This window comes from Vipera berus (genome assembly GCF_964194415.1).
Source record: "Vipera berus genome assembly, chromosome: 1".
Taxonomy (NCBI): Eukaryota; Metazoa; Chordata; class Lepidosauria; order Squamata; family Viperidae; genus Vipera; species Vipera berus.
In genome coordinates this window covers 216,749,238-216,821,326 of record NC_138202.1, presented here as the reverse complement: position 1 = coordinate 216,821,326, position 72,089 = coordinate 216,749,238, and the positions used below count along the sequence as shown (strand labels likewise).

General features: G+C 42.5%; 1 protein-coding gene across 1 annotated transcript; it reads left to right on the top strand.

Annotated features, from left to right (window-relative positions):
• Positions 1–14,411: 14,411 nt before the first annotated feature.
• TRIB2 (tribbles pseudokinase 2) lies at positions 14,412–48,894 on the top strand. The gene is made up of 3 exons (XM_081324337.1): positions 14,412–16,284; positions 20,992–21,284; positions 46,166–48,894. The coding sequence occupies exons 1-3, from the start codon at positions 16,015–16,017 to the stop codon at positions 46,632–46,634; spliced, it is 1,032 nt and encodes a 343-aa protein (XP_081180463.1). The 5' UTR covers positions 14,412–16,014; the 3' UTR covers positions 46,635–48,894.
• The last annotated feature ends 23,195 nt before the right edge of the window (positions 48,895–72,089 follow it).

The following is a 72,089-nucleotide window of genomic DNA, read 5'->3' as shown; positions in this document are numbered from 1 at the left end:
TCCGACAACCAGCCGGTCGGTGCTGTACAAAACAGGGCTCTGCCGAGTTCTTCCGAGTTCTTCCAGAGCCTCCGGAGGACTCCATTAGGCTTCGCTGAGCTCCCGCGGCCTGACAATCAGCTGAGCTCCCGCGGCCCGACAATCAGCTGGTTGGTGCCGCAGAGCACAGCACGGGGCTCAGCTAGTTCTTCCGGGCCTGCACAGCTCTCCCGAACTCCTCCGAAACTCCGGACTTAGAGAGCCGACAACAAACAGCACAGCCGCTCCCTCTGGCTTCGTTGAGCTCCCGCGGCCCCGACAATCAGCTGGTCGGCGCCGCAGAGCACAGTCAGCTGGTCGGCGCCGCAGAGCACAGCACGGGCTCAGCCAATTCTTCCGGGCCTGCACGGCTCTCCCAAACTCCTCCAAACAGCCAGGGCCCTCCGAAGATCCGGGCTTACAGAGCCAGACAAGCAGCACAGCAGCTCCAGAAGTGACTACCAGAAGCTTTCCTCGACCCTAATCCAGACCCCCGACACAGAGAGAATGACATTCCTGTGGGGCTCCCAGGGTCGCTAAAATTGCCAGAGCTCCTCGCGGAGCTCAGCCAAGCACGTCCGCCATCTTGGGCATGCGCAAATGAAAAACATTTCATGTTCCAATGAGTCTGAATTGGATTAAATCCATTTGGAAGATTTGGTCTGATTGGTTGTCTCAAACCAATGCAGTTGTTTTCCAAATCAATTTCATTGTTTCAATGAAATGAGATCTGTTTTCTTTATTCCTATGGCCCCACCTGTACTGGAGAAATAATATAACAGAGAAGCAATATCTAGCTCTACGTGTAGGTTATTGCAGCTTCCTTGGGTGTAAGAATCTCCACACAGGGCAAACTCCCTTCTCCAGTGCTATCAATTCTCATCTCATAATTGATACAGCTCTGGTAAAACTACCGTTGACTCAGCAAACATTCCTGATCTTCTAATGAGGTGACTATTTCTGGTGTCTTTAAAGGTCATATCATCATGAGCATAGGAGACAGGATAGCACATTGATTTTTCTTCAGCCATTACAATTTGGCTGTGTGTGTCAGATACAGTAGAGAATATGCAGGAAGTATATTGAGAAATCCCTTTGCATATCAAAGAATGACAACGCAACTTGGGAGCAGAATTTCTCATGGGAAACAGTATGAGAATGTTTCCTGTTTCATAGTTATCATGTTTGTTACTTTCTGAATGTCCTTTTTATTTTTTTCTCTCATGGATAATGGAATGATGAGCAATGAACTGATGGTCATTCTTTTATCACAGGATGCAGCTACCGCCTAAAGGCATCTGGATTTCCTTTTGTAAACAAAAGATGAAGATGAAAGTCAAAACAATAATTATTTTGTTTCTCCATATGCTCTCATCCTTAGAAATTCCAGAAGATGCCATAATCTTAGCAGATGTCTTCTGTGCGATGGGTTTGCCGGGAGTTGTATCAAATTATGTCAGCTTCTCGTTCTAGCACGCAGAGTTTCTGGGAGCTAATCCTTTGCCTCTAGTAGAACACAAATAGGCTTATTTTATATTTAGCGGCCCTCTTTTGTGTTTAGGAAATAAAAGAGTTTGATCTTCACTAAGCAGAATGTACATGGTTGGATTTAAGGGTTTTTAAAAATTAATTATTATGGCTGTCAACTTATATGTAATTCCATTTATGACAGGCTGAACTTTCTGAAGGGATTTTGAAGGCACGAATAAACAGCATTTTGAATTTCAAAGGCATGTTATGATCACTTTGATAAATGGCTGCTGCATGGAACTGATCGTGTCTTTTATGGGAGACAAACTGATAAAGAAAGTGGCAAAGTTGCTACGATCTCCCTTTTTTTAGTTCTCCAGATGTTCTTTTCCATCTTAGCTTAAATTGGTCTTTTTTTTCTTAGCTGGTGGGGACAGATCCAAAGCAAAGTAAGCACCAGGCTGTCGCTGCCCATTATTTTTATTTTCCTAGAATAAAAATAAAGACTTCTATGGATCCCAGAGGACTAATAAAGTTGATGTTGGAAGCTGGCAGAGGGCTCTGCAGTGCGTCACTCTCACTTTTAAAAAGGTTGTATATTACGCATATTGTATCTATAATACACACAAACAATTGGGAGGGGTAAGAGTTCAATGAGCCTTGTGGGCATCAAGAGAAGTGTTCACAGTTGCCACGTTGACTAGCAGTAACTTAGTATATGTGGAATGACTTGTGAGTCATTCATTTGTAGCTTATCTATACAGTAGTTCATTTTGATCTTCCCATTTTCTTTTGCCCTTTGAGTCAGGCCTGGTTAAACAACGCATGCAACCTAACATGAGACATAGGCCACAAATGTGGATGAGAGCCATCAGGGCTTTTTTTCTCATAGAACGCTGAGAATGGAGTTCCGGCACCTTTTTTGGATGGAACCTTGTAGGGTAGGCAAGGCGGGTTGTATGACATGTGCGGTTCCAGCACCTTTTTCTTTTACAAAAAAAGCACTGAGAGCCATACTTATTTTTTATTATTATTATTATTATTATTATTATTATTATTATTTAATCCCATTTATATCCCACCCTTCTCCGAAGACTCAGGGCGGCTTACAAATCTAAAGCACAAATCAAATGTGCTTAGCAATAGCCTTCATTCTATGTATATGCCTGCTTATTAGGGCTTTTGCCCCCCCCCAAGCGGCATTATTACAAAGTCAGCTTAATTGCCCCCAACAATCTGGGTCCTCATTTTACCTACCTCAGAAGGATGGAAGGCTGAGTCAACCTTGAGCCTGGTGGGACTCGAACCTGCACTAATTGCAGGCAGCTGGTGTTACTTAAGGAGGCATTAGCCCACTGCTCCACCAAGGCTCCTTTTACAGTAGACTTGATTTCTTTCGACAAGTGAGGAGTCTCACGTTCAGTCCAGGCACAAAAATACCAAAATGGAAGGAAGTTCTCTGTTTTTGAAGACCTGGTAGAATGGGGAATTTTAAAACTCTAGATGACAATGCCTTGTAGAAACTTAGGAAAAACTAACCAGCCTGCTCTTTCTTACATATGGTCAGTCTACATATCCTCTGTTATTTCTTGGAAATACCCCTGTTAGAAACATTGGCAGCTTCTTACAGGTCTCTCAATGAACATCCTTTATAGTAAAAAAGGATGAAATCTCTTTCTTTCTTTCTTTCTTTCTTTCTTTCTTTCTTTCTTTCTTTCTTTCTTTCTTTCTTTCTTTCTCTTTCTTTCTATGGTTTGCATTGGAAACCCTTTCATTACATAAAATAGCAGCTGGGAAGTAGGTGGTGGCAAAACTTCAAGCAAAATAGCCTCTTTCCACTAGCGTTGTTTCTTTATATTTATATCTAATTGATTGCATAAAAGCTATTATTAATGACGTCCATGGTTGATTTCTAAAATGTCAATTTTTAAACATTCTGTCACACACACAAATACATACCCAGTTCCTGATTTTTTTGCTTCCTTTTCAGCAATCCATCAGCTGTGGAAGCTATAAGGTAATACCAGAAAGAAAAAATGAGAGATTAGGATCCATGTTGTCTTCCAGCAAATCTCTGCAATGACATCACCATTCAGTTGGACTATTGTAGCATGCTCTGCATGGGACTGCTTTTGGAGTGGCCCAGAAACTGCAGCTAGTGTAAAATAAGCCAACTGTTGGAGCAGTCCCACCTACAGTAGACTAATACCAATTTTCAAATTGCTACACTCATTACTAGAAAGCTTCCCGGCTGAATTCAAAGTGATGGTCATTATCTTTAAAACTCTTCACCGAGCTGCAATGGGATGCATCAAGCAACATTGTACCAGAATGAAGTCCACTAACATACCTTTATTGTAAATATACAGTAACTTGCAACTCTGAAAGCACATCTCCCCTCCATTGTCTTCACTTTCTGAGACATTTTCTCCACTCTCATTCCTTCTGCAGGAGGAGATGTCTTTTCTCTGACCATTGTTTAGCCTGTGGCTTTCCCTTAGATTATTCTCACAGCCCATTAAATCAGGGACCATATGAATCTCAGGGGGAACCTCATTCCATAGAAGTTATATTGAGTAAGTTGGGGCCATTATGTTTTTTCTTTTCCCAGTGCTGAACAGTAAGTCTTTAGCTCTCGGTAGGCAATGAAGGATCTTCCATCTTTGTCCAGATGTCAATTGCTATGAAATAGGAAAGTAGTTCAAAGTGTATAAGCATCTAGCATCTAAGAATATTAAATCTTGTCTCAAAGTTGTGTTAATACATGTAATAACTTCCTCCCAACAAGAAATAATTATAGGACACTTTACAAATGTATGTTTTAATTAATTCAATCAATCTCATAGCAACCGCATGATGATTTAGCTAAACCTTTTCTATCTAAGCACAATGCAGTTCAGTGAATCTAAAATATTATTTTTGTTGAATAAATGCAATCTAAGATTCATTGATGCCTTTGGTGTCTTAAAAATGCTTCCCTTTTTCTAAGCAAAACAGGAATCTCTAATTCTGCCCTCTAGAGATGTGTTAGAGATTATGAAGATATCTAGAGGGCTCCAGATTGGCAAGGTTTGGCTAAAACATGGCAATCTACAATATAGCTATTGGACATCTCTAATTCTATTATTGAAACACTCTATTCATGCACTATGCTAAACTATATCACAGTATGGCTTTAGCATATGGTGTGATACAAGGTTTTTCTATGGATATATCACAAAGATTTATTTATTTATTTATTTATTTATTTATTTATTTATTTATTTATTTATTTATTTATTTATTTATGGGACTTATATGCCGCCCTATCTCCCCAAGGACTCAGGGCGGCTAACAACAATAAAAACAACAATACAAAAGTTAAGAGAAATTAAATAAACAGCCCCAAAATAAATTAACTAAACAATTAAAAATGAAAACATTTTTAAAACCCGTCGTCAGTCCAGGTCAGCCTGATGAAAAAGGAAAGTTTTGAGTCCACGGCGAAAGGACCGGAGATCCGGGGCCATCCGGAGCTCAAGGGGGAGTTGGTTCCACAGGGCTGGCGCTCCCACAGAGAAGGCCCTCCCCCTGGGGGTCGCCAGCCGACATTGTCTAGCCGACGGCACCCTGAGGAGGCCCTCTCTGTGTGAGCGCACTGGGCGATGGGAAGTCGTCCCCGGCAGCAGACGGTCCTGCAAATATCCCGGGCCTAGGCCGTGTAGGACTTTAAAGGTAAGTACCAGCACCTTAAATCTCACCCGGAAGACAACCGGTAACCAATAACAGTGAAATCTATAAGAATTCACATTCTTATTTTGCACCAGAAAAAAATGTGGTAAATAAAGCCATAAGTATGTACATATAATTCCAACTTTGTAGAGGTAGAATCCTGTAAATAATATTGCGAGGGACATATCATTCATCATTAAGTGATATTAAGAACCAAGCCTCCCAAATTACCAAAGTCTTCTGCAAAATCTTAAAAAGAAACAAATGTATTATGCTGTCAATTTTAGTGGACTAGTCATCAGTGCAGCTGATGTAATGGCTACACTCCACCAAAAATATGCATAATCAATACATTGGCCTTTAAGATGTCGTAATTCTCACTAATGCTTCAGCTGTAGTAGACTATCTTTCTGCTAGTTGAAGACCCTAAGACAAGCTGCAATCATACTTTACTGTTGTTGGCAAAGGAGGTTTTCTGGCAAAGGCAATTTTATAGAGATGTATCTAGATTCTAACCTATCACCACATTGTTACACTGCTGCAGTAGAGGAAGTGTCATTGGTCCTTTATGATTATTTTACATACAAGACTGGATTCCCTGAGCATATATTTTTTCACCCTTGGTAGATATGTAAGAAAGCTAGAAAATATTGGGATCAAATTTGTATCTTGATTCAGAAGATTTTGAAGGTAAAAATACAATTGAAACCAGAGGTTTTTCTTCTGGGGTTAATAGATAACCAAACAGAAAGATCCTATGGAATTTTGTTTTTATATATAGAAGCAGTGAGACTTTATATGTATAAAAAGAAGCAGTGAGACTTCTATGTGCACAAAGTGAAAGGTCTTACAAATCCCTACACTGGAAGAATTGATGGTTAGGTTGATGGAGTTGGCGAAGAGAGCTTTGATTAAAGAAAAGATTTTGACTATTTATTTTATCTCTACTTGGAAGCCAATTTTGAACTTTTAGTGACAAACTGAAATGAAATTTTGATATTGGGAATTGATGATTAGAAACATATGGGATTATGGAAATAATAAGGAGTATTTTAATTTCAGAGGAAGACTTTAATGTGTTTTTTTACCATCCATATATATAAGAAATTTGGAAGTCATTCTTTTTCTTCCTTTACTTTTTCTTTTCTTTTTCTTTTTGCACGTTTATCTTGTTTTTTAATCTAACATTTTCAATTCTTTTTCTTCTTGCCTGTTTTTTTTAACCTATGGTGGGGGGTTTCTTTTTTGAAATAAAATAAACTTTAAAAAAAAAACTGAATTTCTACATCCCACTAAGCAATTGTTCATTGAATTATGGATTACTTGCTCAGCTGCCAGATTCCAAGAAAACAAGACAGACATGCTGAGCTTCTTCTAAGCAGTTTCCTTTATTGTTCCTTACCTGTAGACAGAAATCTTGCCAAACTAAAGCTAACTACTTGCGTCATTAAGCACATACTCTTAAGAACTCCTGGGGGTGTGTGTCACTTTTTCTCTCACACAAACTTCACTGTCATTTGCACCTCTGGAAGGCCCTCCCTCCCTCTTGTAAACCTGGACTACATTTCACAGCCAAACCTAAGCCACCACACTATGACTTAGTACTAAGTCTAGGTGCTTCTGCTTATTTAATCTAATGAGAATAAGCAAATCATATCTTGCCATGATGCATGAAGCCAGTCAAGTCAAGTACTAAGGCTTGAGATAATTTTGTGGCATAACCTAGGAACCAAGGTGCTTTTCTATGATGGGGCAGTGAGTCCTCAAAGAAACTTCCTTCCCCGCGTGTTACATCATAGCAAACCTGGAATTTGAGCCTAGGGTGTGGTGGTGGTAACACGGATAGTCAAAGCTGGAAAGACAGATTGTGCGATGCCAGTCTGTGCCAGTCTGTGACAATTTCACTTCTATTTTCCTTCGAGACACTGCGTTTAAAACTCCAGCTCTATACTGTTTAAGACATTTTAGAAAACACTTCATCCTAAGAACTCGGCTTTGTCAGTGAAGTGCTTCAGACAGACTGGCAGAAATTTGATATTATTTGATGGGAACAAATAAGCTTTTTAATTACGGTGATTATAATGATGGAATGCCCTCTTCAGAACACTTGATTTGGTTTTCTTTTTGCTTTCCCTCTAACAGATCTTTCAAATGGTTCTTTCAGTGGGCATCTTTGAAAGCCACTTAGGCTCTCTTGTTTTGTGGATTCTGCTGCTCTTTATTTTTTATTTCCTCTTCCATGGTGGTTACTGTATGCCCTTCTACGCCAACAAATTCTGTCTCCCATTGCACTTCTCAGAGAGTTTTCAGTGCCCAGGATTCTCAAAGTTTGGGGTCCCATTATATCTTGTCTTTTTGCACCTTCCTTGAAAACAGGCTAGACTTCCTCCTTTTTCCCCTTGCCTGTCAGGGGCTGGTCAGTGACAATTGTGATACTGTAATGAAGACGCGGTGGCTCAGTGGGTTAGGATGCTGAGCTTGTCAATCAGAAGGTCGGCAGTTTGGCGGGTTGAATCCCGAGTGCCGTGTAACAGAGTGAACACCTGTTACTTGTCCCAGCTTCTGCCAACCTAGCAGTTCGAAAGCACGTAAAAATGCAAGTAGAAAAATAGGGACCACTACGGTGGGAAGGTAACAGTGTTCCGTGTGCCTTTGGCATCTAGTCATGCTGGCCACATGACCATGGAGACGTCCTCGGACAAGCGCTGGCTCTTCGGCTTTGAAACAGAGATGAGCACCAGCCCCTAGAGTCGGAAACGACTAGCACGCATGTGCGGGGGAACCTTTACCTTTTACCTTTAATGAAGTCCTATTGGTCTATTGTCAGATATTAAACAACTTTGCTTCATAGCAAATTAATCTGAAAGCTCAAGAATCTCAGGGCTAGAAGGCATCCTAATGGGTCAGCAGGAACCTCTATAAGCTGCAGTCAGCATGATTAATTGTCAGGGATTCAGGGAGTAATACAGTAATTGAAAAGAACTGTGGGAAAACACCCCACCCCCTCAATCATATCACCATTCAAACTTTTTTTTTAAAAAAAATGTAGTTTTGATGATGGGCTTGTAAATTGCACTAGAATTTATTTATGATAGTGTTTCATAATCTAGGCAACTTCAAGAAGTGTGAACTTTATTTCCAGAATTCCCCAGCCAGGTGTAGCCATTGTTAAGAATTTTAGGAATCAAAGTCTGCAGTTCTCAAAGCTGCTCAGGTTGAGAAATGCTGGTTTAGGACTTTCCTCCAATTCAAGGATCCTTGGAATGTATTAGAGTTGCAGGTTCCAGAATTCCTAAATAGCACCATCAAACATTTATGCTGGCCTGGATACTCTAGGAATTTTCAGACCCAGCGCAACCCCAGCTCAAGTTAGGCACAGTTGATTTACACTGTTCTGGAGACCCATTAACTGAATTAATTAATTAATTAATTAATTAATTAATTAATTAATTAATTCTTCAGAACAGATGAATCATTTGAATTGTATGGAGCCATACTAAACAGATGTCACTTCTCCAATGCAGTTCATTTACATTGTTGCACAGCTTGCATCCATTTCATTTCTGCTGTTCCATTAGCGCACCCCGTAGTCCTGTGGCTATTTTAATCCACATAATATTTTGCTGGGTCACTGTTGCTCTCAGCTCCTAAAGTTAAAATCTTTGGGCTGGCAGCAAATCATACTTGGAGCCTTTACAGTTCTGAAGCATTTGGACATCAGCCAGTGTCATAGTTTGGCAAACTGTAGAGTGCGGAGTTTGCTATTCATACTGGGTGTTGCTCGGTTTTTTTTGTTTTTGTTTTTGTTTTAAATAGCAGATGCATCATTCTGGCAGCAGCACCTTAATTACAAAACCACTTTCTCTCTTCTGAAAACAGAATTAAAAACTTTGCACTTATGAAAGATATTCCGATGCTTTAATGTGCATCTCCCTCCATGATGTATCTATCATCACAGAAGGTATGTAAGCAATCATAATGACAAATTATGACTAGGCAACTCTTGATGAACTTGAAAGAGCATAGTCACTCGCCATACTCCTAGCCCACATGCTATGTCTGGTGATAATAATTTAAAGTTCTCAGCCAGGGTAGGATTGTATCCAAAACTGTCCATCTTCTGAGCCACAAAGGACTCCTGAGGTCAGTTTTTTGCTCTGGTAAGAAAACAACCTGGACATATCTGTGAACTCTCCAAGAATCAAACTCAACTAAAGGGAATCTGTGTGCCCAACTATTTTATTGAAATGTAAATATTTTTCCAAGTTCACACTGAATAGTTAATGTACATTGTTTGATATGTGGAACAATATCTAATATCTAAATGCAAATTGCTAACATTATTATGAATAGCAAGAGCTTCATGGGACAAGCTGTATTCATGGCTTAGTCTTATTTTAGTCAAGATAGAAGAGGTGGATATTTTAGTCACCAGTAGCAGCTGGTCACAGGTAACATCAGCCCAAACCCAATAAGTCTATTCCCTAAGGGATGGTGTCTAAAGGTTGCCGCACACATGCATCATGGGCAAAAAACATGAATCTCCCCAGGCCTACTAGTCCTGTACTCCAGCTACTGTGTCACATGTTAGACATTATGGCCTCACTACAACTTAGATGGAAATCTTTAATTTTGTTTAAAAACATTTCACTTCTCACCCATGAAACTTCTTTACTTCTTCAGGAACTGAAGAAGCTTCTTGGATGAGAAGCATAAAGTTTTCAAAGAAAAAGAAAAGAAAGTAAGTCTAGTTGCCTTTTGGAAAAACATCTTAGGGACAACTGTGACCCGGATGATTGAGAATCTCCACAGACAAAGCCCAAGGTCCAACTCTTCTTGGGAAAGATTCCCTGTAGAAAAAAGGGACACCCAATACTGTATCACAGGGGTGTCAAACTCAATTTCATTAAGGGCCACATCAGCATTGCGGTTGCCCTCAGGGGGCCGGGTGGGTATGGCCAGGGTGGGCGTGGCCTACTGGGTGGGCGTGGCTAGAGTGCGTATGGCCTACTGGGTGAGCATGGCCAGCTCTACATCGTTTGCATCAAGGGTGCCTATGGGGGCCTGGGCAGGAGTGGGACAGATCTGGGGGTCTCTGGCAGAAGGAGGGTCTCTGGGCCAAGGCAGTGGGGGCCGTTCCCTCACTGTTTCCAGGATGGCTTTGTGGGCCACATGAAACCACTTTGCGGGCCGGATCCGGCCCCCGGGCCTTGTGTTTGACATGTCTGACATATGGTGCTACAGGAGTAGATTTAACTTGATAGTAAGAAATTAACCATTCCAAGTTAAACCAAGTTTGCCAGAGATAGTTTCATTGATCACTGATAGAACAATGCCTTTCTTTTCCTAACTGATTCCTGTGATATACCTGAAAGGTGCCAGTTTCCAAAATGCTGGCTGGTAAGTAACTCTGCTGCTGCTTTGCATTTTTATGGAAATAGCAATGTTGTTTTTCTTCTTAGAAATATGATGCTAGAAATGTTTGTCTTGGGGAAGAGTCTGTGGCTTTTCCCTGATTTGCTTCCCACAAACTAAGCAGGAAAGCAAGCAAGTTTTGCTTTTGCTTTAAATATAAAAGAGATCCTGTTGCTTCTGTGCTCTCTTTCCACCTCTCATTTGGTACCAATCTTATCTTTCCTTCCCTTTCCATGTGTACAAAAATCAAACAATGAGCAAGCTCATTGCACTGAGTGATTATGTACTGGCTTGGTTCTGGCTTAGCAAGTTAGGTAAACCCAAGAATTGTGGTTTGTAAGCCATGATGTATGGCTAAGATCGGGTTTATGGCACAACTCCCAAGCTGAAACATCCAGAAGCAAATAACATTTTAGCTTTTTTTTTTTGCAAGATGTAAAATTTGAAATGGGAACAAAAAGCTTTTACTGGATACCTTTTTTATTTAAAAGTTACCCTCGACACCCCTTCCAACCAACAAGAAGTGGGAAAGTTTGACTACAGCTTCTCATTGGTATCAGCAGTCACCAAGGTAGCAGTCAAAGTCAACAATTCTTAACTCAGACTCTGAAAAAAAGCAACTTCCTTCTGGCTTAGTACCTCACATTAACAGAGCTAATAATAATAATAATAAAAAATCCCTGGAGGTACAAATGGGTATTCTCTGAATGCTTTCAGGCCTTTGGAATGCACTATAGAGTTCTTTTATCCTACTTGCCCTATCTTGTTTGTATCTTGATTAGCTCACATTTATATTGATTTTTTTTCTTCTTTTAAGGAAACCAGTCTTCCTGCACATTTCTTCTCTTGTCACTTTTCCTGGTGTAGGAAGCACATCAATGGAAACAAAGGAGAAAGGTAAGCCTTTCCCCATTTGTAAAACAACCAACCATGCAGAGCGGCTGGGTGAATTTCTTTTCCCCAAGTCTTGTCCCTAAATCACAGACGCTGATGACTACCTAAAACCGCTACTGCATGTGCAACCTTAGTTCTCTGGCAGATGGCCAGACACATGTCAGAAGGAGGCGAGGCTTTGGTCAGGAGGCTGCAGCTCCTATCTTGACTTTTTTGAATCTCCTGTGGATTCGCTTTTCCATTCTTCCCCCTCCCTCCCTCCCCCCTCCCTCCCTCCACAAGTTACCTAGCTCAGTGAGGCTCTAACTTTGCAGTGGTTGGGCTTTTTAGATGATTTGCTCCTCCTCTCCTCTTTCACAATATTTGAAGCTAGTGTTCATGTCTTTAGTGTGTCTCTTGCCTGCTGATGAATTTTTAAAAGGCACAAAATAAATTTTTTTTGCATGAACATCTGTTTTCCGAGAACCTAGATGAGGATTGCTGAAGTTACACACTCTTCAGCATTTGTTAAAAGCTCTTTGAACCTTACCACCATGAAACCGTCTCAATCTACTGTGTAGCTTTTCCAAGTTTTCAAAGGGATTCCAAGCTATGCTTTCTACTTGAAGAAAATTGCTTTCACACTTTGCTAAAGCTAATCAAAAATTCATTTTGCCACCCATCTAGTTTTGATTTATATTGGTATCCTGGGTACATTTTCTCATCAGCAGATAATAGATTTTTTTTTCTTCGAATGATACATTCTTTTATGAAGTTTTTTTTTCTTTTTCTTCGATATTCATTATTTTCCCTTTAGAATACTCTTGGGCTCACCACTGCTTACGTGCCTTGCTAGCCTGATACAAAAGAAAGAAATAGCAGGATAAAAAGAGCAGGAAAATAATGATCACCACATTCATTTTCCATCAGTCACATTATTAAAATAAAGCGCTATCAAAATTAAGGGACCTGCGTAGAGAAGTGACTCCGTTAGAATGTGTCAGATAAAAATGCTTTTTTCTGCAGTACCACTGTGTGTCAAATTCTTTAACCGACAAGCCGAGAAAACAACCACGATACAAATCAAGTAAAGAATCCTTGAGCTTCCAGCATAACTGCTGTAGCCCCCTCCGAGGCCACCCCTGCTCTTGATTTTCTATTGTCTTCTTCCAGGATACTTTTTTCCCCAAAATTCCCAGGATTTTCTAGTGATCTCCCAGCCAAGTACTAAAAGATTCAGCCCTACTAAGCTTCTTGAAATCAACCATGGTTGGCTAAGTGGCAACAAAAATGTATTTATGCATTATTAAATCAAGAACACCTTGGGGTTTTTTTTGTTTTGATGAGGGTCAAAATCAACTGACAATCCAAATTCACAGAAGAAGGCCAGTTTTTCAACTTGGTTCAGGTTCAAGGGCCACATTTGATTTTAGAGGGTTGTGTCCGCTGGTACAGTAATTAAGTACTGTAGGTAATAGATGAGGTTAGAAAAGACTCTAAAACTAAAGACTCTAAAACCGCCCTGAGTCCTACGGGAGAAGGGCGGTATATAAGTCTAATGAAATAAAATAAATAAATAAAACTAATTTCATTTCCTTTTTATTTAATTACAATGAAATGTAATTTACTTTACAAAAAATATTAAATGTTTTCCATCTTCTGAAATACAGCCCCTAGCCTCTCTTATTCTGCAAAAAAATAATATTGGCTGGATTCTCATGTGTTCACCATAGTTTGTTGATTAAGCCATATATGATATGTGGATTCACATGTCTAACTCAAAGATCTATTATAGTGCAGTGTGGGAATTTAGCTTTTCGGATTCCTCCAGAATAATGTGATGACGTAATATTTCTTATCTTGACCTTATTCCTCACATTTTTTACCAGCAAAATGTGGCTACGCTAAAGACTGTCAAATGCAAATGGGACCAAAAGAGGAAATGAAATCGTCTGGCAGGTGGACTAATTTTACAGAGGTGGGGGGCAATCAGGTCAAAGAAAGATCGGATAAGTGGGGCGTATCTCATTTGAGCAAACAGAAAGGGGCTGCTCCATCAGATAAGTATCATCAGCTACCCCAGACTAAGCCAAAAGATGAGTTTACCCCTTTACAACCATTAATCTAAGTTTGCTTGGGGTTTCTAAACCATGGCTGACTTAGTGCAGTATGTTCTTAAACCACCTGTGGTTTAAGTCCAACTATGCTTAATCAAATTGTGACCATTAACAGAATGTACCATCCAAATATAAGCTATCTGGGAAAATGCAGCCTCTTCTTGCCACCACGGTATTTATTTTAAGATATTAGCCATTTGAGTGGGAGTAGGCTGGGCTCCTGGGTTTCCATTTGCTAACCAGAGTGGTAAAACATGACCTAACTGCACTTTCTCCCATCAGTCAACAAAACATAGGAAGCCTCTGTGTTGTTTTTAAAGCTTTATTTTAGCCTTATACAATATATCTAAACATTGTGCCTTGATGTTTTTTTTTTTAAAAAAAAGATGATCTTTTTATATTCCGGATGAGCGAATGATCCATTTGTACAAAAGGTAAATATAAGGAAAATGCTTTTCGTTGCCAGGCTGTTGTGTTTACACGATCAGTTAAAGCGAGTCATTTAATTCATAAAATGGCCCAAATGCACTTGGATATAAATGGACAGAAAACTCCTCCCATCTCTCCGGAGAAAGCACAAGCACACACACAGACACAGACACACAAACACGAGAGAACTCGACCCAAACGGAAACGCGCAGAGGTCAATGAAACGCCGTAGTTGTAGCAGTAGTAGCAACAGTAGCCGCTAGAAACTGCTCACAAAGCTCGTATTTCACAGCCTGCTCAGCGGAAGGATATTTCACCTTGTTTACCCTGAAACCGGCTCATTGAATGAGTGGAAAGGAGAAAGGCGGCGAGGAGGAGGAGGAGACGTCGAGGAGGGTTGGCAGGCAGATCGCGTGATTGATGCTTCCTTGGCTCAATGGGAAGGCCGCTCGGGTCGGGGCGGGCGTTTCTGCTGGCAGGCAGAGCGCTGCGCCGCGGCCAGGAGCGGGCAGTCAGCTTCTGCGCGGTGTTAATGTAGCGTCGGTATCGCTGCTGCTCTTGCAGCCGCCGCCGCCGCCGCCGCTTCTGACCCTGAGTAGGAAGGCACGGCTAGGAGAAGAAAGACTGTTAGCCGCGTAAGTAGCTATTAATACATGGTGAAGAGACGATGGCTTGCTGAAAGGGATTGGCTCGGCCATCCCTTTCCTCCCCACTCCTTCTACCTCTAGGAATAAAGAACGGCGCCTGCAATATACATTTATTCCTATTGAAGTGGCTGCATCGCCTCCCTCCCTTTCTGCATCTCAGGACTCTGGGGAGGGGGCTAAGAAGATCGTCGGGAGGGTGATTTATTTTTTTTTCCTGCAGCGCTTTCTCTCTCTTCTCTTTTTTTTTTCACCTCGTCCTTTGTGGTCTTTTTCTTTTTTTTTTTTTTTTTTTTTTGCTTGAATGTGCACTGCACTCAAACCATCCGAGGAACAACGGAAGAAAGACCGGACGTCTCCCAGGCCGGTGGAAAGCTAAAGAGCATCGATTCATTCTCGTCCTTGATTGCACTTTGCCGTCTGATCAAAGGAAGCCTAACGCACGCAAACCCCAATTCAGCGCTGCAGCTCCTGGAGCTTTGCGCACTTCGTAATCCTGGTAGGAGCGGCGCTTTTAGTTTTTCTTGCCCCGCAAAGGAGGTTCAATTAAAAGAAATCCGGATCTGATCAAATAGCCTACTCCCGCGCCGTTAGCGGAGCTCCTCGGCAATCCGCTGAAGTTAAAAATACTCCGCTGCTTTTTTTATTATTATTATTGTTATTATTATTAATTTGTCTTTGGTTGCTTCTTCTGAATATAGTCCTTTCCACGAGGGGAAAAAAGCATCAGACGCCCTCTAGAGTTTAAAGTAGGTTATTAAAAACCGTCCTGAAAAAGCAAGAAAGAAGGGGGAAAAAAGCCCGTCGTCTGCTGGTGTAGCACGTTCAAATAAATCCCGGGTGAAGATTTCCAAGCGAGCCATTGGGAATCGGGGACTGATAACGACCCTGCCCCTCGAAACGCGTTTCCAGATGTTTTGATTTTTGAAACCCCGCGGCGTTTCCTGGGGAGGCTCCGCTTGGCTCAAGTTTGTCCTACTTTTGCGGGACTTCGCCGCTTTTGAGTACAGAGGTTCGAGGGGGGGGGAGAATCGTCCGATTGATCGCCCACCCCCAACGCCCCCTGCCCAGCCACGATCGATCGATCGATCTCCTGCTTCTTGGCGCTGGAAAGCGGACTCTAGATCCTACAGAAACCTGCCACCCGAGCACACTTTTTTTTCTCTCTACGACAGCACAAAGGCATTCTTGCGGCCGGCCTGAAGCGAGCGGCTGAAAACGCCAAAGGAATTGTGCGCGTGTTGAGTGGGTTGCGAGTGTGAGGGGGAGAGAGAGAGAGAGAGAAAGAAATTGGGGTGGGGGGAGGGGATTTCTTGGAGGGTTTCTTCTCCATCCCCATGAACATACAAAGGTCAACCCCAATCACGATAGCGCGCTATGGAAGACCTCGGAATAAAACCCAAGATTTAGAGGAACTCTCGTCTATAAGACAAACTGAATCCAGCCAGAGTTTTAGCCCCAACCTTGGCTCGCCGAGCCCGCCAGAGACTCCCAACTTGTCGCATTGCGTTTCTTGCATTGGGAAATACTTATTGCTGGAGCCTCTGGAAGGAGACCACATTTTCCGGGCCGTGCATCTGCACAGCGAGGAGGAGCTGGTTTGCAAGGTAACTTTCCTTCCTCCTCTCGCCTCCCTCGCACACGCAGCGTGGCCTTTCCTTGTCTAGCAAGTTTATTTTTAGAGGGTCCTCAAAAAAGGGAGTGTGTGCTTGCCGGGGAGGGAACCTCCGAATTAGGCGCTGGGTGAAATTTAATGAAACATACAAAGCCTTGCATAATTAAACGGCTCTCAAGCAACTTTGCAGACAATGGCCACGTTATAACGGTGGCCTAGAGCCAAAGCCGCGGGGGAGGAAGGACTGAAAAGAGGGGGAGTTGGGTTTAAAATCGGAATCCCTGGATATAGCGCTTTCCTTTTACGATTTATTTTTTGGCTTGCACGATGCCAATTCTTCCTAGTCTCAAGATACTACTCCGGGGGAGTGGAAGGGGATATATATAGAGAGGGGGGGGGAGAATAAACTATTATCTTTAGCCAACTTAACAATTGCATGCTGGTAGCCTAAGGCGGCAAGCCTCAGGATTGTACGTACTTATTTGGGAAAAAGCTTGGAAGAGCAGCGGATTCCTTTCCCCCCAAAAAATAATAATAATCAGAAGGTTTGAGCTGCAGAGCTGATTTTTAATTTGTTGGCCTCTTTTTTTCCCCTTTACGCTGATGGGTTGTTTGCAAACACCATCCCCCACCTTGGAGCAACCGTTCAAAAAGCCTTGCAGAATTGCATTTTTTAGAGAAACGTTGCTTACCCTTGCAGGGTTACTGGCTCCCCATCCACTGGCCTCTTTAATTTCATTATGAACTGGGGTGGGGGGGAGAGAGGAAACCCCCTCATGCTTGTCTGTGGGGAAACTAGCACCCATTCACCGAGGCCATTCCGTTTCCTTTGTTCCTAAAGTGCTGCCTACAGTATACTCTAAGTGGCTGCTTACAGTTTTCTGTGGCATTCGTCAGTTTTAACAGATGGCAACGTAGAGAAAAGGGTCATTTTTGTACCTTTTTCAATTTTAGATTTTCTTTTTCAAAATGGCACAGTGAAGGTCTTTGGAAATAATAAGTAAAAAGGGTCTTGTAATCCTGGATTTCATCGAATGGCTGGAAGCAAACAAGAAGCCTATTAACATCCTAAAATAATTAAAAGTAGCTTTGCACAGTCCTGCTGACTGGTGGATGATTTTTATTTAGATTGGTATGTGGTGGGAAAATTAAATTGCACTCTCTGGTTGCTTGTAAAGATTTGCTTTGCAGGGCAGTATAAATATATTGGTCGCTTGTGAATCATGGCTCCTTGACGTTAATGAAAAATTAGTTTTCAGTATTTTATACTGTTTATATCACACTGAGGATTTGATCTTGCATGTTGTCTGTTGCAAGGTGCTGGAAAATGGGCTAATTGTACCTATTATTTAAAATGTATTCATTGGCTTATTAAGAAAAAATGGGAGATTAAAACATTAGCATCCTTCAGAGAGAGCAACTGATATCCCCAAATGAAATGTTTACATGTGACCATGCAAAGCCCTTACATACCTCCACTTGGAATGTTTAAGAAATGATTTTTGGGGGGGAAAAACCTCTTCCTTTGATGCCTTTTGCAACCAGGAGGAAATCTGCCTTGTAAGAAACATGTAGATTCCCACAAGAATGACTACTTTCAACCATGGTCATGATAAATATCTTAAGTTGCTTGGTCATAGTAAGTAACCTTGGAGGATCCATTAAACATGCTTCATAATTAAAAGCTAAATGCCAATGTAGGAGATAGTTGAACTGCAGCACTTGTAAATTTCCAGTAATAACTGGATTCAAGTAGTTAGCCCATCCTTGAACCTTCTAAATACCCTTCCTATGGCATATGTGGCTCCTTAATTTCATTGGGCACCTACTTCTTTGTGACTGTTACACTCCTCCTGTAATCCAGATGAACTCTGCTTTCCTTCTCAGAACTCAAGGTAGTTAAGAATCAGGCATTCTGATATAAATGAACACAATTCAACTAAGAAAAAAGCCTTTGAAAAGTTAGTCTGAAGAGACAGTTTTGCATGGCTGTTAAAGGAAAATGCTGTTTAAAACCTGCACCTTTCCCTGTACTTGAAAATTGATCTGATTTTTCTTGGACACACACTTGTGAATGTAGTCATTCAGCCTTCCCCTCACTGGAGGCTGAGGAAGCCTGTCTGAATAAGGGTGGTTGAAGTCTACTGCCCCAACCTCACACTGTAAATAGTTGATATTTCATTCTGAGTAGACTTCATACAGTATTATCAAAATCGACTCACGCTTCACTTCCTCTTTCTCAGATAGCGCACTAGGACAGGGATTAATCTGTCCAAGTAAAAGATTTTCATTTTGTCATCCACTTTTCAGAGATTTAGAGGGTCAGTGCAGATGTGGTGAAACAGTTCACAGCATGCCAAACTTTGCATTCAGTTCTCAGGAAACATTTTTTTTGCTAGCGTGTGATCAAGCTGGTAAGGATAGAGAGGCTTTAATCGCATGCATGCTAACCTCGGAGCACGACCCTCTGAATTAGGTAGAGTCTTATTTCTACATACATGCAGCAAGTGTTGTACCATGTCAGAAGATGACAAAAATAGGTTTTGACATATGATAAAAACAAGCTCACCTCCTTAGTCCTTAACTTATAACAGAAGCCTACATTTTTATTGTAACTTCTGCAATAACAAAGCAAATTCTGTTTAACCTTATTATATTGGTGTCTGGTGGTGTTCTTAGTAATAATATTAACCTGGCTTTGTGACCTTTATTCCGAAGGGAAACAAGTGCAGGGAATTTACCCGTAATACCTACTTGCAATACTTCATTATTGTCAATGAAATGATTGCACTCCTTTTCTGAATCTTATACATGTCTCAAGCACTGATTCATTCATGATTGGTGGATTTATGTAACTTTTTAGTATTGGGAGACTTGGAACACTTTCATTCATAAGCTCATAAGGGATATGTTTGCTCTTAAAGAGACACTTGCCTAGAAGTGTCAGAAGTCTGAACTCTCCATTCTAAATGCAGTGGAGCCCAGTCCAACTTAAACGTAGTCTATGTATCCCCAACATTTTCTCAAGAAGACTTTCTAGGCACTTCTATTTGTTTTCTTTTAATTGAAGTGCTCTGAAAGCTGAATAAATACTTGTATCTCCCATTCAAGCCATCATAAGCAAAGAGATTTTGAAACTTACTGCAACCTTTCCTATTCTTTTGTTTTTCAAATACATACCTTGAGACCTGAGCAACTCCATATCTCCTTCCATCTCTTAAAAGCAAAGGAAACACTATTAGAAAGTTCCTCTCCCATCATCCTTTTGAACCCAGTGAGTCAGTACATATAAAACTTTTGCCCATAGTTAATGCAACCACGTTTTACTGAATTAACCCACTTGTTAAAAGTTCACACACAAAATAGTGAACCAGAAACTGGGCCCTTACACCTTGGGGTTTACATAAGGTGCTAGATTAAAATGTGCTTGTCATGAGTTTCTCACATGATTTCAGCCAAGGAACATGTATGGTTAAGTGCTGAGGTGTATGTAGAGAGTATAATCTTGATTAAATCATAGTTATAAATCAGTTTGAGTTCACAAATATACTAACCCCAAATCATCCAAATTACAGCTTACTTTGGGCATTTGTATAGAACACCATAAAACTCAAGGAAATTGTGGATCAACCTTGATGTCAGTATGACTGAAGACCATCTGCTGGGAGACTAATGGGCTTCCTTTTACAGTTGGTTGGCCACTGTGAGAACAGACTGCTGGTGAGATGGGCCAGGAGTCCAAATCAGGAAGGCACTGCTTATGTCCCTATTACCACATTGGGAAAGGGAAGAGAAATATCTTTTCCCCCTGTATCTTGGAAAGCACAGCTCATTGGGACAATATGGATGCAGAAATCCTTTAGCCTTGTGTATCTGTCAGTAAGTGGAGCCAATGTACTTATTACCTATCGGTAGCTCTGAATGGTTTTGCCCACAGTCTGAAAGGAAAAATTATCCCCCCCCCCCGGTGTTTCTTTCCACCATCAGGGAAGAAAAATGGACTCTTTCATGCAGGAGTCCACTGAGTATTGGCAGAGCGGTGCTGGCAGGCCTTGTGTAGCTGGTGACACAGGTCTTTCCAGTAAAAATAGGATGCATGGCTTAGTTTGCAAAAGTTGTTCTAGAATTCCATTCAAATTATGGGAGCAAAGCATAAGACCTAAAGCCTAGTAAACTTCCTTTCAATGTAGGGCACCAGCCATTGTATTTCAAAAAGAAAATTAAATCAGATGCTGGGCCACCAGGGATTTTTAATTCTCCTGTTCCCTCACCTAGAGAGCTTTTTAAAAAAAAAAACTGCCCCCTTTTTGTTTTCATCGGGAGAAAATACATCTTTCCCTCCCCCAGCTGATACCTTTTATATTTTAGCCAGCTAGCTTTGGGAGCTGGAGGGGGAGGAGAAGACCAGAGTTTCATTACTGAAAATGCTTGCCTAGGGCATTAAGGATTTAAGAAAAAAAATGTCTCATACAGTTAACTCCTTCTTTGTCAGCCTTGTCACCCTGCAGATGTATCGGGATTACCGCTTCCAGAATCCCCCAAATCTCTGCTGTCTGGGATATTTCAGGATTTATTGTCTCAAACCCACTGGGCAATGGCTTTCTTAGTCTTGGGTTGACCAGTGCTAATGTTGAGTGGGCGGAGCAGTTGGTCTTCCTTTTGGGTAACCCTTTCTTTTACTGCAAACTCACAATTTTAGGTGTTCGACGTCGGCTGCTACCAAGAACTGCTGGCGCCATGTTTTTGCATGCCTCCTCACGACAACATCAACCAAATTACCGAAGTCATTCTCGGAGAGACGAAAGCGTACGTGTTCTTTGAGCGGAGCTATGGGGACATGCATTCCTTTGTTCGTACCTGCAAGAAGCTGAAGGAGGAAGAGGCAGCCAAGCTATTCTATCAGATAGCCTCCGCCGTAGCGCACTGTCACGATGGTGGGCTGGTCCTGAGGGATCTCAAGCTGCGGAAATTCATTTTCAAGGATGAAGAAAGGTGAGGAAATGCATCTCTCTTCCCCGTGCTGCTTCCTCTCCCCTCAGAGAAGGCACTGCTGTGGTCTGTCGTTTCAAGTGGCTTCTTCTCTGGCTACTGTTCCTGATAACAGCCTCAGTTAAACTTGGACTTTGGTAGAAAAAGAAGATTTTAGTGCAGGTTGAGAGAAGCCGGTGGCTCATCTTCTGCTTTCTAAAGAAGTACCGGTTGAGGAGAAGTCACCGCTTAGCTTGTGGCCTCCCAGGAGTTTATTTAGCTATAAGATTGATGCCCTTCCAGTTGCTAAAGACAGCTTACATGGGCTGAGAGGAAATGATTATCCCAAGGTCACTCCATGAGTTTCCATGGCTGGGGTGGGGTGATGTTCAACTTAGGTCTCTCCACTATCAGACCCGTACCTGAACTACAACTCCCAACAGGATGATTAGGGTTGTTGGGTTATGTAGTTCAGGAATCTTTGGAGAACCATAGGTGCCCCATCCATATATAACCTATCCATATCCCACGTGGACTCTTCTACAAAAAATACATATGAAATTTTCCCATGAGATGAACTTTTGGATAGTAGTTTCATAACAAATTGTTTTTTTACATAGAACTATTAATACTACTGTTACGCAATGAGTTGTTTTAGCTGCGTTCTTGACCTTTCCTCTTTCAGTGGTTCACTGGGAAGAGCATTTCATGCAAGTTGTATTTTTGAGCCCATCCTCTTGTGACAGCCAAATTCTAGAAGCACAAATTTCTTTTATTTCCACCCTGAAAAACTATTTTATGCGCCTAGTCCTAAACTCTAGAGTTATAGCTACAATTTTTAGCTCTTATCTGTAAATTTTCATCATTTCCAAAGTGGTGGCAATGTCTCTTGCACTGAAAACAGAGTGTGGGTTATTTTAAAAGACTTAACAGTTGAATCATGTCCAAACTTTTCAGAGGCTACAGTTTGATTCATTAGAATAGATTCACAAAATACCAATTGGGAAAATTGTGAAAGTGCCAAACCACTGTTATTGTTTCTCAAGGTTTTTTTTTTAAATGTTGCCTAATCAGAATGCCAGCATGTTGCTTTAAGTGCTTTTCTAAAAGAAATAAAAAATAATAAAATAGATGAGATATTTTTACAACAATATTTGACTTGTATTTCAGTTTTGGTGTGGTTTCTTGCCTCATGATCCTCAAAGATCCATATCTAGGAAGTTCATCTCCTGTTCCACTCTGCATTGGTTGCAAGAGCCCTGGCATTGGTTGGTCACCAGCAGGGATATGTAGAGCTTGCCAGATTGGAAGCAGCACATTCCAGTCTCCCTCTGGACCGTGCTTTAATTTCAGTTGACTTTTTGGCCCATGCTATTCTGGAGGAATTTGGGGCTTCCAGAAGTAAATTCTCTGTTCTGCCCTCCATTTTAGAGGATTTGCTTCCAGTTCCTTCAGAACTACTCTCAGAATGGCACGACTGTGAGGGCAGGAGGTTTAGCATGGTCTGGAGAGGGAGTGGAATGTCCTAAGGTTCTCTGCGATTGGTGGGTTTTGCACATCCCTAAGCATTAGGCTGCCCTTCATTGTTTATTGGAGGCGATGCTTTTTGAAAAAGAGCATCTGTCATAGTTTAAAACTCTCACTTAAGTGGGATCACAGATGACACATGATGCTACAAAATGGCTTGTTTATTTTCAGCTTAGGATGTTATAGTGAATATTTTGTAGCTGGTGGTTTATAACTCATGAATCAGGCTGTTTAGGTCTTATTAATCAAACTTTGGTTACATAGTATAGGATTTGGATTCTCACCCTGGAGAAACAGACTTCAAGTCTAGTGAAAATGCTAGCAAATGCCAATGTTCTCGTGATTCTACTCCCCAGTGGTCAATGACCAGCATTGTCACTTAAAGACTAAAATTGGGAAAGTTAGAATTGCAAACCTTCAGCAAAGCAGTCATGTGGTATCTCACTTAATGACCGCTTTGCTCAACGACTCAAATTCTGGGTCCAATTGTTGATCATAGACGGAGGACTATCTGTGTGAGTCTGGTGTATGGGGAGGACAGAAATGTATGTGATTTTGCTTGGCTTGACTCTGCTCCCATCTCCTGTGAGAATATGTCTTTTATTTTGTACACACAATCCTTCAACATGATTTAGATGGATTTAGAACTAGTAGGGAAGGAAGTTGAACTTTGCAAGGTTCCAACTCTGATTCAGAAGATACATTTTACAATGCACAGGAATATGAACGCAGTACCTGGTGCTGACTCACCAAAGAAGCTTCATCTATTCTTAGGATTGGGTTACCGTAGCACAATCCTACAGAGCGGCATGATCTTGAAACGACACTGTTGCTTTAATGAGCCTAATGTGAGTGATGGCCTTTGTAGTTCCACACATTTCAAAACATTTCTTCAGAACCAAATTTGAAGCATTGTACAGAATTAGAATATAGGAGGAGAAATGGTCAAATGTTTTTTTGTTGTTGTTGTGAAACAAAGCCAAGTTGTATAGGTAAAGCAAAAATGTATTTATTTGGTGCAGAAATCTGTTAGGGTTGACCCATTTACATGGCACTTATATCAATTCATTTCGATCACAGTACTTCTTTAAAAATCTGGTAATGTTTCATAAGCCTATAGAAATTATCTGGGCAGGGCTGATTTGTGCAAGCCTAAATACCCTGTTAGTATTAGCTATTCAGCAATACTGTAGTGGCAATAGTTCTCCCTTTCAGCTTCATGTAGAATGTACGTTCTTAGTAATTACTAAAAGTTGTGGGCGAATGGTTGCTTTTAAGAGTTCCAGACTTCAGCGTTGCATTCATTCATTCATTCATTCTGGAAAGTCATACATGTTTAAAATCAGTATACAATGGTTGTTTGATTAAAATGTATAGAATATGGAATGCATTTTTTTGCCTGCTGAGAAAGAACTTCTAATTCATACTGAGGTCTCCTTCTATGATGTATTGTGAATGCAGAGGGTAAATAATAAACACACCAGTTCAATCTCTCCTCTTTTCTATTGTGCTCCATGTGTTCTCTCCATGAGGAACATAAACTTACAATCAGGGACCTTTTGCATCCAGGAGGTTTCTGTGCTCTTTGAAACCCGAACTTTCAGATTTCTTTATTTTGTATGTTTGTATAAAATAAGGTGGTAATTGCTTGCATGAAACCCCATTCTTGTTCCATAAATTGCACTTCCATTTCCTAGCATTCTTGTATGTTCCTTTCTTCTTCCTGATGATGGTGCCTTGTCCACATGAGTCCTGCTTATTTCCTTTTTAGGAGTAAAGTACTATATATTTTGAGATGTAGTCTTTGTTCAGAAGTTCCATGTAGCTATGTATTCCTAAGTATATACTTTGTTTTGAACTGGCATCTTGCTTTAATGTATTTTTGGTTGTGATATAATGTTCTGGTGCTCAACCTCATCTTGCAGGAGATTAATAGGCAGTGGTTACTACATGAATTATGTTGCTCTATGCTTGGTATTTTACGACCTTGACATATGTGCATAAGAGGGGAGTAAGGCCTTGGATCCTGATGAACAAGATCAACTATTATATCTGAATTAGTGTTTAAAAGATGCTGACTTGAACTATTACTTTTTATGTGGCACAATGTGATCTACCCATATTTTTATATGTATATTTTATATTCTTTCCATTAATGGATTTAGGAGATTTGCTGGCAGTTGATATCTTTTTTTTTACTGAATTGTTGAGTGTGTTACCATTTATGCTAGTGCCCAAATACAAAAGATTGATCCCTTCTCACTTTCATTTAATTGATTGATTATTTTGATCAATGTTACATAGTCAAGCTAGCATTGCCTGAATTAACTAAGATGATGTTTTGAATTTAAAATAATATGTTCAGCTTTTGTGTTATCACTTTTTTCCTGTTGCAATCATTTTGTCCTGCCAGTAAATTATATTCAGAGAATACTTTTAAGTCTTCAATTAAATTCAAATGTTGGCTGTCATAATATTTAATGCTTAGAGTTCATACTTGTTAATCAGTTTTGCTAGTAACTTTTTTAAAAAGATTCTATTGTTACTTTAGAAGCTTTTTGCATTCTAGTGACCATTTTTTAACAGTGAGAAAAATATCTGGATTGGGAAGACAGTAATATTTTCTCATTATGTTAAGTGTTAGGAACAATACAAGAATTTTAATGCATATATATATAATAAATAAAAAATACAATAAATAAATATACACACACACACACACACATACATACACACACACACATACATACATACAGTTTATCAAGATGGATGCATGATAGATAGATAGATAGATAGATAGATAGATAGATAGATAGATAGATAGATAGATAGATAGATAGATAATATTCCATATGCAGATAGAATAGATCCCCAGATCAGATGGATTTCTCATGACTGTCTGGTTAAGACACCAGGGTAAAACTGGGATACCGTAAGTTCTAGTGCCACCTTAGGCAATGAAAGCCAGCTAGATGACTCTCTCAGCCCAACTTAGCCGATCTCATAGGATTGTTATTGTGGGGAAAATAGGAGGAGGAAGGAGGACTACCGGTATATAAGTTTGACACCTTGAGTTATGTATAAAGTAATAAAGGTGGGATAAAAATCTAATTAAATAAACGTAAGAAAGTCACTTCAATGAACTGGATTCAAGATTTCAATGGAGGGGCTGAAATAAAGCATAACCTTACCTCTTCTGAAGATAGCATTAGTTCATTCTAGGCTTTGGTTTTACAAGTTCAGGGAAAGGCAATTATCTCCAAAATATGATCAGTGATGCAAGCCCTAGCATTCCCTACTTTTTGCCAAGTAATAGATTTGTCTTAAGCATTGGATCTTTGTTCTTCATCTGTAATATATGCAATATATGCTGTGACAGTCCGCTGATCAACAGTGCTTTCAGGAAGAACAAATCCATATGCTATCTTCCTCGAAAACAAACCAAAGGAGCCCAGTTTTCTAGGAAGTATGAGTGATACAATAAGGCTATTTTAAGATAGATCTTAACACTGAGTTTCTCAGCTGACTTGCGTGAAAAAAGTCAGTAGAACAAAGAATTAATCTTTGCAATAATCTTCAATCATGGAACACGGTGTGGTCTTATATTAATCATTCTCTGTGCAACCTGATGAACAATACTGGTTTTATTTTCCATTTTTGCAACTGAGGAACTGAATCTGACAGTTCTTTGCTGAAGGCCACACAGGAAATTGGCGAAGCAGCCTCTGAGAGCAAATATCCCAGATGTTTCTACTACAAGCAGAAGTAATCCTAGGTACCCTCATCTGGCAATAGCATTTAGACTTATATGTTACTTCACAGTGCTTTACAGCCCTCTCTAAGCAGCTTACAAAGTCAGCCTACTGCCCCCAACAATCTGGGTCTTCATTTTACTGACCTCAGAAGGATGGAAGGCTGAGTTGACCTTGAGCCGGTCAGAATCGAACTGTAGGCAGTCAGCAGAATTAGCCTGCAATACTGCTTTCTAACCACAGTGCCACCACAGCTCATTGATAGGGCTCACCATTTACTGAAGATAACCTTCCCAATTATTAGATGGCGATTCAGATTTTCAGATGCTCAGCCCACCAGCGATTGCTTTAAAAATATGTTCAATGAAGAGAGGAGGCTGGGCTGGAGCCATTCCCACCCGACAGACTGATTTTTTTTTAAAAAAAATATTTATATTTTATTTCTTTATATATTTTGATATTTTAAAATATTAAATATTTTTCTTTTTGCTATTCCCACCACCAAACCCAGCAGGGCCTGCTTTATGCACCTCTCATTGTACGTCTTGTCTCTTAATGGCACTAAACGTCTAAGTCAACTAGTTTAATGTTGTGGTTTGCATCATTCTTCTGGCAGCAATTGCCTGTGGCTAGCTAAACTGGAATTGTGGATGAAGAGGAAAAAAAGAGAGCCAGCAAGTGGTGTGCTTGGTGCAGCAGTTGCCCCATAAGCTCTTCTATTTGCTTCTCTCAGATCTTCTGTTTAGCCTAGCAGGGATCAACAGAGTCCTCATGTGGTTTGTGGGTTTGGCTGACTCACTAAAACAGACACCAGGGAAGCCCTTGTTGTGAATTGCACTCTCAGGCATGGGTAGGATGGTAACTTTACGCTGGCAGCACACTTGGAATGTGAACAGGTATGCTCCCGGTATGACTGCTGTGATGGGGCTTGCTTGTTCATTAAAGGCTGGGCTGGCCAACTGTGGTGGGTGTGGCCATGCCAAGGAACATATAATTGACTCTAGAAGCCAAACAGGTGAAATGAACCTCCTTTCTCCCAACTCCACAGGTTTACCTTTGACTTTTTCCCGTAGGCAAGTTGGCACTTCCACAAACAAAACAGCCGCTCAACGTTTTTGTCATCCCAAAGGGGCTTTTTCAAAAGGCAGCTGGACTTCGTTTTTTCCTTGAAGACGTTTCCAAGATGCTTCTTCAGTTCTGTATCATTATATCATAATACTTCAGAGCTGAAGAAGCTTCTTGGAAATGTCCAATTGCCTTTTGAAAAAGCACATTTGGGACAACCGTGACCTTGCTGACTGAGAATCTCCGTAGACAATCAACGTTTTTGTCATTTTCCAAGGATGCTTCCGTGAAGCAAACGGAATCCACACTTGCATGCAGTTGTTTAGTGCAGTGTTTTTCAACCACTGTTCCGCGGCACACTAGTGTGCCGCGAGATGTTGCCTGGTGTGCCGTGGGAAAAATTGAAAAAACACTGACCTAGGAGACAGCGGTGAGAGGAGGAGGAGGAGGAACAGCCGCGGGCGGAGCGGCGCTGCAAGACTCTCTGGCGGGGAGCGCTGGGCACCGGAGCCTTGGCTAAGCTGACGGCCCTACTTCGCTGGAAGCAAAAGCCCGGGAAAAGAAGTGGGCTCGACCTCTCTAGGCACCAGGGCTCCACGGCGGCGTAGCTCCGCCCCCTTCTCTGGCTTCGGAGGGTCTCTTGCTGAAGAGAGAGAAGCTGGGGAGAGGCGACCGGCTCACTTATCGGAAGAGGACGGACGGGCGGCCAGCCCGGCTCGCCTGAGCTGTCGTGTGGTTGGTTGCCTGCAACGTTCGAAAAAGCTCTTCTTCCCCAGCACGCGCCGCTTACTCCTTACTCCCCATGCGGCTGAGGATGCGAGACTCCCGCCTGGTCGGCTGCCTGGCTCCGCTTTCTTTGCTCGCCGCGACCCCTCGCCCCAGCCCGAAATAGAGGGATCTGACCGCTTCGCTCTTGTTGGCTTCGCTTGCGTCTGAAAAATTACATGTCCTTTTGATACGTTGCATAATAAAATGTCCTTTGGACCAAAGCAATTAAAAACCTTTGGGGTTCCCCCCCCCCTGGAGTGAAGTGCTTTTGATGGTAAAGGTGAGAAAGAAAGAAAAAAGGAAGGGAAAAAGGAGAAATGGGGAAGGGGAAAAGGGAGGGAGAAAGAAAAGGAGAATAGAAAAGAAAGAGAGAGAGAGAGTAAGGGAGGAAGGAAGGAAGGAAAAAAAGCAGGAAGAAAAATTAAAAAGAAATGCAAGTAGCTTCCAGTTTCCACAACAAGTAGAAAGCAAGAAATTGAGAGAGGGAGGGAAAGAAAGTGGGAGAGAGAAAGGCAGGAAAGAAAGGAAGGAAGATAGAAAAAAAGAAAGAGAAAGAAAGAAAGAAAAAGAGAAAAGAAAGAAGGAAAGAAAGAAAGAGAAAGAAAGAAAGAAAGAAAGAAAGAGAAAGAAGAAAGAAAAATAAATGAAGGAGAAAAATGCAGAAAGAAAAATTAAAAAGAAATGCAAGTAGCTTCCAATTTCCACAACAAGTAGAAAGCAAGAAATTGAGAGAGGGAGGGAAAGAAAGTGGGAGAGAGAAAGGAAGGAAGGAAGATAAAGAAAGAAAAGAGAGGGAGGGAAGAGAGGGAAGGAAGGAAGGAAGAAAGAAAAGAAGAGAAAAAAGAAAATACAGAAAGATAAATTAAAAAGAAATGCAAGCTTTCCTTTTCCTTCACAGCAAAAACAAACAAAAGCCCCAAAATAAAATAAAATAAAATAAAGAGGCTAATAATAATAATAATAATAATAATAATAATAATAATAATAATAATAATAATAATAATAATAATAAGTTGGAAGGGACCTTGGAGGTCATCTAGTCCAACCCCTTGAGAACACAGGCCATCCTCGACTTACAACCGTTCGTGTAGCGACCGTGGGGAGGTCCAACGGTGCGGAAAACGGTGGAGTGCCTCGTGATTTTTTTCATGAAACAAGTGTGCCTTTGCCCAAAAAAGGTTGAAAAACACTGGTTTAGTGTAAATGGCATAAGAATGATTTGCAGCTTTGTAGCGGGCCACTTTCCTATTTATTTATTTTTGTTAAGAAAAACTACTGTAATCAACAGGAAGAAACTTTCTAAAAAATCAATTAGTTGGGGCACAGAGCCCAAGCAGTGTAACTGTAACGTCTTGGTTCATTTTGAACATTAATAACATTTAAGAAGGTAGTGGAATGCATTTGAAACTCATATTAATCAATGTGCATCGTTTTAGGACATGAGATTGGTTTTATAATGAGGCAGATCAGCAATAATTGTGCAGTATTCCTAATTTCAGTTCTCATCATCCTTTTTTTCTGGAACGTTTCTGTTTTGTCCCTTTGTTTCTCCACCAGTAGATGTTTGTTTTTTCTCTTTTGCTTGATCTAATATACATGCTGGGTCCATACACCAGCCTTCCTTGAACCTTTTTGCCTTCCCCCTCCTCCCCACCCCACACAAAGACATAGTTATGGATATGAAGATGAATCGACTTTATTAACTCCGAACAGAATGAAAAGCTGCAAGGTCAAATGGAATAGCTCCTTAGCCGTGGAAGGTGAAAGCAGAGGTTACTTTTCATCCCAGAAAACTAATGCTTTTCCTAATGAATTTTGAATTTGCCAGCGTGTGGGAAGGCTGATTTTTGTCCTCTTTGGCAGCACATCTCATTTATCAAATGGTAAAAAGTGGATTAGTTACGTAATTTCATTTGGCTTCAAAGTAGATATATACTGCTTTTTCTATTGAACAAGTTGGCTATTAGATTCCAACTTTCTTTCTATTAGGGATTATTATGTTTTGTACGGTCTGCATACGTTTCAGGTTTTGTTTTTGTTTTTTAAAAAATGGCATTCTGAAATTCTAAATCGGGTAATTGAAAATTCTTTGTACGGTATTAAGAAAGTTGTCCATTTCAGTGGAGTGGGTTTGCCACATTCTTTAAAACAGATGAGTTGTGTTTCAGAATTTATGTCCTTATGGGGAAAGGATTGTAATTCTAACGTATCCTGGGGTAGGGGAGAGTACAAGAATGGGAAAGGCTACCTTAATCTATTCCAATTTGGATATTAAGTTGTGTGTGTGTGTGTCTGTATACACACACACACACACACACACACATATATATATATATATATATATATATATATATATATATACACACATACATACATACACACACACACATGCTTCTCCCAGAAGAAGGAAGCTGAAGCCACCAGCCTGAGGATGACGGATGGGATTCCGTCGAAACGTTGCTCCTACACCTTCAATTCTACGCAGGAAAAAAACCGAATGACCAAAGATCCATATACATATACATATACATATACATATACATATACATATACATATACATATACATATACATATACATATAAAAACATGGCACCACCACAAACACGAAGCCGAACAAAAGCAGCACAACTCACCAGCTCAGGTCTAAGGCTGGCAGCTGAGACCAGCCCATCCACTCAAAACACACCCCCACCCAATCAGAACACACTTAATCCCCCACCCAATCAGAGCACACCTCCACCCACAGAACACACCCCCTCTGGCAGTTTAAAAAAGAGGACCAAACAGCCACATGCTTCTCCCAGAAGAAGGAAGCTGAAGCCACCAGCCTGATGATGACGGATGGGATTCTGTCGAAACGTTGCTCCTACACCTTTAGTTCTACGCGGTAAAAAACCCGAATGACCAAAGATCCACATACAAACACCCGCGAAAACATATACATATACATATACATATACATATACATATACATATACATATACATATACATATACATATACATATACATATACATATACATATACATATATATATATATATATATATATATATATATATATATATATATATATATATATATATAAAGGTAAAGGTTCCCCCGCACATGCGTGCTAGTCGTTTCCGACTCTAGGGGCCGGTGCTCATCTCCGTTTCATAGCCGAAGAGCCAGCGTTTGTCCGAGGACGTCTCCGTGGTCATGTTGCCGGCATGACTAGACGCCAAAGGCGCACGGAACGCTGTTACCTTCCCACCGGAGTGGTCCCTATTTTTCTACTTGCATTTTTACGTGCTTTCGAACTGCTAGGTGGGCAGAAGCTGGGACGAGTAACAGGCGCTCACTCTGTTACACGGCACTCGGGATTCGACCCGCCAAACTGCCGACCTTCTGATCGACAAGCTCAGCGTCCTAACCCACTGAGCCACCGCGTCCCTTATATATATATATATATATATATATATATATATATATATATATATATATATATATATATATATATATATATATATATATATATATATATATATATATATATATATATATATATATATATATATATATATATATATATATATATATATATATATATATATATATATATATGTACATATATACACACACATACAAATACATATATATATATGTTTGTATCTTTTTGTTAGGTTAGTACCAAAACGACAGAAGAGTACTGTCATGGTTCCGACAGATGAAACTCTTCAAAAGAACTTTGAGGCATTGTTTACCTTAAAAGATCTTTTATTTGAGTAGCAGAATATTGGCACTTACATTTTGCACAGGTTCGCCTGGTGCGCCAGTTGCGTCCCTATCTGGACCGAGATGCCCTACGCACAGTTACTCATGCGCTCGTGACCTCCCGTTTGGACTACTGTAACGCTCTCTACATGGGGCTGCCCTTGAAGACCACTCGGAGGCTTCAACTGGTGCAGAATGCGGCCGCGCGAGTTGTAATGGGGGTCTCCCGATACTCCCATGTAACACCTCTACTCCGCGAGCTGCATTGGCTTCCGGTTGCCCTCCGGGTGAAATTCAAGGTGCTGGTTATCACCTATAAAGCCCTACATGGCCTGGGTCCGGGGTATTTGAGGGAACACCTGCTGCCGGCATCAAACGCCCTTCGCCCAGTGCGCTCCCACAGGGAGGGTCTGCTCAGGGTCCCGCCGGTAAGAGATTGCCGGCGGGTGACACCCAGGGATAGGGCCTTCTCAGTGGGGGCGCCTGCCCTCTGGAACCAGCTGCCGGTGGAGCTGAGGACTGCCCCCGACCTCCGGTCATTCCGCCGGGGCCTGAAGACCTGGCTCTTTGAGCTCTCGGGCCCAGGCTGAGGAGACATTCATTTTAATTGGGGTTTTTAATAGTACAGGGTTGATTTAATATTTTTTAAATTGGGTTTTAACTTTTGTATGGTCGATTTTTAACTCCCTGTAAACCGCCCTGAGTCCTCAGGGAAAGGGCGGTATATAAATGCAATAAAATAAATAATCGAAGCCAAAAACTGAATTCCCCTCCCCTGGGCACATAGTATCAAAGCACAATTCCATCCTCCAATTAACAGTCATAAATCACATTCCCCAGTTAGCTTGAAGCCCAGGCTTTCTCTCCAGCTCACCAATTCTTTATCAGCTCTGGCTCAATAACCTTGATTCTCACCTTAAGTTTAGTGTTGTTATGTCTGGCTGGACTCTCATTCACACCCCCACTCCCAGCATCATCTAACTCTAAAAGCAAAAGGGGAAAAATGGCTACATTTCTACCTGTTGTCAATTCAAAAACACCCAATGTTAGCAGCGTTGACAAGTACAGGTAGTCGTTGACTTCAAACAGTTTGTTTAGTGACCGTTCAAAGTTACAACGGCACTGAAAAAAGGGACTTATGCCCAGTTTTCACTCTTACCGTCATGGCAGCATCCCCATGGTCACGTGATCAAAATTCAGATCCTTGGCAACTGATTCCTATTTATGACAGTTCCAGGATCCCTGGATCATGGGATCATTTTCTGACGAAGCAAAGTCAGTGGGGAAGCCAGACTCACTTTAACAGCCTAGTGTTGTGATTCAGGGTCAGCCTGTGGGTTCGGCAGTTGGGTCAGATGACTCAGAGGAGGAGGAGGGGGGTGTTGAAGACCTTGCTGAGGGGGTTGAAGACCTTGCTGAGGGGGTTGAAGATCTTGCTGATGAGAGCCCTCAGCCAGGCCCCTCCCACTTGGTCACCACGGAGACCCAGCTGTGTGAGCCTGACAGCGTGGATGAAGATGACCCACAGCTGGCCCTTTTCAAGGACGCCCGACGCAGGAGGCAGTCAATTAGGAGTAGACAGAGGAAGGCAATGGGGCTTCTCGGAAGGAGGCAGAGAGAAGCCACGCCCTGAACTCTATATAAGGGGAATGTGTGGGGAGGGCTGGTTTGCTGAAGGCAACCGCTTGGATAGTTCGTGTTTCTTAAAGCTCCGGTTTCTTGGTTCGTGTCTTGTTTGTTTTTGTAGTAATAAATTTGGCAGGCGTAATTCCAGCCTCTTGCCTTATTGTAAAAGGAGTTGTCCCTGCCTTTTCTGCAGGGCCGGTAGCAGGCTGGTACAGAACACCTTGTTACTAACTTAATAACTGCAGTGACTCACTTAACTGTGGCAAGAAAGGCTGTCAAATGGAGCAAAACTCACTTAACAAATGTCTCAGTTAATGGAAATGTTGGACTCAATTGCAGTCATAAGTCAAGGATTTCCTGTATATAATGAATAATGATGTAGAACTTTACGCCCCCAAAAGTTTTTATTTGGTGCAGCTATGCAGGAAGTTTACGGAACTGTAGCTTCAATTACTTTCTGACAGCACCTCAGAATCCCTGGATATACAGGGCCTTATTGTCATACTTCATTCATTCCTTCATCGTGGTTTTGAATGCTAGAGGAGCTCCTTGATTGCGCTCACCCCAGAAGTTCCAAAAAACCATCTAATTATTTAAAGCCAAATTTTAGCCCCAGATGCTCAGTCTAGGGCCAGCTTGCGGTGAAAATTTTGAAACAAAGATGATAATGGCTCACCCGAGAACAAACCGTGTAAAAAAGATAGGAAGGACCAGTGGCTTTGCAGTTATTTTTGAGCAGCCTCAGAGAGCCTAGTAAGGAGTGAGGGCTTCTGGGATCCATTTCTAATGTGAAAGTTGCTTATGTTACACAGGTAGTCAGTCCTCAGCTCCTTTCTGTAAAGTAACGGAGCCTTTGGAAAAAGGGACAGTGACTGGTCCTCAAAGTTGCAGCTGTTGTAGACATTTGGCCACCGACTTGCATTTATGATGGTTGCAGCCTCTTGTCAGGTGATTGTGATTTGCAACCTTTGAACAAGCATAGTCAGTGTGGGGAAGCCAGATTCACTTAATGACCACATGTTTCACTTAATGACCCTGTGATTTGTTGAACAGCCTTGGCAATTTGCTTAATGACTGCAATAAAATGGTCATAAAATTGGGTCTGGTCCTGTGATGACTTACTTAATGACTGAAATTCCAGTCCCAATTATGGTCATAAGTCAAGGACTGGCTGCACGTTGAACTTTTCTGGCCTTGAGAACTATCCTATTGTATGGAAGCACCATCAAGGAATTTACTAAATCTTCTACCAAGAGGATGGTAACTGGGTCCCTAAAGAGTACTGCTAAGGTATTCCAGGAATGCATATGCTCTACTTAGGTTAACTCAAACCACCTTACAGAAAACAACATTTTTCTAATACCAAGGATTGGGTTTATGGTTGAGCTATGATTTGAATGGGGACTTTCTAGCTCTCATTCTTGTTCTTGGAAATCACGCTGCCTAATTTTGGAGGCTTTGGTGCTGGTTCTGTAAATAAGGTAGAATTCACTTCTGCTCTTTTAAGAACCTATGAAGGATTTTATCATTAATGCAACCTGAATCTTTAAAGAGTTACGCTGGAAAAAATGGGGCAGCAGTGAATATGGGGAATTACTTTTCTTCTCACCCTTTTAACTGTGCAATTTTATCTCCTGTGTTTACAATCCAGGGGTTCAGAAGTGCTGAACCACGCACAACCTTAACCCTCACAGGCTGATTGACCCCCAGGGCCTTCTAATTTATGGCCAGTCCCTTGGAAAGTTATCAACATACTTCGAGTCAGTGACCTATCTTCACAGTGATTCATTTTCATAGAAGCTTTCTATTCCTTGTTAAGGTCTTCCTATTACATGTAGTCCTTTTACAACAGTTCCTTTAGTGACCTTTCAGAGTTAACAATGGCAGCGAAAATGTGACTTATGATCGTTTTTCACTCTTATGACGTTATAGCAGGGGTGTCAAACTCAATTTCATTGAGGGCCGCATCAACATTGTGGTTGCCCTCAAGGGGCCAGGTGGGTATGGCCAGGGTGGGCGTGGCCTACTGGGTGGGCGTGGCTAGAGTGCGTATGGCCTACTGGGTGGGCATGGCCAGCTCTACATCGTTCGCATCAAGGGTGCCTATGGGGGCCTGGGCAGGAGTGGGACAGATCTGAGGGTCTCTGGCAGAAGGAGGGTCTCTGGGCCAGGGCCAAGGCAGTGGGGGCCGTTCCCACACTGTTTCCAGGATGGCTTCGTGGGCCACATGAAACCACTTCGCGGGCCGGATCCGGCCCCCGGGCCTTGTGTTTGACATGTCTGCGTTATAGCATCCCCATGGTCACATGATCAAAATTCAGATGCTTAGCAACTGGTTCATATTTATGACGGCGGCAGGGTCCCTGGGGTCATGTGATCGCCTTTTTATAACCTTCTGACAAGCAAAGTCAATGGGGAAGCCGGATCCACCTAACAGCCGTGTAACTCACTTAACAACTGCAGTGATTTACTTAACCACTGTGGCAAGAAAGGTCGTAAAGTGGGGCAAAATTCACTTAACACATGTCTCACTTAGCAACAGAAATTTTGGGCTCAACTGTGGTCGTAAGTCGAGGGTTACCTGCACTTCTCCCATGATCTCTCTCCTCAAATCGGTGCTTGTACTAATTGAAGTGGGAGCCTAGGAAATTCCACTATGTCTAAGTTGAAACAATTATGTTAAAATATTACTGAGATGTAATAAATCAAAAGTCACACTAACGTTCTAACTGATGGTGCTATCACATCCTTTTTCTGAGATGCTTTTTTTTTTGTGGTTCCCCTTTCACAAAGCAGAGCCTAAGTCAAATATTTTGTCACTCATCAGTCTTCATCCTTGCAGGTACTTCTGTGTAAATGACATGAAGTCCTTCCTGCAGAATTTTCCTGCAAGTCAGAAATTCTTTAAAATCCCCAGATTTTTTTCTGGGCAGAGACTTTAAAAGAACCCATTGTGGGAAATACCTTAAGCTGTGTGCTAATGGTTCATCAGAAATAACTCAGGAGTTCAGATTGAAAGTAGCTGAACTGATCATGTTTCCTTCTATTGCTGAAGAGCCATGTCTGAATGCACTCAAGTAATGAATGTGGCATTGATAAGAATAGTATTGTTTTTCATGGGCTTCCCTGCCGGTTTCTATGGGGACAAAGACGCATTTCCCGTTTGAGTGCTATTTGCTGCCCTCTGATTGCACTTTTGTGGTTTTATTCACCAGTAATGGGAAAGCATTCATAGACAGAATCACTTCCCCTTTTTAAATAGCAATGATTCAAGGCTTGATTGTTTTCTTAAGCATTATACTAATGCAGGGCTCTATCAAGTGATCTGATAAATGCATAATGCTGTCTTTCTAAACGTCTCCACTTTCTGAATTGAAATGATACACTGCAGTTACGCTGGCCTTGGGAAGAAGCTTTGTGTTGTATAGTAAGTTTTATAAGGCAGGTCTTCTCTCGCTGTGAAAGCCCATATTTATCAAATTTTAATGCTGTCGTTCCCATAGCTAGAGTTGGAACAGGAAGACACGAGCAGTTCCTGGAAGTCCAGTTAGACAATTTGTGGTGGCAATAACTAGCTACTTGAAGGGTTGTGTCAGCCCAGCTTATGCCGTAAGCTTGACAATTACCGGCGGCGGTGGCTGCTATACATTTTAACTGTATTACCGGTAACTCTTGATGGCATTCGTCTAACCTGGAAGTTTGGCACAGCTTCCCCAGTTCTTTGCACACCATACATCATTTGGAGAAAGGAGTGAGCTTGCATTTCTTGACAAGCCCTTCTTGAGGAGGGCTGCAGGGATGGGAGATCTCCTGGGAATTCAGGTGCCTTGGGCCAGACTTGGGAAGTTGAAAACGTCTCCTGAAAAAAGACAAGGGCCAAACTCCGCTAAGGAAAAGGCACGGATGCAGTTGCCAGGAATCCAGCTCGATAGGAGGCTGTCTTCATCTTTTCAGGTCAGCAGTGCCCCTTTGCATAAGTAGAGGACATGGGGAGAGACGAGGACCAATCCATTTGACTGGCTTTTGGAGAAGAATCTTATTCTTTCCCATTTCTTTTTCTCTCAAGAGTTGAGTAAATGTTATCTTGTTGCATACCCATTATGAGAAGGTCAAACAAACCAACACTCTGGATTCTGGCTATTAGTTCTGTCTGCATGGTGGGTGTACCTTTTAGCAACAATTACCTTCAATTAATGCAAGGCTTGCTTGAGGCAGGCCTCAATCTTTTCTGGAAACGTGTTTGTTATTATTTGTAATAATGGATGGAGAGTGTGTGTGGGGGGGAGGTGGGGGAGAGAGAGAGAGACTGTACGTGTGTAACACAGATGTTTATTCTTGGTGTATTTGCTTTGGTCTCATCCATTCAGCAGGATGAAAACATGGCTACTGCTCCTTTGCTTCATCCTGCTGGAGATTACAGCAGGACAAGTGGATTAATGCCAGCTGTTGTTCAGTGGTCTAGTTTTAAACAATCTGCTCTCTTCCGAGTGCAGGTCCTTGACTCTTAAATACAGGAGATGATTGCATTGTGTTGTGTTTTTTTCTGTTTTATTTTGCTGGTCCAAATCCAGTTCAAAGGTAGTAAGTAGCTATTCCAGTGTGCATTGTTGAAAGAGGCAGGAATGTAACAAAGGAGCATGTTCTCCGTTCAACAACCCCCACAGTATGTTTGGCATCAGATACCTAGGAGGAAAGGGAAGAGCTGAGAAAAGAGGGAGGGAGCGACATCCAGCAGGATTTTATATCAGAGAATAAAATCAGAAGATTGTAGAGGCCTGGGGAAGTTCTTTTGAAAGGCAACCAAGGCTAAAACAACAAGGGAGAGAGTGACTGCACAGTGTGTTTCTGCCATTCTTTCCAGGCCTTTTACCAGTGGGCACCTTGGGAAATATCTGACTTTTGTTCTGGGTAGTTGAACACATTGCCTTTAACTCGCTGTGTTTTTTTGCTCCCTTTCTCTGTTCCGTGTGTGTGTGTGTGTGTGTGTGTCTGTGTCTGTGTGTTTCTGTGTGTCTTTGTATGTACACGTACATTGTGAAGGGCAGAGCAAGCTGTGTACAGGCAGTCAGTCTTCCACTTAAGACCACAATTGAGCCCAGAATTTCTGTGGCTAAGTGAAACATTAGTTAAGTGAGTATTGCCCCATTTTACGACTTTTCTTGCAACAGTTGTTAAGTGAATCACTGCAGTTGGTAAATTAAGCGGTTGTTAAGTGAAACTGGTTACCCCCATTGACTTTGCTTGTTAGAAGGTCACAAAAGGTGATCACATGTTTTCAGTTTCAGTTTTCAGTTTTATTTGATTTGTATACCGCCCTTCTCCCTAGGGACTCAGGGCGGTTCACAGGGCATATATAAATAACAATACAATACAATACAAAAGTTAAAAAAAAAAAGATTAAATCAATGCCCAGTTAAAAACAGTAATACAATTCTAAAACAACAATTTAAAACCCAAATCCCCCGTCAGGCCAGACCAGCTAATTCAAATAAATGGGTCTTCAGGCCACGACAGAAAGTTCGGAGGTCTGATGCCATCCGGAGCTCCACCGGCAGTTGGTTCCACAGAGCCGGGGCACCCACAGAGAAGGCTCTCCCCCTGGGGGCCGCCAGTCGGCATTCCCTGACTGGAGGCACCCTGAGGAGGCCCTCTCTGTGGGAACGCACAAGGCGGAGGGGAGTTGACGCCGGCAGCAGGTGGTCCCCGAGGTAACCCGGACCCATGCCATGTAAGGATTTAAAGATCATAACCAAGACCTTGAACCTCACCCGGAAGACAACTGGTAACCAATGCAGCTCGCGGAGCAAAGGTGTAACATGGGAGTACCGGGAAACTCCCAAGACAACTCTCGCGGCCGCATTCTGTACCAGTTGGAGCCTCCGAGTGGTCTTCAAGGGAAGCCCCATGTAGAGAGCATTACAGTAGTCAAGGCGAGAGGTCACGAGCGCATGAGTGACCGTGCACAGGGCATCCTGGTCCAGATAGGGCCGCAACTGGCGCACCAGGCGAACCTGGGCGAAAGCCCCCCTAGTCACGGCCACTATATGATCTTCCAGGGTAAGCCGTGAATCTAGGAGGACTCCCAAGTTGCGAGCCCTATCCACGGGGGGTAAGAGCTCACCCCCCATAGAAAGAGATGGAACATTTTGAATGTCCCGGGATGCCGGAATGCACAGCCACTCAGTCTTGTCAGGGTTGAGTTGAAGTCTGTTCCTCCCCATCCAGACCCGAACCGCCTCCAGGCAACGGGACATCACAGCGAGGGCATCACTGGGGTGGTTTGGGGTCGAAAAGAAAAGTTGGGTATCATCGGCATATTGATGATACCCAACTCCAAAACCACGAATGATCTCACCCAGCGGTTTCATATAGATGTTGAACAGGAGAGGCGAGAGAACCGACCCCTGAGGAACTCCACAAACGAGAGACCTAGGGGCCGATCTCTGCCCCCCTGCCAACACCGACTGCGAGCGTCCCAGGAGATAGGAGGAGAACCACTGAAGAACTGTGCCTCCCACTCCCAATCCCCTAAGACGCCGCAGCAAGATACCATGGTCGATGGTATCGAAAGCCGCCGAAAGGTCTAATAGGACTAGGACAGAGGAATATCCCCTGTCCCGAGCCCTCCAGAGATCATTCACCAGAGCGACCAATGCCGTCTCTGTGCTGTACCCGGGCCTGAAACCCGATTGGTAGGGGTCCAGATAATCCGCTTCATCCAGGACCAGAGGGAGCTGATGCGCCACCACACTCTCAACAACCTTCGCAAGAAAGCGAAGGTTGGAGACTGGACGAAAGTTGTTCAAAACAGCCGGGTCCAAGGCAGGCTTCTTGAGGAGAGGTCTCACCACCGCCTCCTTCAAGACGGTGGGGAAATAGCCCTCACTCAAGGAAGCAGATATAACCGCCTGGAGCCAGCCTCGTGTCCTCTCCCTAGCTGCATAAACCAGCCAGGAAGGGCACGGGTCCAACAAACATGTGGAGGAGCTCAGCCTCCCCATAATCCTGTCCACTTCATCAGGGGTCACAGAGTCAAACTCTTCCCAGGTAACGTTGACAAGACCGCCCGTGTCCTGATCGCCTGACTCCGCCCAGTTGGAGTCCAAACTGGTCCGAATCCGAGCGATTTTATCCGACAGATGTTGACTAAATTCCTCGGCACGACCCTGCAAGGGGTCCTCCCTCACCTCCTGATTAAGAAGTGAGCGAGTCACCCTGAACAGGGCGGCCGGGCGATTATCTGCGGACGCGATGAGGGTGGAGAAGTAATTACACCTCGCCACCCTCATCGCTGCGAGATAAGACCTAATATAGGTTCTTAACCGCAACCGGTCGGGTTCGGATCGGCTAGACCTCCAACAGCTCTCTAGGCCCCGTTTCCGACGCTTCATCTCCCGGAGCTCCGCGGAGAACCATGGAGCTCGCTGGGATCTGCGCCGGGTCAGGGGCCGCAAGGGTACAACCCGGTCAAGTGCCTCAGTGGCTGCCCTTTCCCAGGCTTCCACTAAGGCATCCGCCGAGCTGTGAGCAATGGAGGCAGGTGGGGACCCCAGCGCCTCTTGGAATCTATCAGGATCCATTAAGCGTCTGGGGCGGTACCATCTAATTGGTTCCGTGTCCCCACGGCGGGGGGTGGCAAAGCGGAAGACCAGCCGCAGGAGATGATGATCGGTCCATGACAGGGGCATAATAAATGGAGAGCCCCCACCAAGATCATCCAACCACCGTCTAGATAAAAAAATCAGGTCAAGGGTGTGGCCTCCCTCATGAGTTGGTTCTGAAATTACTTGCGTCAGGTCCATGGCCGTCATGGAAGCCATGAACTCCCGAGCTAGCTCCGATGAACCTCCCAGGGATGGTAGATTGAAGTCTCCCAAAACTATAAGTTTGGGAAACTCAACCACCAAACCCGAGAGGATATCGAGCAGCTCGGGCAGGGCTGCCGCTGTGCGACTAGGCGAAATGTACACCAGCAGCAAGCCCAACTGCGCCCCAGAACCAAATCTCACAAAGAGAGACTCACACCCGACTATCTGAGAAACGGTGGACTCCCGCGGACATAAGGTCTCCCTAATGGTAACCGCCACTCCCCCACCCCTACCATGAGCTCGTGGCCGGTGTAGCACCCGGAAGCCTGGTGGGCAGAGGTCAACCAAAGGGACCCCACCCTCTGGGCCCAACCAGGTCTCCGTGATGCAAGCCAGGTCCGCATGCTCACCCTCAACTAAATCCCTAACGAGGGGAGCTTTGTTAACCACGGACCTGGCGTTCAGGTACACCAGCCGGAGCTCAGGGGGCTGAACATCCTCGCTCCCGGGATCTCGGGGAAGAAGCAGAGGGTCGGAGCGCCTCACCGCTTGCAAGTAGCGGAGACGGCCCTCCCGGTAGCGATACGGCCCCCTGTCTATCCGCCTGCTGCCATTCCCCGTCGTGGGAATAGATAATCCCACGACCCGCTCATGAGCCCCGGCGACAACGCCACCCCGTTCTCCCCCCGTGCAGTCAGACCCAAGTCTGGCCTGAACCATGGTTGATTGGCCACCCCCCTTAGCCAGACAACCCCTATCTCCCACCCCACTCCCTAGCCCTATAAAAAATTTTGATAAAAAGATAATCAGAGGCTTTCTAGATTTACATTGATAGCCCCTGCCCCTGCCCAGCCATCTCTCAGAGACCCAAAACTCGGGCCCGTCATCGAGGTTAGAAATGTTTAAGGAGGCGGGTCGCACCCAGGAGAGGGGGGCACCCCTGAGGGCGTACAAGTCCGTGCTCGTATACTGCCGCATGAGTCTAAAAAAGTCCAGTCAGTCCAGGATAGGCATCCCTTAATTGTCCATGGGAGGATTGAACATAAAGACAGATGACTGGATCCCCACCCAACTTCACTGCCACTCAGTTGGGTGCCCCCAGAGACAGGCCGCTCTCCGCCCTCTCACGACGGGTTGAGACTCCGTTCCTGGGGGTGGACCAGGTATCCTCTGGGTAGGCAAACCCCATAGAGCTCCCACCTCTATGAGGTTGCAAATGGAAAAGTCCAGCCACTCTCCCACCGTGGCCGAAACCCAGGTGTGTCGAAAATCCAAAGGGAGAGGGGGGAGGGTAGGCAGGCAGATGGTAAAAAGTGTGTCCAAGGCAAAGAGGGAAGGCAGGCCAAAGTAAAAAGATAGTCTGAACCACCGGCGTCACTGCAAAAACAGTTCGAAGATGATACAAGATGCAGGAGCCCCATGTCATCCTTGCTCCGGTAAGATAACCCCCGGTCGTCCTCTTCGCCACCAAAGCGGTCCGAAGACGCCGTCGCCATAAGAGGCGACCTGAAGCAAGGGTAAAAATCAGCCATCGCCGCCGAGATGAATAATAGCCGCCCTCTCCACCGCCAGAGCGGCCCGAGGGCGACACCACTACCGAAGCGGGCCAAGGCGGCTTGGGGCCACATGGGAGTCCCGCCGCCGGCGAAAGGGTCAAAAGCCCAAAAAAGGCACCAAAGCCAGCAGCCGGTCCCCGCAGACGAGGCAACAATCTCAGAAACGCCGGTAAAGCTAGCAACGGCCCTGAGGCAAGCTGGTAAGTTCCCAAGCGTCCGGAGCATGCCGTCGTCGCCGTCGCCGCCAAACTCGGGCCGCCGCCACCGCCGCTATCAACCGCCGAGCGCGGCCCAAAGACTCCTCGCACAGGCTGCAACCCGCGCCGAGGCCAACGCCCACGCCGTCGCCGCCATCATCACCGCCGCCACCTGGACAGCCTCACAGGCCTGCTCCTCACCGACGGGCGTCCTCCTCGTCAGCCCGAGCCGGCCCGAGAACACCAGAGTGGCCCGGACGGCCCGAAAGCAGCAGGGAGCGTCACGCCAGACACGAGCAGCCCAGACGCTCCGGGGAAGGTAAAAGGTAAAAAACAGCGGGAAGAGGCAGCCGGCGGGCAGCAGGGGCAGCAGCCAGCAGCCGGTCGTTCGAAAAACACAAGTCCAAATAGACCACTGCCGGCTTCGTCAGTCTTCGCGTTGCCGCTCTGCCACTCTGCTTCGTCAGTCTTCGTGTTGCCGCTCTGCCACTCACCAAAAAGCCCCAATCCCATCTCAGCAAGCCATAAGGCTGTGAGGGGCTCCCAAGGGACGCCTATCAGCTGGAACTGGAGCTGGAGTTCGCGGAGCTCAGCCGAGCACGTCCGCCATCTTGGGCATGCGTAGGAAACATGTCCTCTGGGCACTGCAACTTTTGGGTTTTATTACTGTTTTTAATGTATTTTAACTTATTGTTTTAAGGTATTGGGCACTTTGTTTAATTTTTTCTTAATTTTTGTATTCTTGTATTGGTATTTATTGCCCTGTTCACCGCCCTGAGTCCTTCGGGAGAAGGGCAGTATACAAATAAAATAATAATAATAATAATAATAATAATAATAATTATTATTATTATTATTATTATTATTATTATTATTATTATTATTATTATTATCTGTCATAATGTCGATTGGTGGCCCCCAGGGGGAGATCCTTCTCTGTGGGCGCCCCGGAGCTATGGAATCAGCTACCGGTTGAGCTCCGGACGGCGCCCGATCTTCGCTCCTTTCGCCACGAGCTAAAAACATACTTTTTTGAACAAGCTGGCCTGGCCTGATGGGGGACTGGGGGGGTTGTTATTGTTATTTTATTGGGGTTTTAAGATGTATTAATTGTTTTTAGTATATGGGCATGTATTTAATTATTTTTTAACTTTTGTAATCCTGTATTTTTATTCTTGCCCTGTTCACCGCCCTGAGTCCTTCGGGAGAAGGGCGGTATAGAAATATTATTAAATTAAATTAAATAAATATGCCAAGCATCTGAATTTTGATCATGTGACCATGGGGATGTAAGTGTGAGAAAAACAGTCATAAGTCACTTTTTTTTAGTGGAGTTGTAACTTTGAACAGTCATTAAATGAACTGTTGTATGTTTTTTTTTCTGGAAAGTTTTTCTCTGTAGCCCCAAGATGGATCTGGTCTGTTTTCCAACTCACTTTTATTTTTTGTTGATTTTTCCCACCATGCAAAATTTGGTCCTTTCCTAATCAATTGTTTCTGATGGACTGACAGAATTCTAAGCCCCTTTACCTGATTTCTTTCCAACAATCCGTTCAGGAGAAGGGGAAGGGAATAGTGTGCTGTGGTTTCCGGTATTGTTTCGTGCAATAATAGGCAATTCATTGTTGGTGACAGTGTTAAAGGTTAATTGGTATTTAATGAAAGGGACGTGTATAAGCAATCCAGAAGTTGCCATTGGGAAAATAGATTTATAATACATCTCTACATGTTTAATGGGATGTGTGACTTCATTTAAGTCAACGGATATGCTAAGGGTTATCCAGCTTCTATACCTTTTAGGGATATTTTATTTTCTCGGGGCTAGTAGTAATGGTTATATTCCCAAAGAACTGATGTTCAAGATTGAAATCAGCTGTAATAAAGTTGGCTTGATTTAGTGTAGTAGTACAGTTTTTGCAGATACTGAGCTCATGCACTTGGATTTTATGAGACCATCATTCTCAGGGACCAAGAGCTGCTTACTGATTTCTCAAGCAGGGGAAAAGCTCTAACTCAGTTATAAAGCACATGCTTTGCTTGCAAAAACTGCCAGATGTTATGCTTGACATCTCAGAGTTAGCTTATGTGCAACCCAGCAGAATGACTGACTGTCACCTACTACTGACAGTATTAAGTAGGTAGAGTAACCTGGCCTATATGATTTGACTGAGAGAGAGAGAGAGAGAGAGAGAGAGAGAGGGAGGTACATCTCTATCTTTAAAATTAAAATGTAAGGCACATTTTTAACCATATGCCGGTGGTGGGTCAAATAAATTTGTTTCAGGAAAAGACCCAGTTCATGTGTGCTCATAGTAGGCAGTCAGCTTTCCTTGTGCATTTATCTGAATGGATAATTCAGGGTGGGACTTCGGGCTATGCTAGAGATGGCTTAGATTTGCAGGTTTTCCATCTATTATTTGGAAATAGCTGGCCAGAGTTCATAAATAAGATAGCCATATAATTTTTCTAAGTAAATGCCTAACAACAAGGGAAATCAAACGTACACCACATTTCATATGACACACCTTAATGGAGTACTAAATGCACAAAATGATAAGCATGAACAAGATTTATAAACCTGGTCAGATTGCTACTTGATATGCCCTCTGCTTCTAACCCGGATCTGACCCAGAACATCCCCCGATAACTATGCTTTTTCCAGAATGGGGATGTTCTTCAAAGTTATAGCAACTGCTCCTTTATGTTCTGGGTAAAACAAGAGGATAGGGAACCTGATGGGTATCGATATGCATCCTAGCCTGAGTGAATATTCTTGCCTTTTCTTTGATACCTCGCATATGAGTCATTGTCACTGAGTCTATTCTTTGGTTTGTTATTTCTTGCTCTGCAGGTCAAGAGTAAAACTGGAGAGCCTTGAAGATGCTTACATATTGCGAGGAAATGATGACTCCCTTTCTGACAAGCACGGATGTCCAGCCTACGTGAGCCCAGAAATCCTGAACACAAATGGCAGCTACTCCGGCAAAGCAGCGGACGTGTGGAGTCTAGGGGTCATGCTGTACACAATGCTAGTTGGACGCTATCCATTTCATGACATTGAACCGAGTTCTCTCTTCAGTAAAATCCGCCGTGGGCAGTTCAGCATTCCAGAGACTTTGTCCCCCAAGGCGAAATGCCTTATACGTAGCATCCTGCGCCGAGAGCCCTCAGAGAGGCTGACTTCACAGGAAATTCTGGACCACCCTTGGTTTTCCACAGATTTTAATGTGTCTAATTCAGGATATGGTGCTAAGGAAGTAACAGATCAGCTGGTGCCTGATGTTAACATGGAAGAGGATTCTGATCCATTCTTTAACTAAGCGTCAGGACTGATATGGGTAATGCATGGTCCAGAAAGGACAACACAAAGGGAGACCTTTCTGAAAATGCAGAATTATATCTCTGTCTCATCCTGGCTTGATAGCAAAAAAGGACCCACTTGGAGGAAGCTTTTGTTTCGTTTTGTTTTGTTTTGAAGGCTGGAGAGGGAACGTTCAAGAACCAATGTAGCCTGTGGACGGTTAGACAGGAAGAATTGTTGCTATCAAGTTAGACTGACAGCGGGGGGAAAAAAGGAGAAGGCAGCAGCATGGAGCAGCTTTGCTTCTCATCTTTACGGAGCCAAGGACACCGCACACCCAACGTTTTTGATGCAGCCACCACTACACCACTCCTGATTCCATTTCATTCAAACACTTTACGATTCCCAGTGGATAGGAACTCTTGCATTTTGGCATCGTACTGTTAGATATTTAACTTCAGCCATTATTCAGGGAAGGTACAATTTGCTATTATTTTGTTCCTTTGTTTCCTGTTTTCAGAATCTGATGTTGCTGGTGGGGCTTCATCTTCACGAGGGCGGGTGGGAAGTGCACAAAGGACGATATGAGAAGTGAGTGCTAAACAAGGTTTTGGAACATGTCTCTGGATTCCTAGTTTTAAATTGACAGATATAATGCTAACGTTTTTTTGGGGAAGGCGGGAGTAATGATGTTTGGAATGTTTTATTTCTTTGGAGGGAAAAATTCTCTCCTAATCGGTTGTATTCCGATATTCTCCTGATCAGAACTTACAGAAGATTCTTTGATCTAGTGAGGGCTTCTCTGCATGACAAACGAGTTTGCTGGTGGAAACTGCCACTTGAGGAGACAGACACTCCTGAGAAATTATACAAGAAACTACACAGTGGAATAAATCTGTAGCGATGAGCCTCCCCATCGTCTGTCGGTAGCAGTTTCCACTGGATCAAAGAGCTTTCTGTAAGCAGAGTAGATTCAGTTGAATACAAGCCATTGGTTTTGGTGGGCTTGTTTTTGGGTTAGAGCTTTTATTGCAGGGAGCCAGAAGTCAAGACTTTTTCACTATGCTGTCAAAAGATTATAGAACTGTCTTCTTTGGTTTACCAAGGACTGTTGAAATACTGGCTTTCACTTTGACCCACTATACATAAAGTTGACCAGGTGGGGCGAGAAGGCTCTCCTTTGGATTATTTCAAGAAGGAAACAAATTTGATCTTAGAACTGGCTAAGCCTCTACGTGTCCTAAATAGGAACAGAAAGTGGGTCTTTCTGATGTAAGGAGTATGTGCCACCCACCTCTGCCCCAAATATCTTGGTAGGGCAGTGGCTTAGGTTCTCTTGCTTTCATTTTTGACTTACAACAAGGATGCTCTCTTATTTTTCTGTTTATTCACCTGTTAATAAGCTGAACATTGCTGGGACACAGACCTGTCTCCTGAAAAGTACATTGTAATATGCACCTTTTTTATTGTCAAGATTTTATTTATTGATGAGTCTGTCACGGTTGTGATGAATTTAAGCCAGTACTTCAATTACGGGTTGACTTGGGGTGACATGTTACATGCTGTAGTTAACAAACTTGTATTTCTCTTCAGGTATTCCTGTCCCTGACTGACATATTTTAACACCACCACCCCGTCCCCCTTTCCTCCTGCAGTTCCACCCCTTTGTTAAAGCTTTCATGTTGATTTAGACTGGCAAATGATTTTTATTACTGCTTTTATATTGCTATATGACATTGGAGGAAACAGCAGAAAACCAACACATCTTTTTTGGGCATAGATATTTGTGTTTCCAGTACCTCAGCTGTTCTGATGTTACTGCCTGTATGCGTTTTTGTGAAGTGGTCCTGTTTTTTGGATAGGTACATGTGGACTCTGTAGTTTGTAAATGTTACTTGAATTTTGTGCTTAACTATAGTCTGTGGCATGTGCGTACAGCTACTTGGCATTTGACGTATGAATGCTCTTCGCCTGCCCTGCGGGAAGGTTTTGATCCCACTCGCCGAGATGATGGCTCAGAGTTCCTTATCAAGAGACAAAACTGCAGCTGACCTGCCTTGCTTCTATTTTGGTATCTAAGAATATAAAAGAGTAACGTTTTTACACTCTGAAGATGGTGCTGTGTTGAGGGACTTCTTCTGTTGTTTTTTTTAAGCATTTATTTTATAAACTTGTAGGAAGAAAGGTTGGTGATGTGCATGGTGGGAATTTACTGCCTCTGGTGCTTTGTCTTGTATTTGGTTTAATGTTTTTTGTCCTAATCTCTTCAATAAACAAAATTGTGCATATTTAACTAAACTTAACTTGTGATGGCTTTTTTTCCACCCCTTCCAATCCTACACTAGCCGTGTCTTAATTTCAGGGGAAACATTGCTTGTTGTCTGTTTTTAGGATAAATATTTATTTATTAAATTTATATGCAGCCCATTATACTATTAAGTGACTCAGAACATCATAAAATAACATGTAAAACAATTAGAATGTTAAAAGCATTAAAAACACGGAGCATTAAAAGTTAAAACATTAAGATTAACAGCAATGGATTTTAAAAAGACCAAATAGGCTAGTGGGGAGAGAATCATCTTCTAATCTGCTAACCATCTCTGGAATGAGATGTCCCCCTTGGGGCCCCATATGCTTAACCCATATTTGTTTGAAATTCTGTCCCATTTGATATCTTTCTTATCTAGGCAATATTCTTTCAGCCTAGAGTCGTGGTAGTGAACCTATGGCACGTGTGCCACATGTGGCACGCAGAGCCCTCTCTGTGGGCATGCACGCCATCGCCCCAGTCCTAGGCCTTAGCTGGGTTTTATAAAACCTTTTCGCTTTAGGCCTCCGCCGCGGTGTGCAAAAAATAAAAAAGGTTCAATCAGTCAATCAATTTCAACTTCTCACAGGGAAAAAAAAGATCTCGCAAAGTTGGAATTGATTGAACTTTTTAATCCCACCTAGTCTGCCGTTACCACCGCAGCCACACCCACCCAATGGGCCATGCCCACCCAATAGGCCACACCCACCCGGCACCCGACGATACATAAGTGGGTTTTGGGTAGCAGTTTGGGCACTCGGTCTCTAAAAGGTTGGCCATCACTGGCCTAGAGCTATCACCCAAGAAACTAATCAGTACTTTCATTAAGATAGGTGTGGATGACCCAGATGACCAATTTGCCACAGCTAACTTGCCACAACCAACTCACCACAGCCAATTCATCACAGGACAACTCATCGTGGAACAATTCAACAATTTTATTATTTGAAATAATTTAAAAATTATTATAATTTTTATCATTCACATTTTATTTTGTCCCTCCTTTGGCATCCTTTCTTTATTATATTCCACCATTTCTTCGATATTAGTTTAACTCTTGTTCTGCAGCAAATTGTCCCGCGGTGAGTTGTTCTAAACCCGTGGATGACAGTCTCATACATTATATTTGTGTTATGTTACATTAAATTCAGATCATTTTTCCTTCTATATAAATGTGTCAACCTTAAGTAAATAGCCTCACATGTAAATCAATGGGAGATAAAAGTATGACTGGAAGATGCCATTACTGGTAGCCCTCTGTATCATGTCAATTTAGTTCTTGATTACTCAACTAAAGATAACTAGACAAGTAGAACAATATTAAACCATGCACTGCAAATTCTTGAAAATACAAGGGAAATTTGTTCCAAACCTTGGAAAGCCAGGATCAATCCCTGAGTTAACTGGATTGATGGCTCTGTTCCGTGTAACTTAATCTACCTGTAAGCTGAGTGTGTTCAGCCTGTGGTTCATTAAGCAATTTTCTGCCCTGCTTTGAAGGACCTCAATTGCTATGGCCAATCCTGCTGCGATACCACTAGCAAGAGTGAAGTCAATATTATTGGACTATATTTAGTGTTAAGGGGCTTAGGGAGAATACGGAGAAAAACCAGGACTTTAAAGAAGCTTAAGATATCCATTTTGCGGTTTAATGCTGCCTAATGGGAAATAGCTGCTCTTCCTTGGAGAAGGACTTAAGTTAAAGAGTTTAAATTTATAGTGCTTTCAGTCTACAGGTTCATAGCATTCATTTAACCCTTTAATAAGCCCCCCACAATGCAAAAATAGGCTCTAAAATTTTTGGCTTTACCTATCCTGGACTGCAACTGAGGTATTTGGGGTGGAACCAAACCTGTGGGACACCTTGACTATAAAGTTCAAAATCCATGCAGTCCTTAAGTTGCACTTAATAATACAATAGATGTACTGGATATTTCTACATAAAGCAATGTTTTATGAGATTAAAAACTACTTCAAGATGTGGATATTTGGGACTCCATCCCTTGGGGTATGGTGGTCACATGACTGCATTTTGGGTTCTTGGCAAATGGTCCCTATTGATGGCCATTTGCAGCATCCTATGATAATGTGACCATGATTTACATTTTGCTAAAAAACAGCATTTATTATCTTTTCAGCTAAAACACCCCATAGCGAATAATCGGTTTGCTCAATGACCATGGTGTTTGCTTAATGACTGCAAATTTGCTTTCTGACCTCTTCATGTAAGAACTTATAAGATCAACTTTATGATCGTCACAATATATGATCACAATTGGCAGGTTCCATTATGGTCGTAAGTCAACGACTACCTGTAACTATTTGTTTTCTTCTCTGGAGGAGCTTTTGACTCAATTGTTGCCGAATATTTCTCCTTAAGAATAGCAGCTTAAAAATTAATGTTCAAACTTGGAGAGGAATTTTAAAATGCAACCAGAGTTTAAGCTACTTTCCAATTAAATTCCTACAATAAATGTTTATCTAATTTATATAGCTGCCCATCTTGCAAAAAAAGTGACACTGGGTGCTGTACAAGAGTGCTTTTTTTAAAAAAAAAATGCTGGCTCCTTTCTGCTTTTTGAAGAACAGCTTGGGCAAGAGTATTGGAATTTCCTTCCTATTCCCAATTTGAAGAGAACGAGGGATTATTTGCCCCTCGCTGTTTTCCAACACTTCTTTAGTCCACCTACTTCTTTGGAGCCTCTCTGAGTAGCTTCTGTTTTGTTTGGGTGGAAATAGTTCAGAGTGTTCATGTTTCCTCTCTACTGCCAATAATTATATAAAAATGCGGCTGACTAATGACTGTTCATTTGCAGGGAACTGCATTAAACATTGAGGCCTATTTTATGCTGAAGTGAAGACAGCCTTTTGCCTGAAGGAGCCAATTTCTTAATAGGAGACAGATTGTAAAAACCTTCTTCGCCACATAGGCTGAATGTACCTATTTTGACACACGAAGGAGATTCAGGTTTCCATATCTTAAAAATAATACAGAATAACCCAAAATAATGATTAAAAAAAGTGAAGAAGCTCAAATTTAAGGTTTAAGGTGCTGGTACTTACCTTTAAAGTCCTACATGGCCTAGGCTCGGGATATTTGCAGGACCGTCTGCTGCCGGGGATGACTTCCCATCGCCCAGTGCACTCACACAGGGAGGGCCTCCTCAGGGTGCCGTCGGCTAGACAATGTCGGCTGGCGACCCCCAGGGGGAGGGCCTTCTCTGTGGGAGCACCAGCCCTGTGGAACCAACTCCCCCTTGAGCTGCGGATGGCCCCGGATCTCGGATCCTTTCACCGCGACCTCAAAACTTTCCTTTTTCATCAGGCTGACCTGGACTGATGACGGGTTTTTAAAAAGTTTAAATTTTTAATTGTTTAGTTAATTTATTTTGGGGCTGTTTATTTAATTTCTCTTAACTTTTGTATTGTTGCTTTTATTGTTGTTAGCCGTCCTGAGTCCTTCGGGAGATAGGGTGGCATATAAGTCCCAAAAATAAATAAATAATAAATAAATAAATAAATATCATTGTCGTGGCAAAGTAGGAATTATCTAACATAGACGAATATGAGGATTGGGGACAGGTAGTCCTCAACTTATGGCTAAAAGTGAGTCCAAAATTTCCATGGCTAAACAAGACAGTTAAGTACCTTTTGCCCCATTTTAGTACCTTTCTTGATACTGTTGTTAAGTGAACCACTGTAGCTGTTAGTTAATAACACGGTTGTTAAGTGAATCTGGCTTCCCTTTCTAACTTTGCTTGTCAGAAGGTCACAAAAGATGATCACATGACCCTGGCACATTGCAAACGTCATAAATACATGTCAGTTATGAAGCATCTGAATTTTGATCACATGACCACAGGGATGCTGCAAGATTCATATGTGTGAAAAACAGTCATAAGTCACTTTTTTTCCAGTACTGCTTTAACTTCAAATGGTCATTTAACAAATGGTTGTAAGTCAAGGACTACCTATATTTACAATCTGCCTCATTCTGGAAAACTGATTTTTGTATGCAACAGATTTTCTGTTTATTGACACATACGTACAGTTTGCACAGGTGGGGAATGTTTGCAGAGTTGAAGTTAATTTGACTGAATCTCTGAATCAAAATGATTCATTTTATTGGTTGAACTCTTATGCAAATGTAGAAATACCTTTTCCCAAACTAAATAAATGTTTCATTTTGAAGCAATGTTTTGAATAGGATGAGAGATTATTTGCACACCCATAATGTACAATGGGATGCATACAGTATATTTGTGAGTATGTATATACAAACAAAAGTATCCAAGAAGTTTGCCGTGTAATTGCACAATTGTATGCCAATAATGCTCAACAAGTCTGCTGATTCTTCAGGATCTTGTCAAAAATTAGTGCATGACTCAGCCTTAAGTCTTAATTATAACTAACGCATATAAAACTACAGAAATGAGTTATGTCAGTTGGAGGCAGATGTTCTGGTTCTCAGACCACAATATAGGAAAGCTTTAGGACAAGTAACAAAATATGTTGCAAACATTACACTTAAATTTGAATTAAATTCAAACCAGCTCTGATATTCACAGCTGGCTGGATTTTGCTCCTTTCACCAAAATGGCAAAATCGGCATTGCACCACTGCTCACACAGTTTGATATTCTGAAACAAAGGAGTGATTTTTTTAAATAAGGTTATTTTCCATTCTATTATAGACAGTCCTTGACTTACAACCATTTGCTTAGCAACTGTTCGAAGTTGCAACCGCAATGGAAAAAGTGACTTACGATCAGTGGTGGGATTCAAATATGTGAACAACCAGTTTTCTGTGTGGATGCTGCTTCTGGAAGTCCATTCTGGGCCTGGGCAACAAAAAATTAGCTACGGTACCAGTTCTGCTGAAATGGTGCGAACTGGCTGAATCCCACCACTGCTTACAATCAGTCCTCACGCTTGTGATCATCCCAGCATCCCCATGTAAATCATGTGTTCAAAATTCAGGTGCTTGGCAACTGTACCTGTGACAGTTGGAGGGTCCTGGGGCCCTGTGATCTCCATTTACAACCTTCCCAGCTAGCTTCCAACAACTAAGATCAATGGGGGAACCCCCCGGGTTCATTTGATGACTGTGTGATTCACTTAACAGTGGCAGTGATTCATTTAATTGTGGGGATAAAAGGTCATAAAATTGTGTGCAACCCCAACGATTTGCTTAACAACAGAAATTCCGCTCCCAATTGTGCCTGTAAGTTGAGGATTGCCTGTACTGTCATCTTTCCCAGTCAGTTAACATTCAGTTAGTAAGTCGAGTAGAAACAATCATTTTTTTGGATCACAGTGCTGGCTGTGGAAATATAACTCCACAGAAAAGCAGCTCTCATATTATTAGGAAGGTATGAGAAAGAATCCCTAACCCTATATAAATTCTAACAAAAATTCCACAAGTGGGAAAAGCAATAAATTGCACTTTTTCAGAGTGCCTTTACTATTTAAATGCTTCAGGTGGGCCATGCCATTTAAACACCTTTGATCACCCAGTCCTAATGGTAAACAACAAAGCTATTTTCTTAACTGTGTATTTGCCCTAGTTCTGATATGTGTGGATTATAATACTCTAGCAAATGCTTATTTGAGTGTATGGTTTATTTTGAGCACCATGGTTTACTCTTTTTGTAAAAATACGTCATCTCTGAGCCTGGGAAGAATTACCGTATATACTTGAATATAAGCCGACTCGAATATAAGCCGAGACCCCTAATTTTACCCCCCAAAAATGGTAAAAGTTGGTGACTCGAGTATAAGCCGAGGCTGGGAAATGCAGCAGCTCACCTTATGCTCCTCTCCAGAGATCTTCCCTCAGCAGCGGCCGGCAAAGTAGCTCGCACGCGAAACAAGCCCGGCAGAGGAGCCGGAGCGGCGAGCAGAGGCGCCCGGCCCAGATCCTGCAAGGCCCGGCCGAGACGCGCCCCCAGCAGCGGAGCTGCTCCGGCTCCTCTGCCGGGCTTGTTTTGCATGTGAGCTACTTTGCCTGATGCTGAGAAGACCCGCTTGGGCACTCGGGTTGGTGTCAGTCTCCGCAGGCCCTTCTCGTTTCCAGGAACGTCAAGCGCGCTTGGCTCCCCACCCCCACGGCAGGGCAGGGCAGGGCAGAGACTTGCTCGCCCTTCTGACGGCCCTGAAGAGAAACGAAGGGCTTGCAAACTCCCCGCGAGAAGCTGGGCGAAGCGCGCGGCTGGGCGAGTGTGTGCCTGCGCGCGTATTTACGAAAGAAACGCTCCGAGAGTTCTTCTTTCTCCGCCCCCTTGGGGGGAACTCTAGCGACTACTGTAGCCGCGCTTCTCTTCTCGGCTCCGAAAATAGGGATTTCTACTCTCTCTCTCTCTCTCCCCTCCCCACCCCGCATTCTCCTGCCTCTTCGATTGCGACAATAAAAGGGCGAAGGGTGCGCTGGTTTCTTCCTCCTTCCTCCCCCCCTCCCCTCCCCTCCCCGATTGTCAGGTGAGGCAGCTGGAGGTCTGGCCGGGAGATTGTAGCCGTTTTGAAACGCCGCGTCTTGAAACGCCCGATCAGCTGATTTTCGGGTGGAAGAGCCGCGGCTTGAATCTGTTTGCATCTGCCTGAATTAGACCGAAACGGCCTGAATTTGACCAGAGTTGCTTTGTAATGGCTGGAGGAACTGCAGAGGAGGTCTTGCCGGGAGATTGTGGCCGTTTTGAAACGCCGCGGCTTGAAACGCCCGATCAGCTGATTTTCGGGGCGGAAAGAGCCACGGCTTGAATCTGCTTGTATTTGTTTGAACTTAACCAGAAACGGCTCGTAATGGCTGGAGGAACTGCGGAGGGAGTGAATGCTCCAGCCTGGAATATTTGGAAAGGCTGGGGGAACCGGATGAACTGCAGCTTAAGCGACTGTTGCCGGAGGAGCCATGGCTTGAAACGCCCCAGTTTTGGGGCAGCGTTTGCTTGTTCCCTCCCTCCCTCCCCTTTCCCTCCTCTCTAAATCCTTCCTTCCTTCCTTCCTTCCTTCCTTCCTTCCTTCCTTCCTTCCTCCCTCCCTCCCCCTTTCCCTCCTCTCTAAATCCTTCCTTCCTTCCTTCCTTCCTTCCTTCCTTCCTTCCTTCCTTCCTTCCTTCCTTCCTTCCTTCCTTCCAGCCCTAATCCGGAAAGTGGAAGGAAAGAAGAGTAAAGGCTGGGCGGAGGAGGAGGGGAAGTGCAACCCTGCACTATTCAGCTCAGTGAAGTCACGCTTGAAACGGCTTGAAACGCCCGATCAGCTGATTTTCGGGGCGGAAAGAGCCACGGCTTGAATCTGCTTGTATTTGTTTGAACTTAACCAGAAACGGCTCGTAATGGCTGGAGGAACTGCGGAGGGAGTGAATGCTCCAGCCTGGAATATTTGGAAAGGCTGGGGGAACCGGATGAACTGCAGCTTAAGCGACTGTTCCCGGAGGAGCCATGGCTTGAAACGCCCCAGTTTTGGGGCAGCGTTTGCTTGTTCCCTCCCTCCCTCCCTCCCTCCCTCCCTCCCCTTTCCCTCCTCTCTAAATCCTTCCTTCCTTCCTTCCTTCCTTCCTTCCTTCCTCCCTCCCTCCCTCCCCTTTCCCTCCTCTCTAAATCCTTCCTTCCTTCCTTCCTTCCTTCCTCCCTCCCTCCCCTTTCCCTCCTCTCTAAATCCTTCCTTCCTTCCTTCCTTCCTTCCTTCCTTCCTTCCTTCCTTCCTTCCTTCCTTCCTTCCTTCCTTCCTTCCTTCCTTCCTTCCTTCCTTCCCCAGCCCTAATCCGGAAAGTGGAAGGAAAGAAGAGTAAAGGCTGGGCGGAGGAGGAGGGGAAGTGCAACCCTGCACTATTCAGCTCAGTGAAGTCACGCTTGAAACGGCTTGAAACGCCCGATCAGCTGATTTTCGGGGCGGAAAGAGCCACGGCTTGAATCTGCTTGTATTTGTTTGAACTTAACCAGAAACGGCTCGTAATGGCTGGAGGAACTGCGGAGGGAGTGAATGCTCCAGCCTGGAATATTTGGAAAGGCTGGGGGAACCGGATGAACTGCAGCTTAAGCCGACTGTTCCCGGAGGAGCCATGGCTTGAAACGCCCCAGTTTTGGGGCAGCGTTTGCTTGTTCCCTCCCTCCCTCCCTCCCTCCCCTTTCCCTCCTCTCTAAATCCTTCCTTCCTTCCTTCCTTCCTTCCTTCCTTCCTTCCTTCCTTCCTCCCTCCCTCCCTCCCCTTTCCCTCCTCTCTAAATCCTTCCTTCCTTCCTTCCTTCCTTCCTTCCTTCCTTCCTTCCTTCCTTCCTTCCTTCCTTCCCCAGCCCTAATCCGGAAAGTGGAAGGAAAGAAGAGTAAAGGCTGGGCGGAGGAGGAGGGGAAGTGCAACCCTGCACTATTCAGCTCAGTGAAGTCACGCTTGAAACGGCTTGAAACGCCCGATCAGCTGATTTTCGGGGCGGAAAGCATGCGGTGTTGTTGTGTTTTTTTTCCTCCCCCCGAAAGTGAACGGCAGCTTTCCGTACTAGTGTATTGGCATGTCAAGACACCAGCACAAAGACCAAGGTACAAGCAGCCCTCCTTCAGTCATTATTGAAACATTTGATCAGCCCAACTTCTTCTTCTTATTATTATTATTAAATCTGTTTTTTAACCAAGCGTGACTTCACTGAGCTGAATAGTGCAGGGTTGCACTTCCCCTCCTCCTCCGCCCAGCCTTTACTCTTCTTTCCTTCCACTTTCCGGATTAGGGCTGGAAGGAAGGAAGGAAGGAAGGAAGGAAGGAAGGAAGGAAGGAAGGAAGGAAGGATTTAGAGAGGAGGGAAAGGGGAGGGAGGGAGGAAGGAAGGAAGGAAGGAAGGAAGGATTTTGAGAGGAGGGAAAGGGGAGGGAGGGAGGGAGGAAGGAAGGAAGGAAGGAAGGAAGGATTTAGAGAGGAGGGAAAGGGGAGGGAGGGAGGGAGGGAGGGAGGGAGGGAGGGAACAAGCAAACGCTGCCCCAAAACTGGGGCGTTTCAAGCCATGGCTCCTCCGGGAACAGTCGCTTAAGCTGCAGTTCATCCGGTTCCCCCAGCCTTTCCAAATATTCCAGGCTGGAGCATTCACTCCCTCCGCAGTTCCTCCAGCCATTACGAGCCGTTTCTGGTTAAGTTCAAACAAATACAAGCAGATTCAAGCCGTGGCTCTTTCCGCCCCGAAAATCAGCTGATCGGGCGTTTCAAGCCGTTTCAAGCGTGACTTCACTGAGCTGAATAGTGCAGGGTTGCACTTCCCCTCCTCCTCCGCCCAGCCTTTACTCTTCTTTCCTTCCACTTTCCGGATTAGGGCTGGGGAAGGAAGGAAGGAAGGAAGGAAGGAAGGAAGGAAGGAAGGAAGGAAGGAAGGAAGGAAGGAAGGAAGGAAGGAAGGAAGGAAGGAAGGAAGGATTTAGAGAGGAGGGAAAGGGGAGGGAGGGAGGGAGGAAGGAAGGAAGGAAGGAAGGAAGGAAGGAAGGATTTAGAGAGGAGGGAAAGGGGAGGGAGGGAGGGAACAAGCAAACGCTGCCCCAAAACTGGGGCGTTTCAAGCCATGGCTCCTCCGGCAACAGTCGCTTAAGCTGCAGTTCATCCGGTTCCCCCAGCCTTTCCAAATATTCCAGGCTGGAGCATTCACTCCCTCCGCAGTTCCTCCAGCCATTACGAGCCGTTTCTGGTTAAGTTCAAACAAATACAAGCAGATTCAAGCCGTGGCTCTTTCCGCCCCGAAAATCAGCTGATCGGGCGTTTCAAGCCGCGGCGTTTCAAAACGGCCACAATCTCCCGGCAAGACCTCCTCTGCAGTTCCTCCAGCCATTACAAAGCAACTCTGGTCAAATTCAGGCCGTTTCGGTCTAATTCAGGCAGATGCAAACAGATTCAAGCCGCGGCTCTTCCACCCGAAAATCAGCTGATCGGGCGTTTCAAGACGCGGCGTTTCAAAACGGCTACAATCTCCCGGCCAGACCTCCAGCTGCCTCACCTGACAATCGGGGAGGGGAGGGGAGGGGGGGAGGAAGGAGGAAGAAACCAGCGCACCCTTCGCCCTTTTATTGTCGCAATCGAAGAGGCAGGAGAATGCGGGGTGGGGAGGGGAGAGAGAGAGAGAGAGTAGAAATCCCTATTTTCGGAGCCGAGAAGAGAAGCGCGGCTACAGTAGTCGCTAGAGTTCCCCCCAAGGGGGCGGAGAAAGAAGAACTCTCGGAGCGTTTCTTTCGTAAATACGCGCGCAGGCACACACTCGCCCAGCCGCGCGCTTCGCCCAGCTTCTCGCGGGGAGTTTGCAAGCCCTTCGTTTCTCTTCAGGGCCGTCAGAAGGGCGAGCAAGTCTCTGCCCTGCCCTGCCCTGCCGTGGGGGTGGGGAGCCAAGCGCGCTTGACGTTCCTGGAAACGAGAAGGGCCTGCGGAGACTGACACCAACCCGAGTGCCCAAGCGGGTCTTCTCAGCATCAGGCAAAGTAGCTCACATGCAAAACAAGCCCGGCAGAGGAGCCGGAGCAGCTCCGCTGCTGGGGGCGCGTCTCGGCCGGGCCTTGCAGGATCTGGGCCGGGCGCCTCTGCTCGCCGCTCCGGCTCCTCTGCCGGGCTTGTTTCGCATGTGATTCTGGGCCAGGTGCTGCTGAGGGCGAGCAGAGGCGCCCGGGCGACCCCAGCAGCGTCAGGCAAAGTAGCTCGGCCGCGCGCAAGTCCTCGGTAAGTTCTTTTTTTTTTGTTGACTGGAGTATAAGCCGAAGTGGATTTTTTCAGCCCAAAAAGTGGGCTGAAAAATTCGGCTTATACTCAAGTATATACGGTATATTCCCACAAGCCATCTGTTATTAGGAGACTGAGTTGTGCTTTACAACATTCTTGCTGGTGGACATTGCTACCTATAGCTTTATGGTGCAATATGCAAGCAAGAATGTTGTATATACATTTAAAAATATTTTAATACATGGTATATATAAGGCATATACATTTAATGAATAAATTTAACAAATAGATAATAAATGACACACATACATACATACATACATACATACATACATTGTACCGTTGGAAAACAAATAACATTAAGGTAAGCTCATAAAAATAAATTTGCTGCAGGATCACATTCTCATTTGATTTCTCTTTTTAATGCAAACTGGAAATTCCTAATTATTTTATTGTTACTCTCAGTTTTGATATCCACCATCACTTTGGGCAAATGAACTCATCATACATATCTGAAAAGAAGATGACCTTGAAAAGAAGAAGAAGCCATAGCATGGACAAGAAATACAGATGACAACAGAGTGTCAACAGCCTGCTGAAAAATATGGATGGCTTTGCTTAAAACAAGCTACATATGTGCTGAATTTAACCCTTTTGTAAAAGGACATTTTAATTGTTTCCTCTGCCTAATTATCTTCACCCCACTTATCTCCATTCAGTTTTCTTCTTTCTTGGCTTTAATTTGCATTGCTGCTGCTACTTCTCACCCCCATTTCCAGCCTTTTTTGTTTGTTTGTTTTTTGTTAGAAGAAGGGGAAGGAATATATATCAGTACTTGTTTCTGTGTGTCAGAAAGAGAATGGTTGATACTAGCAGAGGAGCATCAATTAAGCCCTACATGGCATGGGTCCGGAGTACCTTAGGGAGCACCTGCTGCCAGCATCAACTTCCCTCCGCCCAGTGCGCTCCCACAGAGCGGGCCTCCTCAGGCTGCCGCCGTTCGGAGAATGCCGTCTGGTGACCCCCAGGGGGAGAGCGTTCTCTGTGGGTGCGCCTGACCTGTGGAACCGTTTACCGGTTGAGCTCCGGATGGCTCCCGACCTTCGCTCCTTCCGACGCGACCTAAAAACCTATTTGTTTGAACAAGCCGGCCTGGTCTGATTGGTTTTGTTTTAATTATTATTTTAATGTAATTTATTTTCTGCATTTGGGCACTAGGGTTTAATTTGTTTTTAATTTCTGTATTTTGGGTATTTTGGTATTTATGTCCCTGTTCACCGCCCTGAGTCCTTCGGGAGAAGGGCGGTATACAAATAAAATAAAATAAAATAAAATAAATAAATAAATAAATAAATAAATAAATAAATAAATAAATAAATAAATAAATAAATAAATAAATTTTGCAAATAATCTGTAGGCAATTTGCTTTGTATGTTTACCTTACTATTTCAAGATTTCAGTTTCTCCTCTTATACATAATTCTGTCCAAGGTGGGCATTTTTACAGTTTCCCCTAGTATTCTTTTTAACATAAAAAACATCTCTGCTGAATCAAGCTCTCACCACATCTTACCTAGCATTTTCTGTCATGCAAATAGCCAGCTAAAATGTTCAGAAGACTTGCGACTGCTTATGAGAGAGTGACATCATTCTTGCATTCTGGATCCTCAAAAGTTGACATTTAAAGTATTCTGCCTGTGATCCAGGCTGTAGTAAAATCATCCATCAGACATAGTGGTAATTGACAAGTAATTGACAATTACCTAATGGTAATTGACTCCTGAATTTCTTCAGTTCTCTTTTAAAGTTTTCTTACCTAATAGCCTTTCCAGTTCTTGTGGCAGCATATTCCACAGTGTATTTATGTGTTTTGCATTTGGCTTAGGGGAGAGTTCATTTTTTCCCTCCAGATCATGCCAATCTGACTGTAGCAGAGGTGATCCAATACTTTTTTTTTTTTTGGAAATAAGTTTTCTGGAAGAGGAAGTGATTTTGGAAATGCCATTTCAGAGCTGGGCCTTCTAAAGAACACCACAAGCTACCAGACTACAATATTCAGGAACATTTTTACTGGTGTCTCTGGAAGAGAAACAGCATAGTCTGCTTCCAGAACAATATATTTTGTACATTTCTACTACAGAGAACTCCAAGTGGAATCTCACCCTAGATTTATAGAAAGCCGTTACTAGTCGGCAGTTTATTTATTAATGATCCCAAACTACAGACTAAAAGTTATTGGTAACTTAAAAATTAGGGAAAGAATCCTGAAGGTAGAAGGATGTACCTTTGAAGTTCACCCCAAGTCAAGGATATTTCTTCTCCCTAGCCTTTCTCATGGCATATTACAGACAAAGTTCAGTGAATTAGTCACAACTATTTAAAAAATAATGATCAGGCCTCTGAGTTTACTTTATACTTCTGTGGGGGAAGTATGGCCATTATATAATTTGAAAGATATAATGGGCTGCGTTCAAACCAAAGCTACCATATTGTCCAAGCAAATGGAAAAGACCGGTAGGTAACTTTCACTTAATGGAAAAAAATACTGGGCAAAGAAAGAATATACTTTTTAAAAAACTTGAAATAAAACTTTAAAATCTGAACACAGCCAAGCAGCCCTCTAACTAGCAAATTACAAAGAGGTTGATAGAAATCAGTTCTTTACTAGACTTTTTCTGGAGTCAAGTGAAGTCCTGGTTAATATGAAGTCTTCCAGCTTAGCAGTACTTTAACTCAATTATGCTTTGCCTGTCCTCTACTGGTGCAGTTCAAAAATACCAAAGCTAGCTTCAATAGCAAAGTGTGAAATCTTTTTGCTTGAAAAGCTTCAAGTAAAGAATGGTCTACCCTTAAGGTCACCCCTCCACAATCCAATATCTGAAATGTCTTATACTATGGCACGTGTCACCCAAAATTGTACTAGATATTGAGCACTGAAGTCCAATGTATCTGTGGGATGAGACTTTGGAGAAGATACCTTGAGGATACTTTTACTTTCAGGGGCTACTCTGCTTAAATCCAACTCTATACTCCTATGATTTATAGGAGATACAATTAACTTATGTTGATTATATTGAGAGATAAGGCTTAAAATGACTTCCAACCCAATGCAAAGCTGGGCTGTTCTTTATATCAATAGGATTTTCAGCCAGCTAAAATATTTTGGAGGTCATTTTGGTACATAAGAACTTGAAAAGCTATGAAGTGACTTTTTAATTAATACTACACTATTACAGCTATGAAGTGACTTTTTTAATTAATACTACAATATTACAGAGAGATTCTGTTTCTGTTATGTGGCTGCCCACCTATTTAATTTAATTTAATTTAATTTTATTAGATTTATATACCGCCCTTTCCCGAAGGACTCAGGGCGGTTTACAGGGCATTTTAAAATCACACCAATACAAAATACCAAAGTTAAAAGACAATTAAAAAGATTAAATTATCCCTGAAAATAAAACCCCAGTTAAAATTCTCAGCCTGGGCCAGAGAGCTCAAAGAGCCAAGTCTTCAGGTCCCGGCGGAATGAACGCAGGTCAGGGGTAGTCCTGAGCTCCACGGGCAGCTGGTTCCAGAAGGCAGGCGCACCCACAGAGAAGGCCCTCCCCCTGGGTGTTATCCGCCGGCAATCTTTTACCGGCGGCACCCTGAGAAGGCCCTCCCTGTGCGAGTGCACTGGACGAAGGGAACTTGATGCTGGCAGCAGGTGTTCCCTCAAATATCCCGGACCCAAGCCATCATTCAATGATGATTCCATGTGGTAAGGAAACATTTCCATATGGTGAAGAGCATCAGAAGTGTCTTAGTGATTCAGTCTGGAGACTTAAGAGGATCTTCAGACATGCCAGATCCAGCCTAGGTCAGAAGATGACTGTGTGAAAAAGCACTCACTTGATTTTAGCACACCAAGAAAAGTTTCAGGGCATTATTGTTTCTTTATCCTCCTAGCAGCAGTTGTTATAATTTGTTAACTGGCCTAAATGATTCTGACTTTCAAAGGCATACATAACAGGGACTTGAAAACTTAAAGATCTTTGCAGAGAATAGGAATGTGCTGCCTTTTCCATTTTCTTCACTGAGTTGGTTAATATTTAAATATTAATATGAAAGCATCTAAGTACCAAACTATGCAACCTGCACAAGCAAAATAATAATTTATTTATTATGGTAAAACTGCAGGAAACTCTAGTCAATTTGTGCAGTTTTCACAGCTATTCTGGGTCATATAATGGACAGAAACTGTTCGGCTCCATCCTAAGACTGCTTCTATGTCTGTGTATCTTGGTGACTGAAAAAAAGCAAACAATTCAGAATTTGAAAGTTTGGCTCACAGCCACGAAAAAGTTGTTTACTTCTGCTTTATAGTCACTGTGGGACTATGCCTAATGTTTTATACACCAATAATGCATACTTATTTATTGTATTCTCTCTCAGGATATTGGCATAGGAGCAGGTTGGGGTTACAAGATCTCAGATTTAGAGACCTATAATGGCAAGAAAATGCAAATGTAATTTTCTGAGAATGACATCACTTCAGAAATTTACAGTGGATCAGCAATGGATTGCAAGCAACCTTGTATGATTGATGGGAGTATGGGCAACTGAAAGCCTTTCAGAATTAACTGGGTTGGTTTTTTTATATGATAAGGTCCTTATTTCATTGTAAACTGAATACTTTGGGGGAAGCTTTCGATTTGATCTGCAGAATTCACAGTCCAGGTGTGGTGATCTAACGGCTCTTTGACCTGACAAATCTGTGCAAAGGATATTTGTTCTTCTTTAGATCAGCCTTGGTGTGAAGTTATGTGAATCTGAAACATTGATGCTTCTGTAGAAATTTGTCTGGATTTGAAACATTGGATGCTTCTATAAAAACCTTATGGCCGCTGAGGAAGAGAACCAAATACGTTACAATTTTATTTTAAAGAATGCATCAGCCTCTTTTCTTTCTGCTCTTTCATAAGCTTTCTGTATTTATTTATTTTTTTAGACTGTCCGTACGTGAATGTGGGATGGCAGGGAAAGAAGTCTTCCACCATCAAACATTTGGGCAATCCACAGAAAGAAATGACTCACAAATACTTTCCCTTGATGATGCCCTAATCTTTTGTAACCCATGGATTTATGAACTCTTTTAGAACAGCATTGTTTCCTGTTGCTTAAAACTCCCCAGCAAATTCCTGTATTTTTCACTGAGTTCAAAAACCTCAAGATACCAAAAAATCACCTTTATTTTCATTCTCTGGATTAAATGACATAGGTAACCTTTGTTTAAATAAAAATGCTTGTATGCTGAAAGGCTCATTTCTGTCCAACTGTGTCTTGACAATTCCCGAGACAGCTTCTCCTCTGGCACTGCCGACGTGCCAATCTGAAATCATGTTAAAGGATTGGAGGATAATCTGGGACAGAATTGAGTGGAGATACAGAGTGGAGAATAGATGTAGCCCACTCTCACCCTGATCTAAATTATAAGAGAGCTTGAAGATTCATGGATATTCTCAGTTGTTCTGCACTAAGCAAGTTAGTGCATCTACAAGGCCTTATGGATTAAAGCTTACTGTGAAAAATGGGTTAAAGAGGAAGTGTTAACAAGCCATTCTCACCAGAGACAGTCTGGAAAGCCAACACAAATTCCTTTTGGCTCTCAAAAAGGTATTTTAAAAGGCTGAACTACATAGTGTTTGCTATGAGCCACATCAAATCATCACTAGATGTTTTCCTGTCACTTCTGTTATAAGACCCTTAGTCTTTGATTTATGGACACAATTGGGACCAGAGTTTCAGCACAAAAAGTTAGCAAGAAGAGTTTTAGGAAGTTAGCACAAGGGTTTTGTCAGCAAAAGAGGGAGAACAGCCACACCCATTCAATTCTCTCCCCCCTCCCCCACACTATAGAAGTACAAGAGACCAGTCATTGTTTTACAGTTAATTATTTTTGTTCAATTCACATAGAAAAAAAGGGGATGGAGGGGGGAGTGAATGCTGTATGACAAGAATTTGGGAAATACTGCACATCTATTAAATACTGTGGAACTGATTATACAAAAACTGCAAAAATTTCTTAAGATTTTGGGCTTCCTTTTAAAATGTTAACCTTTCAAAGGGGAAAATCATCTCAACATTTTATAATCTATTTCTAGGCAGATTTAGTTCTGTCCGGACAAAGTAATACTCCAAATGCAGAACTGATATATATATATATATATATATAAATGAACAGATTTTTCTCATTTTTTTAATCTCTGTCTACAGTCTCGTAACTAATGCAATGTATTTTTAATTTTCCATAGAAAATTGTTTCCATGTACTTTGATATGTATATGTGTGTGTGTGTGTGTGTATCAAACTATGAACTTTCATTAATATTTATAAACATATATTTATAAAATCTTTATATTTATAAAACATTATATTTATAAAATCAGTATAATCTTTTAAATATTCTGAAATGTTGAAATTGCAAGTTAGTTGCATAGAAGGATCATTAAGTTTTCTGTTTAGTTGCATATTTTCTCAGCCAAGGGAAACAAAATTCTAAGTAATATTCAAATGCCAAAATTATAAACCACCAATGATGAATAGGTAGCAAAAAGAAGTAAACTTTGTGCAGTTAATTATTAAAAGATTCTTTAAAATTAGAATTTTGTAATGAAAACTAGATTTTATTGATATAAAGATTAATCTGAATGATGCCTATTTTTTTGCTAAATATTAATATTTTACTTTTATTTTTAAGGATGTGTGGAATTCTTTCCTGACTCTATTGCCTTCCTCAAATCACTTATCTTTTCATAACTTAAATTTGAATTGGAAAAAAATTATTTGATTTCTATGTCCGACAACCTTCAGCAGCCCTCTAACTTCTGAAAAGAAATCCTGATTGGATGAGCATTACCTTTTCCCCTCTGAAGAAAATGAATGCTAAAAGTCAAAGACTGGGCAGTAGAGGAACTTTCTCTACTGAGGTTCCTGCTCACAGATATTTTCATATGCATGTTTTTGTAAATTGTCTCCCTCTGTTTGATGGAAAATCCCTTTTCTTTTACTTAGACTCTCTTGAGTCAAGCACAGGAAGGTGAAGGACCCATTGCAGAGGGAAGGATAGAGTTAACAGCTGGCTTGGGTTTCTGTCTTTGGAATCCAACTTGCTTCTTTTTCCAAAATTCTGGGAAAAGAAAGGAAGAAGCAGAAAAATCTTCTATGGGATAAGGTAAATTATTTGACTGTATGAGAACTGCTTCTTTGATACACTGGGGATCTTGAACAAGGCAAGAATACCTAAATAATGTGACTGTTAAACAAAAGGCTAGAATTAAAAATAATAATATCCTAAAATACCATTTTTCCCCAATCCAAACTGTATGCAGAATTGTTGCACTAATTTCATGCCATTTGGTTCTAGCAACCTGTGTTTTGTACATCGTAAAAGAGATTTCAAAACAAAACCTAAAAAACCCAATGTTGTTCCATTTTTTTAAAAAAAATACCGGTTATGTGATGCTATCCAGGTTTTACACACCTTGAACACAACCATGCTCTCTGCTGCTACTGCACCTGTTACTATAAGACTATGATTTTTTAAAAAAGTAAGTCTTACTGGGCCACCCCAGTCTTTTAAGCCCACCAGTTGTGGCTGAGTCACCTGTTCAAAGTAACAATTGTTGACCACTCCATTACGCAGCACCTCACAATGGAGTAGTTCATTTTCTGTATAGTGAGAAAATAATCAAGTTTTTGTGGGGGAGAATTTTGAGAACCAAGACTGCATTTATATGTGCTGTTCAGGATAGTTAGTGTGTGGTTCCCTGCATAATATAGAAGTTATCCTTTGTCAGCAGATAAGAATATTTTTCATAGTGTGCATCCAATGCTGGAGTGCTTTTAGTTTCTTCCATTGTTTAATCCAGTATAGTAAATTATGCTGATAAACAGCATAAAACCATCAACATGTTAAAGATACAAACAGGGCTGTTTTTTTGTAAACGTAAGATAGGATTCAAGTGGAGATGCACAAATAATTCCTCTGTTTAGTATGTTCCTCTTTGTACCTGAGGTTTATATGCCAAACATATTTTAAAATTGTGTGCCTTTGGTTAATAAGGTCTAGAACCTTAGAGAACTAAAAAGCTTCTGGTCTTCAAATGGAGCCAAGAAGCTCTTTTTTGTACCTACTTTGGTCAAGCCATTGGTCTCTCTTGCTCACTACATTTTGATTTAAGGAACAGCATCCCTCTATGTTGTCAAGAAAGGTTAAACAATTCCTTCTATCTTACAGTGCCAAGAACTAAATCTGGACCCTTTTGCAGAAAGAATAAGATCTGAATTGCAACTTTTCAGAAACAAGGCAATGAATTATTCCCTATTTCTTGGATTTTTTTAATGCCTTTGAGTTAGTCTTGACTCCTGGTAACTGCTTGGACAAATCCCCACAGTTTTCTTGGTAAGATTTTTAGAAGCAATTTGCCACTGCCTTCTTCCTAGGCCTGAGAATGATTGGCCCAAAGTCACCCAATGGGACCAGAACTTAAGATCTCCTGGTTTCTAGGCTGGTGCCTTAACCACTACACCATATTGGCTCGCATTTTTTGAATTACTGCATTTCAACTTTGAAAAAGATAATCTGGCTGTTTCAAGCAAAGCTCAGTGTGTGATGTCCAAAAGTTGTTTGCATAATTTTTGGTTTTATAGGCCAGCAGATGTGAGAACGGTTCATTTTAATTGGGCCTGAAGCAGTAATTCAAAATCAAATATCTCTGTCATTTTTGATACTAGTTGAAAGGATCTGTCAGCAAAACAAGTGTTTGTTGTATAAAATTACAAATCCCTGCCATTTAAATTGGTTTTAATGAAGTAATAAAAAAAGTCAAAAGACAAGCATTAGACCAGTGTGCATATGAAAACAGTGCTTTTGGTTGTGTAACTCTTCCTCTTAACAGTAATGTTATGTCGCTTTTAACACCAGATCACTGTCCCAACCTTCTGGCGCCTTGTAGCCAGCAGCATCACCACTTCCCTTCTCTTCCTCCACTAATCGGAAGGCAGCAAGGCCAGTGCTCTTTCCCAGATATTAGAGCTGGGATGCGTTGTTCCTGGTTCCTTGTCAACATTGTGTGCCATTTGTGTTGTTTGCCATTGGATGAATTCTAGAGATTTGACAATTTTTCTTCCCACACATTGGAACAGGGCTGGGGGAAAAGGTGACACATCCGAAGCAATCTGGACATATAGCTATTCTTGACCTTTTCCTTCTGAGAAGTTATCACCTGAGCTTTGATGTTCTCAGCTTCCTGGAGTCTGGGGAGATTCAGTTGTTCTTTGCAATATAATTTGTCCCCACAGAGATGCACAGTTTTGCATCGGGTGGATGAATCTTGGCTCCATCTTGTGTCTGTTTCATGCTCCTAGGAGACAGAAAACATCATGACTCAGAGGACCTGGCCGGCATATAATAGTTTATGTGCTTTATGTTAAGAAGATACCCACTATGACAATTTCCCTTTTTATCCTCATACTGTATAGGTAGCAATTGTACCTCCTCTCCTTTTCAGTTCTCTAGGGAATCACCTCTTCAGTATGAAATTATGAGTTCCTTTTGTATTGAGACAGCATGCAACTAGCTGGCTAGCTAAATTTAGAGTTTAAGTTTCTACAAGGGCCATTTTTTTAAAAAAAAATTCTAATGGTACAGGATATATTTTTCTCTCTTCCTTATTTAGTATCACTAGCTGATCGTGCTGGTTTAATTTCCATTGGTTTGGAATATCACTTCTAGCTTCAGTTCCTGCTATAGAATTTCATTGGTTTAGTCCATGAAAATTTTAAATGTTATTAATAAACTGATACGTAGCCATTCATTATCCCAGTCTCCACTAAATTTGCAAGTGCTCCACATTAATATTTTGATGTTTTGAGACAAGGATGCAAACATACAAGAAGCAATGTAGATCACAAGTCCCCTCCACTCATTTTTTTTTCTTGCACTATGTGTAGCAATTTTTCTCAACCTTGGCGACTTTAAGATGGATGAGCTTCAACTCCCAGAATTCCCCAGCCAACTGGCTGAGGAATTCTGGGAAATGAAGTCCACTCATCTTAAAGTTGCCAAGGTTGAGAAACACATAAAGGAGTGATTTCTTAAAGATTTCCTTTTTGAATGCTCTACCAAATTCTGCTGCCAAATTCTTGTAGGCAAGTCCTGTTTTGTTTGCATAATAGATGGAACATTTAAAAGCATTTGAAGTGCTTTCTGAAGATTTTTATCCCATTCTAAGTTTTAGGGAGATTGCCACCAACGTTTTACAGTATCTTCTTTAGCTTTCCTACTTCTTATTTAGATAGTAAGTTTAATACTGCTGCACTAGATTGGAAGTTTGATATACTGAGATGTCTAAATGTTCTAAGATATCTAGATATATTAAATCTTACAACAGAGATTTCCAATCAGAAAACACTCTTAAGAAATCTTCTTGACCATGCCTGAAAGGAAATTTATAATAAGTGCACATTATTTAAAAAAGCATATAACCACATTTCCAGAGTGTTTGCTGAATTCATCGCATGTGCTAATGTCATATGAAACTGCATTTATTTCTCAGCTGAATTTTCTGCTCTTAGAAACTTAGCCCAGGAAGATATTCCTGGTTATCAAATGCATTACTTTGCTGCTTGCAAATGGTTTCAGCAATTATTCGAGCAGAACAGCCTTAGCTGCAGCTAAGAAGAAAAATACAGGATTGATAGAGACACCTCATTTAAGGGTACACTGCCTGGAGCTATGTTATAATTAACGTAGATACATAAACATTTTCCTAGCGTACTACAGTATGCACCCTTGGTAGAATGTTTGGTGATAGATTTTCCTCTAAATTATCACCATATATGTTAAAGAAATGCTTACAACAAATGAACATTTGCTTGGTGTTATCTTTGTCTTTGGTCTCTTGTGGCCATGGATAAACACCTCTCTAGGCAAGATGACAACTTCCTCCCTCCTGTGCATGTTAATCCATTTGTTCAGCTCTGTGTCCTTTTTAGAATAGGAGGTGCTTTGATGTTACACCATTTCCATCAAATGTGTGCTTCACTTACTTAGAGAGCCACTGTGATGTATTATGCTGAGCTTTGGAACTGGATTGTGCTTACAAGCATTAGTACATCCTTGACCGAATCACAACCTAACAGGATTGACTGAGAATAACATGCGATAACAGGATCTATATTGCCCCAAGCTGTATAGAAAAGAGATGGGATATTTTAACATGAATAAAGAATCTCTCTGTAGGAGACAAGGGCATAATATGGATGTATTTTTTATGTGTATAATGGTTTATCTGTAGCTCTCCATTTTGTAATATCCCTGTTGGACTTAAATTATCTGAAAGATGCAGAATGTTCTTTCATGGGGAAATAAATCAAAATGCTTAACATCATTCCCAGAATGGTTTGCTCGACTCCAAAAATACTTAGACTATTTTGTTTATACTGATACAAATCACTTAGCCCCCGTGCAGATGCTAAACTAATCCATTGTATCAATTAATTCGGAATCAAAATCTGTTGTGCAATCTCTTAAAATGTTTTCCCATGCAAAAGAGGATAATCATTGTCCGATTCTCCGAGCGCTTGGAAGTTTCTTTTCATTTTGTGATATTTTTGAATTATTTAGATTGTCAGAGGTGGAAAATGTGGTGTTACTTCCTATTGCAAGCTTCCCATTACTTTGGCCCTTCCTGGCAGCCCAGATCTCCCACTCTGAAGGCCCATAGGAGAAGCTGGCTTCCTTTCTGATGCAAGTGAAGGACTGGAAACCAACCAAGCTCCAGACCTCTGGAGGGTAAATTGTATAATTGGAGATGAACATTATGCATTTCTACCTTTGGGCACTTTGCAATTGAAAGGTATAAGACTATCACATTTATTTCCTCATTTTCCTGTTGACAAGCAATTTCTCTTTTTTCAGAGAAAAAAAAGAATTGGTGGGAAAAATGTAATAGACACTCATTCTATTACACCATGAATTAGAAAGTCAAGCTGAATTTAAACCCCTACTGGGATTTTTTTTCTGGAAAAATTTAGAACTGGGTGGTAGGAAATATTTGCTGTAGTCTGTCTTAGCTTCATCAGCTCATGGTTGTCGTTGTAGTCATTAACATATATTCTCTGGATGTAATCCTTCTGCAAACCTTTCCTCTAACCTTGAACGCTTTTTAAAACTGAACTTGGCCTTATAACGTTGCTACATGATCCTTGCATAATGTTGCTTTCAAAACCATTCATTTTGAAGGCAAGTATTACTGGAAGTCACTGAAGAGAGAATTCTAAGGTGGGGGGAAACTCAGCTGCCAATTTGGCATCCTGTTGGGTAGCAAAATAATAATAATAATAATAATAATGGTGGAAAGTATTTTACCTTCAGTAGAAAAAAGTAATTTGGCATTGTCTCCATTGTTTGCATCCCTGATTGCAGCCTGCCCTCTATACCAGAACTTTCATTT

Excerpts from the sequence above, each read along its gene's own strand:
- TRIB2 (XM_081324337.1), top strand. The coding sequence starts at position 16,015 with ATGAACATACAAAGGTCAACCCCAATCACGATAGCGCGCTATGGAAGA. Across the intron at positions 16,285-20,991 it reads AGGAGGAGCTGGTTTGCAAG|GTGTTCGACGTCGGCTGCTA; the intron begins GTAACTTTCCTT and ends TCACAATTTTAG. Across the intron at positions 21,285-46,165 it reads ATTTTCAAGGATGAAGAAAG|GTCAAGAGTAAAACTGGAGA; the intron begins GTGAGGAAATGC and ends CTTGCTCTGCAG.